General features: G+C 38.9%; 2 protein-coding genes and 1 long non-coding RNA gene across 5 annotated transcripts in view; 2 read left to right on the forward strand and 1 right to left on the reverse strand.

Annotated features, from left to right (window-relative positions):
* The first annotated feature begins 26,395 nt into the window (after positions 1-26,395).
* LOC114267415 (uncharacterized) lies at positions 26,396-32,183 on the forward strand. Of its 2 annotated transcripts, none has more exons than XM_028208447.2 (7): positions 26,396-26,786; positions 29,368-29,494; positions 29,603-29,665; positions 29,785-29,832; positions 29,945-29,998; positions 31,641-31,698; positions 31,791-32,183. In XM_028208447.2, the coding sequence occupies exons 2-7, from the start codon at positions 29,399-29,401 to the stop codon at positions 31,829-31,831; spliced, it is 360 nt and encodes a 119-aa protein (XP_028064248.1). In that variant the 5' UTR covers positions 26,396-26,786; positions 29,368-29,398; the 3' UTR covers positions 31,832-32,183. The 2 variants fall into 2 exon arrangements, with proteins under 2 accessions (XP_028064248.1, XP_082723515.1); XM_082867389.1 differs by having other exon boundaries at positions 26,652-26,821.
* A 26,159-nt stretch (positions 32,184-58,342) lies between these two features.
* On the forward strand, positions 58,343-59,914 carry LOC114267477 (uncharacterized). The gene is made up of 2 exons (XR_014365828.1): positions 58,343-58,702; positions 59,537-59,914. It is a non-coding gene; the product is annotated as an uncharacterized LOC114267477 (long non-coding RNA).
* Positions 59,915-67,330: 7,416 nt separating this feature from the next.
* LOC114267416 (uncharacterized) overlaps positions 67,331-72,089 on the reverse strand; it is a 5,620-nt gene continuing 861 nt past the window's right edge. Inside the window, exons 2-8 of one of the 2 annotated variants that reach the window (XM_028208449.2) lie at positions 71,567-71,692; positions 70,808-71,008; positions 69,708-69,804; positions 68,442-68,545; positions 68,145-68,196; positions 67,631-67,882; positions 67,331-67,506 (exon numbers count right to left, since the gene is read on the reverse strand). In XM_028208449.2, the coding sequence (XP_028064250.2) occupies positions 67,652-67,882; positions 68,145-68,196; positions 68,442-68,545; positions 69,708-69,804; positions 70,808-71,008; positions 71,567-71,692 (811 nt within the window). In that variant the 3' untranslated portion in view covers positions 67,331-67,506; positions 67,631-67,651. Of the gene's footprint in view, positions 67,883-68,144; positions 68,197-68,441; positions 68,546-69,707; positions 69,805-70,807; positions 71,009-71,566; positions 71,693-72,089 lie in introns of both variants that reach the window. The other variant, XM_028208448.2, reaches the window with a different exon arrangement.

Raw genomic sequence — 72,089 nt, forward strand, 5'->3', positions numbered from 1 at the left:
CAAAAGAAGATTTTCATTAAAGACAAACAGGTACAAAGGAGGGACCGCAGCCCGGTTACAAGAGTAAAAAAGTAACAAAAAAGAAAAAGTACAAAATCAAGAGAAAAGATCGTCAATCTCGGCATTAATGTCTACTAGAACTCCGGTTGCAGATGGAGCTTCCGTCTCAGTAGCAACGGGCAGGACGATATCAGTCGATGGCTCAACAGTCGGTTCTTCCACCGTTGTCTCCAACCGAGCTGATTGATTGTCAACTGGCGCGTTGACTACCGGAATAACAGTTTGTTCGTTCTCATCGTCCGAATCATCTGAATCTTGCAAAAAATGTTCTTGGACCAAAGCAGCATATTCCGCAAGTGAGGTCGGAATGCAGTACTGTGGAGCATTGTAGACCTCAGTTTCAGGCCCACAGCCAAGCTGCTCCACAGCACTTCTCCAGCCGCACTTAAAGAACAAATCCTTTGCCCCCTCGCACTGTGGAATGTATAGGCCCTCCGCCTCTTTGAAACCTTGGGCATTGGCATCACTAACTTTCTGCTTGAGTTCAGCTATTTCGGCATCTTTTTTGCCCTCGAGTTTGACCAACTCGCGCAAGTACTTGTCCTTCACCGTTGCCGCGATTTTTTGTTTTTCGGCTTCAGTCGAGCTAACAAGTCCGGTCAAGCGACCGTTCTCGGATTGTAGCTCGGCTATCTGCTTTTTGGCACACTCTAGCTTGGCCATCTTTGCCTCGGCTTCAGCCATGACCTGCCTCGTCGTTTTCCTGAGCTCCAGCACTTTCTTGTGTGCAAGATTGTTCTTCTGAATGGCCTGCAAAAGAGTAGTAACTTTCTTTAGCCGGACTGACAGTTGAGAAAAGTTAGACAAAGGAAAGGGAGAGCCACTCACCAGGATCATTGACTTTGTTGATAACCGGATGGCCTTCAGTTCGGTGTTGAGTTGCTTGTTGTGGTGCTCCATATCTTTTGGAAGGCACACACTCTTGGCTAGGTTGAAAGCCATTAAGTGGTCCTTCTCAGTAACAACCGAGTCACTTTCCTCGATATTTCGGTTTTGGAAGGAGAGAACTGGAGCCCATTTTGAGGAGTCAACTCGGTCAGATTGCTCCGGTTGAAGGATGGGTTGAGGACTTGGTGGAGGGATGGTTTCATCCTCATCCACAAGTTGTTGTTCGGTCGGGGTAGATCGGGCACGCTTGGAGGGGCGGGATGAAGAAGGCTGTTGAGAAGGGAGGGCCACAACAGCAGGCTGCGTTTGGCCTGGTGGCGGTACTTCGGGCCTATTTGTCTCGGTTAGAAGCGCCCTTACCCTGTTCTTTTTAGCCATTTCTTCTTCGACAGTTAGTGGAATTAATCTGATTTGTGGTAAGGTTGGGTCTGGCTCTGGGGCGTCCTCAAGAAGAAAGTCAGTCACTCTGGCTTTTCGGCGACCACTATATCTGTAGGTCGGCTCGAACTTCAGCAATTTGGCCCAACTACGTTCTGGATATCGTAGTGCGGCGCGCAAAGTGGCTAGGTTTGGGTAGCTGTATAAAGAATGAAGGTGGGCCGAATCTGCGTAAGAAGACAACTGTTAGTCCGGCTGAGAGGTTAACAAACCGAGATATAATAAAGCAAGCAAGAAAACCGAAGTAACTATACCGGGTTCTCCTTTTTTCCAGTTTATAGGTCGGCTAGGAATCTGGGCTTGATGATCCTCAAAGTTCCCAGACATCCAGAAAAAGTCGTCGTCGTTTAAGTCTTTATCCGGTGTATGTTTTATTATCTTCTCTCGATGACGACGTATTCTCAAATAGTAGACCCACCCATCTTCTTTTGAACCAATAGAGTATTGGTGGAAGATTTCGGCCAGGCCAAGGTTTAGTCCGGCTTGGCGGTTCAGTTCGGCTATCCCTATAATGATGCGGTATGAATTGGTGGATAGTTGGGTAGGGCATAATCTAGTTTGCCTAAGAAACTCGCAGATTAAAGGTTGGACTGGAAATCGAAGTCCGGTCTCAATAATTGACAAGAGGGTGAAGGGGACAAAGCCTTCATTATCCCATGGAATGACATCTTTTTCGGCTAAAGACAGGTGGACGTCATCGGGTATATTATAGTCCTTTCTGAATTCGGCTAGGCCGCATGGAGTGTCTACTAGATACCTATACTTCCTCATTTATGGTATAAATTATGAATAATTTATATCGGTGCAAAGGTTGTGCTCAGTAGCTCGGGTGAGCGCACGGAGGAGTGCCTGGGCAACCTAAGTCTGCAAAGTAGAAAACAAAGGGGTTAAGCACAGATCATTGGACCGTGCTGCAAATTAAAAGCAAGGTAAAAGAGTCCTACTTCGGTTTTGTAGACAGGTTCTATCTCGGTTCAGCAAAATGCCTGGTAGCTCGATTTGAGCAGGGTTTTTATTAGCCAGACCTTGGCAAGCATCTCGGCATACTGGCTTTGGAAACAATTTTGTTAGACCGGTTCATCGTCTAGGGGCATCTTTCTGAGTTCGGTCTAAAAAACTAAGAAAGTTGGCTTAGCCCCGAAGGCCTAAATCGGTTGAACTATGAGTTTTGTTACTTCGGTTAAGCCTCTAGGGGCAGCTTTCTGAGTTTGGTTTAGAAACTAAGAAAGCTGGCTTAGCCCCAAGGCCTAGCTCGGTTGAATACCGAGGTTCCTAGTTTACTGAGTACAGAACTTCGTTCGGTAAGCGTATCTCGGCTAAAGTGTATCTAGTTCGGTTATTGTCTGAATTGATCTACCTAAATAGCACAAACAGTTTCCTAGTTCGGTTGGGACATGGTTCGGGATCAAAAGCGAGTTTGCTATAGGATATATAACATATACTCATAGGTTCTACTGATTTTTCCATGAAAGTACAGAAGCAAAAACAAAAATGTACAAGCATGTTTCGCAAAAACATAGAAAGCAGACATAAGAAAAACAAAACGGATTTTGTGAAGCTTACCAGAAGAAGATGAAGTTGGTGATGGGAGCAACAGCACCAATGAAGAACACAAACTCAGGTTGGAGAAGCAGAGGCACGAAGAGAGAAGAAGGTGAAAAGTGTGGGTGAATGATTCAAGGATAGAGGGGTTGTTTTGTGAAAAGGACGAGGGAGAAAAAGCGGGAACTGTTCAAATTTTTCGTAGTACGAGGGCGGCGTGACAGCTGCCCACAGCCTATCAGAGCCTGCCATGTGTCATTGGAAAGTGAAGTGTTACAGTCACTGTGATTGAAGAGACGTTTTGACCGAATGAGTAGAGCCCGGAGTGAAATAAGCTCGGCTGGAGGGCTAAAGAGTTTTTTTTTTTTTTAGCTCGGCTGGAGAGGCTAAACGGTTTTTTAGCTCGGCTGGAAAGGCTTAAAAACTTCAACTCGGCTGGTAGACAGGTAATCCCAATCATGCTGTGCAGATGGAATTAAGGGGCAATTAAGAGGGTAATTTTTGGTAAAAATTGGGCCGAGCTATGAGATGGACTTTATGGCCCAAAGTATGAAGGACTGGGTAAAAAGGCCGAAAAGTTACTCCGGCCCAAGAGAGATAAAGTTACTCCGGCCCAAGAATTGTAAAGTTACTCCGGCCCAAGAGAGACAAAGTTACTCCGGTCCGAAAGCAATTTGGAGTCAGGCCGGTCTCGGTGGTAGTCCGGTCATGATGTTTTGTGGTTAGAACGGTCAAAACCTTGCTACTCGGTAGCTCAGTCTAAACACACCATGGGTTGAACAGAAGAGAACCGAGATAGGAAAGAGTAAAAGGAAGAACCAAACTAAGGATAGTTTGGCCTACTCTGTGGCTCAGCATAGCCAGTTTTATCTCAGTCGTACGGTAGTTCGGCCATGGTAAAAACCATCCCACTTGGTTTAAGCAATGGGGGGGTGTTAAAGGATAAGCATTATCCTACAGGAGTATGAATCCTAGAAGGACTCTGCATGGAGAAATAAAAGTCCTACTAGGATTGTGCCATTCGAAACTTATAAAAGCTCACAAACATCACCTTTGGGGAGGTAACACACAACTTTGCTTTCTAAATACAAAGAGCTTTGTCTATTTGTCAAGTTTGCTGACTTAGGCATCGGAGAGGTATCCGGCACATACCCGCCGGCTAGCTCACGTTTGTGTTTTCAGGTGACAGAGCGACGTCGTACGGAGGAGCACAAACTTAGTCAACAGGATTATACGAGAAGAATTATTTCTTTCCCGTACATCAATAATTAACTCAATTAAGTTGTTTTTATCTCATAAGTCACAAGGAGAAGTTGCTTTAAACAGACTTTGACACATATTTTTAAACAAAAAATTATAAATTATAAACAATTCCATATGCTGAACTAGTCGTTTTAATTTAATTTATCAATGCTTGATTATGGCATAAAACTGTCAAAATTTACTCCCACTCAAATTTTGCTTGGCTTAAGGTATATGCAAACATGCTCCAAACAATCACGGGCAACGTAATGCTGATTAATTATGCTATACACAAGATAGAATGAATGCAAGTATTGTCAATGTAATTATGTTGGTAAAATTCACTTTGTCATATTTATGTTTAGTCACTTTTTAACTTTTGGCCCTTAAAATTTATTTTTTGTCTTTCTTACCCTTCATATTTTAAGTTTTTCTCAATTTATTCCTAAAATTAATTTTTATTAAAAATTAGATAGAAAATAACACATTGATAGTCACGTGGCATAAAAATATTTTATTAGATATAACTCACATATCTGGTATAAACTTAAATCCCGATATAATAATAGATTTTTTATGTTACGTGACAGTTATTTTGACATTTTTTCTCTAATTTTGAATAGAAGTTAGTTTTAGGACTAAGCTAGAACAAATTTGATACATAAAGGGCTAAAGTGAGAAAGTGGTCAAACATAAGAAGAACACAGTGTAATTTACCCTAATTATGTTTTATACTCTTGAACAAATTGTACTTACACTAATTACAAACAATATTTGCATTGAACAGGTTTCACAATAGTGCCAAAAGTGGTAGAAAAAGAGTGGTGGTGGCCATGGTTGGAAAGAGTTGGAGAGGGGCTAAGAGTAGCAAAAAAAATTAAGAAAGCAAAGGAATTGGAATAGTGGATGAGAGAGACTTAGAGATGGCAATTTGAAACTGGCCCGACGAGGACTGGACCCCCCGACCCGATTAGAGCGGTTTTTTCCTTTAAAATATCCTCAATGGGTCGGGGATGGTACTCAAAAATAAATCCTTGATGATTTTCGGGCTGGGGAAGGTGATATGTTTTCACCCCCGGCCCTGGCCCCGTCCCCAGCCTCGACCCCGACCCTGACCCCGTCCCCGTTAGCCCCCCGAAGTAAACTTACTATATATACCTGTTACCCAAAAGACAACCAAAGAAGGGGGGGTGAATTAGATTTTTATAATTAAAATTAATAATACCCTAATGAAAATTATGACCAGTACAATAGATAAATATAATTAATGAAATAAAAATAATTAAAACAAGTGTCTTAACAACTATGTCAGTTAATGATTTTAGTACAGTAAAAATGCGAAATATAATAAAGAGATAAGGGAGAGAGAGACAAACAAATTTATAGTAGTTCGGCTTCAACTCGGCCTATGTCCACTCCTCAAGCTTCACTTGAGATTTTCTACTATACTCTAGCTTCACGGAGTGCTAGCAACCTTTTCACAGATTGAGCAATCCTCTACAAATTTTACACTGACTTTCTAAGTCAAGAACACTGAGTGTACTACACTCTTACAAGGCTGAAAAGAGGGTGTTTTTACTTTCACAGAAAGTTACAAGAATTATCTCTCAAAGATAGATATATAAAATGAAGCTCTAGATTTTTTGTAAACCTCACACAGGAAAGATGGGCTTAAAGCTATACAACTTAATGTATAATTTCTGAGAGAGGATGTAAACAAAAATTGAAGAACACTTCTTAGAGAATTTTTCAGAGAATAGATATGAATGATTATAGATCAAAGAATATTTTTTATTGTTTTTTTATTACTTGTTTACATTAGAAGTTTTGGTATATATAATGAAACTTATAGTCGTTTATAGCCGTTGTACTTTCATCATTACTAATTTGAATATCTTCCACTCCATCATTACAAATGTGAATATCTTATACGTGAACCTTTTGAACCTTTTGGCCTATTGCTGTGCTGGGCTATTTGAACCTTTATTTTAGGCTGTTTGAACTCCTGATTTAATTAAATTTTAAATACATTCTAACAACATTTAGGATAAAGGTTTAGATGAGAAATAATGGGACAAAATAAATTTTGATTCTATTTTTCTCTTTCAAATAAATCATAAGAATAAATTTTGATTCTATTTTTCTCTTTCAAATAAATTATCAAAATAAATTTTGGTTCTATTTTTCGCTTCCAAATAAATTAAAATATAATTAAATAAATCATCAAAATAAAATTTTGGATTCTATTTTTCTTTTTTAAATAATTTAAAACATAATTAAATAAATCATAAAAATAAATAAGTCTAGCAATACCCCTCTATTGAGTTATAACCCCTATGTTTTGTCTCTCTCTCTCTCTCTCTCTCTCTCTCTCTCTCTCTCTCTCTCACATACACACACTCTCTTTCTTCCCTCTACTCTCTCTCACTCTCTTTCTTCCTTCTACTTTCTCTCACTCTCGTACCTCTTCTCTTTGCCTCCTCAGCGCAGCCGCCACTGTCCGCGATGTCGAAGTTATTAGGGAAAATATATGATTCCCCACAAGTAAATCAATCAATGGGAATAAAAACTAATGCGAAAAAATTAAATCAAAAACAACACAACAATTTTTACGTAGTTCCCTCAATGTGAGGTTCGTTCACGGGATCGAAATACGATTCCACTATCAACCAAATAATTTCCAAACGATTACAAACGAGACACGAATGGTCTCACAAAACCACCCTTAGGTGAAATCCAAATAATCACAAATAAACAAGAGGAAAGACCTCACCAAATCGATAAACAAAAGTCTTCGAAACAAAATAAACTTCACCAAACCAGCCGAATATTCACATGAACAGCAGCCGAAAATCAAGAACTGATTCCACCAAATTTGATTTTCACCTAAGCACTATCTCACCAATCAATTGATCAAAAAGTGCTGTTACTCCATAAGCAAAAACGGCTGCCCCTTTTTTTTCTTCCAAAAAAAACAAAACAATATCAATATATATTGTGAACTCTAGGGTTTTTCATCAAAACCCTAGTTGTTATCAAATTGGATTGGGTCTCCAAAAATTAGATATAATATATAAAATTATATTATAACTAATACAAAATCAAATTAAACTCTTTTAATAAACCAATCGGGTCCCACACTCCAATAAGGAGATATACCCCAACAATTCTCCCCCTATCGACTTATGTGGAGACATCAACCATACCCGCCAAAGTTCGACACTTCAAATGTTTGTCCATTAACAAAGTCTTGGTCAACATATCTGAAATATTATCATCTGTGTGAACCTTTTCGAGTTGTAACAATTTCGAATCTAACACATTACGAATCCAATGGTACCTTACATCAATGTGTTTCGATCTCGAATGAAAAGTAAAATTTTTACTCAAATGAATAGCACTTTGACTATCACAATAAAGCAAATACCTTTCTTGCTTCAAACCCAATTCTTGTAAAAATTTCTTCAACCATAACTCTTCTTTGCAAGCTTCCGTAATAGCAATAAATTCAGCTTCGGTAGTTGAGAAAACAACACATTTTTGTAATTTAGATTGCCATGCCACGGCTCCCTCTGCAAAAGTCATCAAATACCCTGAAGTAGATTTCCTAAAATCAACATCACCAGCCATGTCAGAATCTGTAAACCCATCAAGTATCGACTTACCATCCCTAAAACACAAACACACCTTCGAAGTCCCTCGAAGATACCTTAGAATCCATTTTACCGTTGCTCAATGTTCTTTACCCAGATTAGAGAGAAAACGACTCACCACACCAACGGCGTGAGCAATATCCGGCCTTGTACAAACCATGACGTATATCAAAGAACCAACTGCTGAAGCATAAGGAACTTTCAACATCTCTTCCTTGTCTTTCTCACTTGTAGGACATTGATTCGAACTAAGTTTGAAGTGACCCGCAAGTGGACAACCAACCGGCTTTGCTTTATTCGTGTTGAACCTCTCAAAAACTTTCTCAATGTAGCTTTCTTGAGACAACCAAATCAGCCATTCTTTACGATCACGAACAATTTTCATACCAAGTATTTGCTTTGCTGGTCCCAAATCTTTCATAGCAAAAGACTTGCTCAACTCCAATTTCAACCTATTAATCATGGTAGAATTTTGACCCACAATTAACTTGTCATCAACATAAAGCAAAAGAATAATAAATTTGCTATCTGGAAAATTTTTCACAAACACATAATGGTCCGAAGTGGTTTTAGAAAAATCATTATTTATCATGAAAGAGTCAAATTTTTTGTACCATTGCCACGAAGCTTGCTTGAGACCATACAAACTTTTCTTCAATTTGCAAACAAATTTTTCTTTCTCTTTCTCCACAAAACCTTCTGGTTTCTCTATGTAAATTTCTTCTTCAAGATCACCATGAAGAAATATGGTCTTCACATCAAGTTGTTCAACTTCAAGGTTCATACTTGCAGCCATGCCAAGTACAACCCGAATAGAAGACATCTTCACAACTGGCGAGAAAATTTCATCAAAGTCAATACCTTTCTTTTGCCCAAAGCCTTTCACAACAAGACGTGCCTTGTACCTCAGATTCTTGCCATCATTCTTCAATTTGAAAACCCATTTATTTTTCAAAATTTTCCTCCTTTTAGGCAACTTCACTAAATCATAAGTGTGATTTTCAAGTAAGGAATTCATCTCCTCTTCCATTGCCTTTTTCCAATCATCTTTCTTTGCATGCTCAATTGCTTCTTGGTAACTCTCGGGCTCCCCTTAATCGGATATCAACACAAATTCATTGGGAGGATATTTTTTCAAAGGTTACCGGTCCCTTGGAGATTTTCTCAACTCAAGTTGTGATGGCGGTTCTTGAGTTAGATGCTCTTTCTCAATTTTTGGCTCAACTTCATTAGGATTAGCATTATCCTCCACTTCTTCAATAGGTGGCTGTACATCTCCTCCATTTTCATCATCAACTGAAGATGAAGGAGATGGATCCATGTCAATGAGATCACTAGTTTTTGGCTCCGGTTGATCACTTTTGCCAAAGTCTTCAATTGTTTGGTCTTCAAGAAACACAACATCACGGCTTCGAATGACTTTCTTGTTGACCGAATCCCATAATCTATACCCGAAATCATCACGCCCATAACCAAGAAAAATAAATTGTCTGACTTACTATCAAGCTTGGGCCTCTCATCTTTTAGAATGTGAACAAAAACTCGACAACCAAACACTATCAAGTGCTCATAAGACACATCTTTGCCGGTCCAAACTCTTTCAGGAACATCACCATTCAAAAGATAGGTAGGAGACAAATTGATCACATTAACTGCTGTCTTCATTGCCTCACCCCAAAAGGATCTTGGCAATTTAGCTTGTGAAAGCAAACACCTTGTTTTTTCCACAATGGTGCGGTTTATCCTCTCGGCACCGTCATTTTGTTGAGGAATTTTCTTAACTGTCTTTTGGTGCTGAATGCCTTGGCTGTGACAATATTCATCAAATGGCCCAATGTGTTCCCCACCATTATCTGATCGGATGCACTTCAATTTCTGCCATGCTTCTCTTTCAACTATGGCCTAAAAATGCTTAAATACTTCTAGAACTTGATCTTTAGTTTTTAGTAGAAAAGCCCAAACTTTCCGTGAATAATCATCAATGAAAGTAACAAAATAAAGTGCACCATTATGTGTTCTAACTTTCAAAGGACCATAAATATCCGAATGAATCAACTCCAAAACATTTTCTTTTCTAGAAGCAAAAATTTTATGAAAAGAAACTTTATGTTGTGTACCCGCCAAACAATGAACACAAGTTTTAAGATGTGTACCTTTCAAACCGGGCAGAAGCTCTTTCTTGAACAAAACTTGTAGCCCCTTTTCACTCATATAGCCAAGCCGCTTGTGCCACAATTCGGTAGAAGTATCATCTTCAAGTGCATTGACAACACTTTTAGAAATTTTTCCTTGCATCGAATAAAGTGTATGAGTCTTCTTGCACTTAACCACCACCAAAGAACCCTTTGTGAGCTTCCATATTCCATTACCAAATTTGTTGTTGTAGCCTTCATCATCTAGCTTCCCAGTAGAGATCAAATTAAGGCGAATGTCGGGAACATGCCTCACATCTTTAAGCAACAACTTGCAGCCCAAATTTGTTTCCAAGCAAACATCACCCATGCCAATAATCTTGGACAAACCTTCATTACCCATTCGAACAGAACCATAATCTCCTTTAGTGCAGGTAGTGAAGAAATCAACTCGAGAAGTCACACGAAAAGAAGCAACGGAATCAATCACCCAATTACTCTTTTGGCCCACAAAATTGATACAATCATCTTCACAAACGATCACGAGATCATCGGTAGTAACTGCCGTTGTGTCTTCTTGCTTCTTATCTATACTTTTGCACGCCTTTTCTCCTTATTCTTGAGCTTTCGGCATTCTCGCTTCATGTGCCCTTTCTCATGGCAATAATAGCACTCAATGTCTTTCTTTGAAAAAAAATCATATTTTGATTTGTCACGGCTTTGATCACGACCATGAGGAGTCTTACTCCTTTCCCTTGTTTTCCTTCGACCTCTCATAACAAATGCTTCTGAATGAGAGGAACCTGCTAATTTTCTTCTAGTTTCTTCATTCAACAAGCTACTAGTGACTTGGCCCATTATGACAACTCCATCAAGGGCCGAATTACTAACTGTCACAACCAAAGTCTCCCAACTTTCGGGCAAAGAACTAAGTAGCATCAAAGCCTGCAACTCATCATCAAAAACAATTTTCATAGAAGCAAGTTGGTTAACAATACTCTTTATTTCATTCAGATATTCTAGAATAGGGCTACCCTCTTTATATTTTAAATTAACCAACTTACAAAACAAAAAAGCTTTATTTGTGGCTGATTTCCTATCATAAAGGCCTTCTAATTTTTTCCATAACTCATGTGCTGAAATTTTAGTAGCAACATGATGAAACACACTATCATCAATCCATTGACGGATAACACCAACGGCTTTTCGATTAAGCATATTCCATTTATCATCTTTCATACCCTTGGGTATGCTACTGTCACCCTCAATAGGCCCATACAAATCTTTACAAAATAATAGGTCCTCCATTTTAGTTTTCCAAGTTACCCAACTGCTTCCATTGAAGCTAGATATACGACCCACATTCCCCTCCATTGATTTACACAAATAAATATACACAAATAAACCGTAAGCTTTGATACCAGTTGTTAGGGAAAATATATGATTCCTTACAAGTAAATCAATCAATAAGAATAAAAACTAATGCGGAAAAATTAAATAAAAAACAACACAATAATTTTTACGTAGTTCCCTCAATATGAGGTACGTCCACGGGATCGAAATCTGATTTCACTATCAACCAAATAATTTCCAAATGATTACAAACGAGACACGAATGGTCTCACAAAACCACCCTTAGGTGAATTTCAAATAATTACAAATAAACAAGAGGAAAGATCTCACCAAATAGATAAATAAAAGTCTTCGAAACAGAATTGTAGAAGATCCAAATAAACTTCACCAAACCAGCCGAATATTCACATGAACAGTAGCTGAAAATCAAGAACTGATTCCACCAAATTTGATTTTCACCTAAGCACTATCTCACCAATCAATTGATCAAAAAGTGCTGCTACTCCACAAGCAAAAACGGCTACCCTTTTTTTCTTCCAAAAAAAACAAAACAATATCAATATATATTGTGAACTCTTGGATTTTTCATCAAAACCCTAGCTGTTATCAAATTGGATTGGGTCTCCACAAATTAGATATAATATAAAAAAATATATTATAACCAATACAAAATCAAATTAAACTCTTTTAATAAACCAATTGGATCCCACACTCCAATAAGGAGATATACCCCAACAAAGTTGCTGTCCACCTCGCGCCGCCGCTTTACCTCCGTCGACTCTACCGTCCTCTCCACCTCCGTCGCGACCCTCTCTCTCTTTTTATCTGTTGATTCACCGTCATCGTAATCACACAGAGATCTCAGATCTGTGTTAATCTCCTCCATCGTCCTCTCTCTTTGTGTGTGTGTATACATGTATGTATGTGTGTCTCTGTGCGTATGTATAATGTATGTATGTGTCTCTCTGTGTCAATGTATATGTTAGGTTTTTATTATTGGCAATCCCGTTTGACAAAACTCCTTTGTGTTGTAATTTTATTCGCATTTTTATTTCAATGAGGAGATGAGTTGTTAGATGAAAATCCAACCCGAATTGTGCCTTGCAGAGAAGTTTGTGATGTTAATACTTTCAAGATTGTCACTTCGCTGATTATGACGGGAATCGAGCTGCCCGGTCAGCTCGCGGGGTCCAGGGGACAGTGCCACGACGGGGTCGAGGGGCAACGCCCCCGAAGTAAAATACAAAATTGCATTCAAAGTTGCATGTCCGCCCTTGCTCGCTCGAACGAAGGAGTGCTCGTTCGAACGAAGTCTGCGTCTGTGTCAGTGTAAAAACCTGAAAGAGATGAATGTTCGCTCAAGCGAAGGATGCGTGGCTCAAGCGAAGCCACTTATGGAAAACACGCGTTTTTGGTTCCTCGCTCGAGCGAGAGAGTCTTTGCTCGAGCGAGCCTCGCAGTTCCAGATTTCTATAAGTACGGGTTTCTATCAGATTTTAGGATTACTTCTCCAGATCTTTTTCTTGGGTTCTAGGGTTTATATCTGGGGATATTTTGCTAGTTTTCTTTGATGTTTAATTGAGTATTCAACTCATGGGTTAAGAAGAATACATTAAAGGTTTGTTTGTTCATTCTATACAAAAAGAGAGAGTTGTTCTTCGGTGGAGAATTTGAGCCTGAAGCTTTGGTGGATTCTGGAGTGGCTCATTGTCAAGACAATTTCGAGGTGAAGACGGGGTTGGAAGAGGCACATAGAGGTTGGTTCAATTGGGGCGTGGATTCGCTAGGTAATTGAAAGTATACCTGTGTTTATCCTTTATATCTTCTTAGTGGATTGTTTTGTGGCTGTTGCCCGTGGTTTTTTTTTATCATAATTAGAGGTGTCCAATTGTGGTTTTTCCACGTAAAATCGTTGTGTCGATTTGTCTTGATTGTTTGATTGTGATTGCTATATACTGCTTAAAATTGATACATAATCACAAATCAACATCTAGGGGATTTTTAGATTTTTCAGTATACATGTAAGTATGTATGTATGTGTGTGTCTCTTTGTGTATGATTTTTTGATGATGTTGAAAGTTGTTGATGGTGGTGAATGTTGAAACAGATTTGGATCGGAGAATTTTCGGGGTCGGGAAAACCTAATCCCCGTTGGGGACGGGGATGGAAACGGTGATAAGTTCCTCGTCGGGAATTGGGACCGGGGACGGGAAAATTTTCGCCATCGAGGATCGGAGACGGGGAGTGTGATCCTCAGCCCCGACCCGACCCGTTGCCATTCGTAAGAGAGACTGGGCAAAAACTCTTGCCATGGGTATTTTTGTCTTTTTAATTTAAGATTCTAACATATGGCACCCACTAAAATGGTGTTATTTACCATAGCATTCCAGTTTATTGACATGAATCTAGTGAATCAAACTATGATGAGTTTGTTTAGGATGGAAAAGATGAAAATTGCAGGAAAGGGGAAAATAAAATTTGAAATTTTGTCCACCTTTGTTTACGTATACCCTGGAAGTAGTAAAAACGTGAAATAAAATTTTTAATATACTTTTTTGTACAATTAATATTAGCATGGGGATTTATTTATTTTTATTTTATTCATATATATATATGATATTATAATAAAATTTAATAAGTTACTGAGAGGGTAATTTTTGGAGAAAATTTGGACCGAGCTGTAAGATGGACTTTATGGCCCTAAGTGTGAAGGACTCAGTAAAAGGCCGTAATAATATTCCGGCCCAGAAGAAGCATAGTTACTCCGGTTAGGAGAGGTGTAATTGCTTCGGCCCAAGATGGTGTAAAGCTACTCCGGTCTGGAGGTAACTTGGAGTTAGTCCGGCCTTACGGTTCGTTCATAATCAAAGTTAGTCCGGTCGCGGAGTATTATGGTTAGATCGGTCGGAGCTTGCTACTCAGAAGCTTGGTCTTAGCATACCATGGTTAAACGGGAGAAAACCGAACTATAGATAGTTCGGCCTACTCTGTGGCTCAGCATAGCCAGTATTATTTCGGTCATATAGTAGTTCGGCCGTGGTAAAAACCATCCCACTTGGTTTAAGCAGTGGGGGAGGGTGTAAAGGGATAAGCATTATCCTTAGGAATATGGATCCTAGGAGGACTCTGCATGGAGAAATACAAGTCCTACTAGGATTATGCCACTCGAAACCTATAAAAGCTCACAAGCACCACCTTGGAGGAGGTAATTGAACACAATTCTTTCTGAGAACATAAACTTTATCTATTTGTCAAGCTTACTGACTTAGGCATCGGAGAGGTTTCCGGCACACACCCGCCGGCTAGCTCACGTTTGTGTTTTCAGGTGATAAAGCGACGTCGTACGGAGGATCGTGGACTTGGTCAACAGGATTATACGAGGAGAATTATTTCCTCCCCGTACAATTGGCGCCGTCTGTGGGAAGATACAGACAAGAACAAAAACCTCTTGACTAAGCTTCTCATTTTTTCAATCAATGGCACACATTGAAGAACTACCGCAGTCCGCCGTTGATGGGCTAACTCCAGACGGGGGCGCAAGGCGAGAAGGATTACCCTCTGTCCCTCCTATGGCAGATCTGGAGCCCCAACATCATAACTCCAGGAGGAGTGGCAGGGGAAGGCGGAATAACAGCCCTCGTCACTCTCAAAGTCCTGACAGGCAAAGGAGGAGGATTGATCCTCAAGCCCTGGAAGATCGCGTGAAGGAGCAAGATGAACTAATTCGGAAGATGGCGGCGGACATGGAGGCTTTGAAACGCCAGATGAAGACTAAAGATGTGGCGACAGGAGAGGGGCGCAAGCACAAGACGCCCCCCCGCCACTCAGAGAATCATAGTAGGAATACTACACCCTCCCAAGTAGAGAGCAGAAGCCTCAGGACAGGCGACACTCATTCCTTATCTTCCAGGACTCGTCACTCCAGGTCTGAGAGGACGAGATCCGAAAGATCATACACTGAAGGAAGCATGTATTGGCCTTCACATTCACACCAAACCAGATCTAGACAAACAGAGCTGCCCAGGTCATCCGACTTACGAACCGTGCTCGAAGAAAAAGCACGATGTAAGGAGGATGCCAGGGCAAGGGATCCACACCGAGTCTCGGCCTTGCAACGGTTGGCTCCTCGGACGCATGGAAGCGTCGAGGTTTGAATGTCAATACCGCGACCGGCCTACGAACCGACGGACAAAGCACTGGCAAGACTACAGACTTCACCGTTTGTTCCAGCAATCGAAAACGCGCCCCTACCATCAGGCTTCCTTCAGCCGAAATTCACTGCATATGAAGGGAAGACGGACCCGTATTCACACTTGAGCCACTTTTGCCAAGTCATGGCTGTGTACAGGCGAAACGAGGCCTTAATGTGTATACTCTTCCCATCAAGCCTTGGCGACTTGGGCTTGAGTTGGTTCGAGAAACTCCCAGAAGGCAGCATAGCCTCCTGGGCTCAACTGGCGGAAGCATTTGTAACAAGATTTCGAACAAACACTAAAACGCCGGTGGAAATAGACCAGTTACTTTCCATCGACATGGGTGAAAAAGAGACCCTCAGATCTTATAACAGTCGCTACTGGGAGACATTCAATCAGATTGGGGACTGCCCCACCAATCTCGCCATTGCACAATATAAAAGAGGCCTTCCAGTCGGGAACAGACTAAGGGACTCAATCACCATGGCGCCACCCCTCACTATGGAAGCCCTGATGGAAAGAGTGCACCAGCACATCAGGGTAGAGGAGGACGGCGCACGTGCCAAAGCAAAATCTAGCGTGACTACAGTGTCAGAAAAGAAGACCTCGGCAAAGGTCAATACGGTAGACCGAAGTAACAGAAACGGACGTGGCAAACGAGATAACGGAGAAGACCCTGATAAAAAATGGTTGAGAATCCGCACCGCCATAACAACTGTGTTCAAAAAACCGATATATCGAATTCTGAGCGAAATAAAAGATGAACCTTTCGTCAAGTGGCCTGCCAAGCTAGGAGAAGCTCAGAAAGACTACGACGACAGATCGCGGTGCACCTTCCACAAAGAAAAGGGGCACCGAACTGAGAATTGCACACCATTGAGACAACACTTGGAAGAATTGGTAGCAGCAGGACACTTGGACAAATATATTGAAGGAGGGACGCAACCAGCCCTCCAAGATCATAATAACCATCCCAATGGGATGCCGATCGATGCCCCACCACAAGGCATCATCAATGTAATACATGGAGTCTTTGAACCTGAGCGTGTATGCGAGCTCAGAGGATCAATCAAGAAGGCTGAGCACTTTAGGGAAGTATTAAGTGCCCAACCTGCCATCAAGAAGGGGAAAACAGAGGCAACAAATGTCATGTCTTTTTCGGATAAGGACCTGGATCGAATATACTGTCCTCACAATGATGCTCTGGTTGTCACTCTCCGAGTCAAAGATTTTGACGTCAAGCAGATTCTGATTGACCAGGGTAGTTCATGTGAGATCATGTACTACGACACATTCAAACAACTGAAGCTGCAAGACAAAGATTTGGCACCTGCAGTATCTCCTCTAATTGGATTCAACTCCATGCCAGAGTGGCCCGTCGGCAAAATAATTCTTCCAGTCAGAGCAGGAAGTGTAACAAAATAAGTGGAGTTCTGGGTATTGAAGGTTCCCTCCACCTACAACATCATCTTGGACAGAACATGGCTACACGCCATGCGTTCGGTGGCATCATCATACCATCAAGTGATGCGGTTTCCCAACGACTCCGGTATAATTGAAGAGGTGTATGGAGACCAAATCATGTCAAAACAATGTTTCGCCATGGTGAATGGCAGCCGCGTCGCCAAAGGGTACGTTCATTCGGTGGAAGAACCAGAAAGTAATGAACTATTCGCAGACATCGGCAAACAGGCTGATCAAAAAGCGGTGGAAGACTTGGTGGAGGTAAAGATAGATGAGAAGAACCCGGATAAGTTCTTCTTGCTTGCCTCGTCGTTGTCCAGCACTGAGAGATTAGAGGTCTTGGAGTTCTTGACCTCTAACATCGAAGTGTTTGCCTGGACACCTTACGACATGCCAGGCATTGATCCAAACTTCATCAGTCACCAACTCAATGTCCACCCATCCGCCAGACCTGTCATTCAACGCACACGCAGATCGGCACTCCACCACGCCGAAATAGTGGCAGAAGAGGTAGGCAACCTGCTGGAGGCAGGAGCAATAAGGGAAGTGCACTACCCAAGATGGATCTCCAACACAGTCGTAGTGCCAAAAAAGAATGGTAAATGGCGAGTCTGCGTTGACTACAAAACTGTCAACAAGGCCTGCCCGAAAGATAGCTTTCCTCTACCAAGGATTGATCAACTGGTGGATCTAACGGCAGGGCATAACCGACTTAGCTTTCTGGATGCATACAGAGGCTATCACCAAATCGCCATGCATGAACCAGACCAGGAGGTCACATCCTTCACAACACCAAGGGGATTATATTGCTACAAGGTCATGCCTTTTGGCCTAAAGAACGCAGGGGCGACATTCCAACGGATGGTCACCAAGATGTTTGAACCATTGTTAGGCAAAACAATAGAGGCTTACATCGACGACATGGTGGTCAAAAGCAAGAATGAGAATGACCATCTTAAAGATCTAGGCGAGATGTTCCAGATCCTGAAGAAACACAAGTTGCGCCTCAATGCGTCCAAATGCGCATTCGGAGTTGGATCTGGCAAATTCTTAGGCTTCCTGGTGACCAACCGAGGTATAGAAACAGACCCCTCTCAGATCAAAGCAATCCAGGAGTTGGAGAGACCAAACTCAGTCAAAGAAGTACAGCATCTCACTGGTATGGCAGCTGCGCTCAACCGGTTCATAAGCAGGTCATCAGACAGACTACGACCGTTCTTCCAAGCTTTAAAAGCCAAATTTGAGTGGGATGAAGAATGCGACCGAGCTCTGGAAAGCTTGAAGGAGTACATGTCTTCCCCACCACTACTTGTTACTCCAGTACCTGGTGAAGAACTCTTTTTGTACCTGGCAGTCTCTCAGCACGCAGTCAGCGCAGTGCTGGTTCGTGCAGAAGGAATACAACACTTGCCCATCTTTTATGTCAGCAAGACATTGTTGGGAGCCGAAACAAGGTACTTGCCCTTGGAGAAACTAGCATTAACATTAATGATGGCCTCCAGGAAATTGGCACACTACTTTCATGCCCACACCATAGTCGTCCTCACAGCCTTTCCACTAAAAGCTCTGTTTGAAAGATCAAACTTTAGTGGGCGAATTTTGAAGTGGGCAGTAGAGTTGGGACAATTCGACATCAAGTTCCAACCCAAGACTGCAATAAAAGCTCAATCTTTGGCAGACTTCGTCGCAGAGTTTACTCCTGGAAGTCATCATATCTGCCCAGTCGACCTAACTGACACAACTGAACTAGGGACGGAAGTTGACGCCGGAATAGCGCAACCCCTAGTAGAAGGTAGTCAATCAAGCACCAAGACAGACTATACTAAGGACAACAAGAAGGAGACAAACAAAGGCTCACCAGCAGTTCAAGCAAAAGACGAAGGGCAGACAGCCAACATGGACCTTGAAGAAAACACCATTCTTGACCTCACGACATCATCTGATCCTTCCACTTGCTGGAAACTATTCGTTGGAGAGATGTGGAAGCTCTTTGTGGATGGAGCATCCAACCGACATGGTGCAGGGCTTGGCATAGTCCTCATCTCTCCAGACGGCCTGGTTATAGAGCAAGCAATCAACCTTGGCTTCCCAGCATCCAACAATGAAGCGGAGTATGAGGCGCTTCTCGCAGGACTCAAGTCAGCACACTTCATGAAGGCAACCGAACTAATGGTATACAGTGACTCTCTGCTGGTGGTAAACCAAATTTCTGGCGAATACGAAGCAAAGGATGACAGAATGGCCAAATACCAAGAGTTAGTCAGAACAGAGATCAAGAAATTTGATGTAGTAAGAATAGAACAAATTGGTAGGGAGGAAAACAGCCGAGCGGACGAGCTAGCAGGCCTTGCCTCAATGGCAGATACATCAATCCCTCATCCATTACTCATCGACTTCTTACCAAGACCAAGCATAGAAGACCCCGAAGCAGAAGAAGTATGTTGCACAGAATTAGGCCCTTCTTGGATGGATCCCATCATCCTGTTCCTAAAAGACGGCATCCTACCAGAAGAGAAAAAAGAAGCCAACAGAATAAGGGCAAAGTCGCAGCGATTTTGGCTATCTCCATCTTTGGCATTATACAAGAAGTCGTTCTCTGGGCCTTACCTCAAGTGCGTTCATCCCAGCAAAGTAGAAGCATTCCTGTTCGAAATACACGAAGGGGTGTGTGGAAGTCATCAAGGGGGAAGGTCGCTCGCTTACAGGGCTATTTCGCAAGGATATTGGTGGCCATATATGCAAGCAAATTCAGAGAAATATGTGAAGAAGTGTGAAAAATGCCAAAAATTCGCGCACCAAATACATCAACCAGCAAGAGAACTCCTACCATTAACTAGCCCATGGCCTTTCGCAATGTGGGGCTTGGACATAGTAGGACCACTTCCAACAGCGCCCGGGGGCAGAAAATTCTTTCTCGCAGCAACAGACTACTTCACAAAGTGGGTAGAAGCAGAAGCATTGGCGTCAATCAAAGAAAAAGATGTGAAGAAGTTTGTTTGGCAGAATATCATCACTCGGTTTGGCATACCAAAAGCACTGATCTCAGACAATGGAACTCAGTTCGACGGCAAAATCTTTAGAAGCTTTTGTGAAGAGTACAAGATAGAGTTCTACAATTCTACACCGGCATATCCTCAAGCAAATGGGCAAGCTGAAGCATCAAATAAAGTCGTCTTGGATGGACTAAAGAAAAGGCTAGAGAAAGCAAAAGGCAAGTGGGCAGATGAACTTCCTCACGTCTTATGGGCTTACCGCACCACGCCTCGGCGATCAACCGGAGAAACACCATTCTCCTTAGCCTATGGAATGGAAGCAGTGATCCCACTAGAAGTTGGCCTCCCCACAATTCGAAGTGAAAATTTTGATCCAGACTTAAATGGAGAAGCCATAGCCTTAGAACTCGACCTTGCAGAAGAAAGAAGAGAAAGAGCACTAGTCCACATCGCCTCATACCAACGAGAGTTAATCAGAAAATACAGCAAAAAGGTGCATCCAAGACAATTCAAGATTGGGGATTGGGTACTACGCAAAGTAATGGGAAACACCTTGATCCCAGGAGATGGCAAGTTAGGCCCAAATTGGGAAGGTCCTTATAAGGTGGTTGGGTTAGCAGGCAAAGGGGCATACCACCTAGAAGACAAGGATGGCAAGGCAATCCCTAGGCCATGGAATACGGCCAATCTCAAGTTATTTTACTTTTAGCTTTTCTTTTTCAAACATATGTAATTTTTTCTTCCTTCAATAAAATGAGAAATTCTTTTTAGCAGAAGTTGTTCCTTGTAAAAGTTAGCTTTAGTAAAGATTAGGCGCATTGCAAGCATTTTATTCTAAGTTAGCCGGAAAAACTAACTTAGGGGTTGGCTGGAATAAACCAACACCCTTCCTAAACCCAGGATAAGGATCCAGGCTGCAGGACATTTGGTCGGAATAACCAAATACTATAAGTTAGCTGGAAAAACTAACTTCGATGGTTGGCTGGAATAAACCAACATTTGTTACTCTTCAGCCAACGTAAGTGCAAGGCTGAAGAGTGATTGACTGGAATAAACCAACACTTGTTACTCTTCAGCCGAAGTAAGTGCAAGGCTGAAGAGAGGTTGGCTGGAATAAACCAACACCTGTTACTCTTCAGCCGAAGCAAGTGCAAGACTAAAGAGTGGTTGGCTGGAATAAACCAACTCTTGTTACTCTTCAGCCAAAGTAAGTGCGAGGCTGAAGAGTGGTTGCCTGGAATAAACCAACTCTCGTTACTCTTCAGCCGAAGTAAGTGCATGGCTAAAGAGTGGTTGGCTGGAATAAACCAACACTTGTTACTCTTCAGCCGAAGTCAGTGTAAGGCTGAAGAGTGGTTGGCTGGAATAAACCAACTCTTGTTACTCTTCAGCCGAAGTCAGTGCAAGGCTGAAGAGTGGTTGGCTGGAATAAACCAACTCTAGTTACTCTTCAGCCGAAGTAAGTGCATGGCTGAAGAGTGGTTGGCTGGAATAAACCAACACTTGTTACTCTTCAGCCGAAGTCAGTGGAGGGCTGAAGAGTGGTTGGCTGGAATAAACCAACACCTGTTACCCTTCAGCCATAGTAAGGGTATGGCTGAAATTGGATTGACTGGATTAAGCACTCTGTACTCCTCAGCCGAAGTGATTATATCGGCTAAGGAGTGGTTGGCTGGTAAGCATAGTTTAAAAAGCCAAAACCGAAATAGAAGTTGGAGTAATAAAAGGCATTACAAAGTACAGACATACATATCAAAACCGAAGTTAGAGTTCAAGCAAATTTCCATTTCATTAAAGATCAAAATAAGTACGAAGCAAGGACCAAAGCCCGGTTACAAAGACGAAATAAGAAAAAGAAAAAGTACAAAGTCAAGAAAAGAGTTCTTGTATTTTGGCGTCAAAGGCCGCATCACCATCAACTTGAAAACCGGTTTCAAGGGGAAGATCACGCTCGGTCGCCGGGTTGGTTTCGGTTGGAACCACGGTGTCACTTGGTTGTTCAATAGGTGGGTCCTCTACCATGGGCTCCAACCGAAGTGATGGGTCTGCACTAACAACCGGAATATCTTCGGAAGCAGAGGAGTCATCAGAATCTGAGTCTTCCAGAAACTCTTGTTGCAGGGTATCGGCATACTCCGCAAGGGACTTCGGTATAAAGTAGTCTGGAGGGTTGAAGACCTCGGTCTGTTGATCATGACCGAGCTTCTCAACAGCCGCCCTCCAGCCACACTTGAAGAACAGCTCCTTGGCAGCGTCGCACTGTTTGACATAGGCGTCTTCTGCCTTCTTGTAACCCTGCTTGTAACCCTGCTTTTCGGCTCCCTTCACGCTCTTTTTTAGTTGGCTTATTTCGGTATCCTTTCTCTTTTCAAGCTTTACCAGCTCGCGCAAATATTTGTCTTTCATAGCGATGGCCACTTTCTGCCTCTCCGCTTCAGCCGAGCTAACCAGATCGGCAAGTCGACCGTTCTCTGCTTGTAGCTCGGTCATTTTCTTTTCGGCCTCCTCTAGTTCGGCCGCCTTTGCCTCGGCTTCCGCCATTGCTTGCCTTGTGGTTTTTCTTAGTTCTTGGACTTTCTTGTAAGTAATATTGTTCTTTTGTAAGGCCTGGCAAAACAAAGATTTCCTTTGAGCCGAAGTACAAGTTGGAAAATTTAGGCAGAAGAAGCGGACAGAGTTACTTACCAAAATCAAGGACTTGGATGTAGACCGAATTGACTTCATTTCGGTGTTCAATTGCTTTAAGTGGTGCTCCATATCTTTTGGGAGGCACACACTCTTGGCCAGATTAAAAGCCAATAGATGATCTTTTTCAGCAACAACCGAATCAGATGCCTTGATGTCTCGGTCGTTGAAGGTTAGCTTCGGAGCCCAATGGGAAGATTCAGCTCGATCGGTTTGCTCCGGTTGGAGGATAGGTTGAGGACTTTGGGGAATGGATTCAACCTCATCGACAAGTTGCTGTTCGGTCGATATAGATCGGGCGCGTTTGGAAGGGCGAGATGAAGAAGGCCGTTGAGAAGGGAGGGCCACAACGGCAGGCTGCGCCTCAATAGTTGGTGGTCTTCGGCCCTGGTTGTTGCAGTCAGAAGGGCCCTAACTCTGCTTTTCTTTGCCATCTCTTCTTCAGCAGTTAATGGGACAAGTCGTATTTCGGGTAAGGTTGGGTCCGGTTCTGGTGCTTCCTCAAGAAGGAAATCGGTTACTCTTGCTTTTCGGGGACCGCTATACCGATAGGTCGGCTCAAAGTTTAGAAGCTTAGCCCAACTCCTTTCTTGACACCGTAGTGCGGCTCGCAAAATCGCAAGGTTGGGATAGCTATATAGGGAACGGAGGTGGGCGAAATCTGCAAAAGGAGAACTGTTAGTTCGGTTAATTGACTAAAAAAACCGAAATAAAATACAAGAAAGAAGACCGAAGTCATATTACCGGGCTCCCCCTTTTTCCAATTTATAGGCCGACCAGGAATTTGGGCTTGAAAATCCTCAAAGTTCCCAGAGACCCAGAAAAAATCATCGTCATTAAGGTCTTTGTCCGGTGTGTGTTTAACTATCTTCTCTCGGCGGCGGCGAATCCTAAGGTAATAGACCCACCCAGCATCTTTTGAGCCGATGGAGTATTGGTGGAAAATTTCGGCCAGACCAAGGTTTAGTCCGGTTTGGTGGTTTAGTGCGGCTATTCCCATAATAATGCGGTATGTATTGGTGGACAGTTGGGTGGGGCATAACCTAGTCTGCCTAAGAAATTCACAGATCAATGGTTGGACAGGAAACCGTAGTCCGGTTTCTATTATGGATTGAAGGGTAAAAGGGACGAAGCCTTCTTTTTCCCACGGAATAACATCTTTTTCAGCCAAACTCAGATGAACGTCTTCAGGAATATGGTAATCTTTCCTAAATTCGGCCATACCACCAGGGGTCTCAACTAGATACCTATACTTACCCATCTGATGTATAATTTACTTATAATTTATATCGGTGCAAAAATCGTGCTCAGTAGCTCGGTTGAGCGCACGCAGGAGTGCCTGGGTAACCTAAGTCTGCAAAGTAGAAAACAGAGGGGGTTAAAGCACTGATCGTTGGACCGTGCTACAATTTAAAAGCAAGGTATAAGAGCCCTATTTCGGCCTCAAAAAACTGGTTCTATCTCGGTTCATCAAAAGGTTTGGTAGCTCGGTTTGGGCAGGTTGCTCGGTAGACCGGTTTAACGTCTAGGGGCAGCTTTCTGAGTTCGGTCTAAAAAACTAAGAAAGCTGGTTTAGCCCCAAGGCCTAAATCGGTTACAGTATGAATAAAATTGCTTCGGTTGAGCCTCTAGGGGCAGCTTTCTGAGTTCGGTTTAGAAACTAAGAAAGCTGGCTTGGCCCCAAAAGATTTAGTTCGGTTGAAATCCAAGGTTCCTAGTTTGATATGTTCGAAACCCGGTGATCTAATTTCGGCTAGAATGAATCAGGCGTTGGTGACTCTTTGAGTCTCTACAAGTTGTAGTTCGGCTATTAACTGAAGTGATCTACCAATATTGGACAAACAGTATCCTAGTTCGGCTGTTATGAGATTTTGGATCTAAGACTGGTTTTTCTACATAATAGTTCATACACACATGAAGTTCTACTGGTTTTTTCATAAAAATACAGAAGCAAAAGCAACAAATGGAAGAAAGTGTTTGCAAAAAACATACAAAACAAAGATATACAGCTGCATAAAACGAATATAAAAGCAAAAACATGAAGGGAAAGTGGATTTGCTTACCAGATTAAAGAAGAAGGGACTGAAGATGAAAACTGTTGCAGTATAGAACGAACACGAACAGCAAGAACACAGAGAGAGGAGATAAAGAAATGGCAAAAGTGAAGGGACCTGGCCTCAGGGATTGTTTTTAGAAAGCCCAAAATTTGGGCGGGACTGTTCAAAATTCATGAAGTACGAAAGACGGCGTGACAGCCGTCCTCAACCTATCAGAATCTGCCACGTGTCATTGGAAAGGGAAGCGTTACAGTCGCTGTGATTGAAGAGACGTTTTGACCGAACAAAGTGAAGCCCGATATAAAATTAGCTCGGCTGGAAAGGCTAAAGGGTTTTTAGCTCGGCTGGAAACGCTTAATAAACTTCAGCTCGGTTGGTAGACTGGTAATCCCAATCACGCTGTGCAGATGGAATTAAGGGGCAATTGAGAGGGTAATTTTTGGAGAAAATTTGGACCGAGCTGTAAGATGGACTTTATGGCCCTAAGTGTGAAGGACTCAGTAAAAGGCCGTAATAATATTCCGGCCCAGAAGAAGCATAGTTACTCCGGTTAGGAGAGGTGTAATTGCTTCGGCCCAAGATGGTGTAAAGCTACTCCGGTCTGGAGGTAACTTGGAGTTAGTCCGGCCTTACGGTTCGTTCATAATCAAAGTTAGTCCGGTCGCGGAGTATTATGGTTAGATCGGTCGGAGCTTGCTACTCAGAAGCTTGGTCTTAGCATACCATGGTTAAACGGGAGAAAACCAAACTATAGATAGTTCGGCCTACTCTGTGGCTCAGCATAGCCAGTATTATTTCGGTCATATAGTAGTTCGGCCGTGGTAAAAACCATCCCACTTGGTTTAAGCAGTGGGGGAGGGTGTAAAGGGATAAGCATCATCCTTAGGAATATGGATCCTAGGAGGACTCTGCATGGAGAAATACAAGTCCTACTAGGATTATGCCACTCGAAACCTATAAAAGCTCACAAGTACCACCTTGGAGGAGGTAATTGAACACAATTCTTTCTGAGAACATAAACTTTATCTATTTGTCAAGCTTACTGACTTAGGCATCGGAGAGGTTTCCGGCACACACCCGCCGGCTAGCTCACGTTTGTGTTTTCAGGTGATAAAGCGACGTCGTACGGAGGAGCGTGGACTTGGTCAACGGGATTATACGAGGAGAATTATTTCCTCCCCGTACAGTTACTATTGTAATAATGAAAACAAAATACATAACATATAATTAATAAAAGAAACTTAAAAAATGAGAGACAAAAATATTCCCATAAATAGATGAGGAATAAGACCTTTATATAAGTAAAAGGATTCAAATCACTGACCCACTTCAATTTTTCATCAAAAATTCAAAAAATATTTTGCAAGGGTAGTAGCTGTCACTCAATTTCTAATTTCTTAAAACCTTCTTTTCAGATCCCAAAAATTCTTTCACAATTACATTCATTTAGTAGGATGAGTGTCAACTTTAATTTGTTACATACTAAAATAAGATTCAATCTCTTTACTACCTTATAAGTAAATTTATTAGTCTAAAACTATAATCTAACATCACTCTTATTATATTTTGAAGAGTTTCCTATCAATGTTTAGCGCGGATCTTATTATTTTATGATAAATTATATATATGAATATTTATCTTTGTTGTTTGGTACACATTGTGAAATACATATAATTTTATTTTAAAAAGTAAATTAAACATTTTTGAAAAACAAAATATTGGTTAAAAAATTCACTTAAATGGGTATTGATTACCTCACCAACATCGGAACCAGATCACTTGCTTGCCACAAACTCGTGCTCTCCGCCATTGATTCCTCTACCCCGCCCAACACATTGTACTAATCATGATTGTCCGTGGACTCGTACATCCATTTTCAAAATGTACAATCATTACAAGCAACAAATCCTCAGGGTTGCATAATAACTCGTTGCGCGTAATTGCACAAGATAGCAACCCACAATTCAGCTTGTCGTCTCTCCGGCCATAACTGCTCTCTCTCTCTCTCTCTCTCTCTCTCTCTCTCTCTCAAATTCATTTCGATCGAAGCTAGAAGAATCGCGAACTCGAGAGCTTGTTTTTACCGGTAAATCAATCAATCAATCTTCAATTTGTCTGCCTGTATGTGTTTTTTATTCAATTTTCATGATCTGATCTTGCTATTGTTTTTCGTTTTCGCTATAATCATCTCTCTCTCGTTTCATGATTTGAGCAAGGATTTTGAACGAGATTCAGGTTCAGTTGATTTTGAATGATTCCATTGATGAATTTTAACGTCCTCTTGCGTGTCAGATTCAAATCGTCTATGTTTTGCTATACTCTTTCCGCTTATGCATGTAGTTTGTTTATCGGAGATGTATACTAGCTTAATTATGATAATTTTATGAACCTTGAGGACCTCACCAATCGTGTAGAAGATAGGGAGTGTTGTTCTGATGGTGGATAAGTGCATATGGTTGTACTAGGTCAATGAATTTTGATTACAGACTGGAATTTTGATTTATATGATCCAGGCATTTCCTTAGATTTATTTGTCAATGAATATACAACAGATTTGGGGAAACATGACACCTGAAAAGCATGTGGAAAACCGAGAGAAGATTTAGGATGCATATGCGTGCAATTTCCATTGAGTCTTCAGTTAGATGCGTTCTTCTTCTACAAGGATTATGAACACACTGGACAATTATATGCTTGAAACCAATGAAACACACGAAGGAAAACCTATTAGGTCATGATTAGCAGAGAGGTTACATGAATAATAAGTATTTGAGTGTCATGGTTAGACATGTGACACAAATATCATGCCGCAAACCTTACAAAATATTGTAGGCCAATAATCAGCATTGTAGAGATTTTAAAGTATTCTTGACACTTCTATATTTTATGTTGCTCAAAAAGCCATGCATGAAACCAGATTTTACCATGTAAGTTTCTTACGTGGGAACTAAAAACTTGAGTTGCCATCCTGTATTTTCATAATTGTTGCATGTAATAATATATAACTAAGGATGATGATTATATGTACACTTTTAAATCATTCAGTTTGTTGAGAATCTATAGATCCTGTTTCCCAAGAGCCAAGATGATATTTTATTGGCATTCAAATTCTGTAATTACTACTGGGCATGCGCTATTTCTGGACCACATTTGTGTGTTCTTTTCCTTCTTCTGTTTGGCATAAAAGGAGGAAGATCTGGTGTTCGATTCGTTTATGTATTACATGAATTATTTGTGGGGAGTGGAATTGTAGTTCTTTTAATGTGCAGAAATTTTTGCTTTGGTATGGGCTTAAAAGTACATCTATTAGTTTAATGTATAGTTGGCAGTCAAAGTGTTATTAACCCTTCTTGTGATTAATTTTTAGATTATTGTAGAGATTTTTTATACACGTGGAGGTGTACAGGGTTTTTTTGGGGGGGCTTTTTGAGTCTCTTTTGCATATAGCTGGCATTCCCTTAATGCCATCTCTAATGAAATTTTTATAATTTATCAAGAAAATGCTGTCAGTTTCCTTCTGAATTATTGTTATTTGCATTGGAAATGTGCAAATAGAATTGATTTTGCCATGCAAAAGCTATGTAAAACTAACCATGCCTGCTTTGCCTTTTCTTCATCTAAATTTGAAGCGAGGAGAATTGGCTTGCAAGGCTAACAAACTGACACTGTGCTTGGAACATTCCACAATGAATGGCTGTAGATAGATTCCAAAACTGAAGCAGATTTGTTTCACTTACCCAACAGATTGGAAATATGTTTTTTTTTTCTCTGGGAAACCTCTTTCCTTAGGTTGCCTGATTATTTGTTTGATCAATATCTTTTGATTTCCCCTCAATATTTAAGAGTCTGTTCATTCATCCTCTAAAGTTGGAAGTGTCAATGAATTTATCTCTGGCAGTCACCTCTAGTTGTTCATAGTAAATATGATTAAATGGTTTTGTCATGAGTATTGTAAAGGGGTTCAAAGTTTGGTACTCCTGCAAAGTAGGCTAGTATCCCCTTATTAGGAGTTAGGCCTCGTTTGGCAAGTTAACATTTTAGCCAAAAAGTCAAAAAGTTATTAAAAAAGCTAAAAAGCCTATAACCTATACCAAAAAGTCAAAGATTTTATTTTCTCTCTACTTTTTGAACATCTTTTCGTAAAAAGCCAAAAAGCCACCTCAAACATACTAGTTTTTTTTATCTCATATTTTAGCCAAAAAGTTACTAAAATAGCATGTTCCCAAACGAGGCCTTATTGTCCTGTCTACTCGGAATACCACGTTGGTTGTGTGCCCACCCAATAATAAGGGGCTATGTGCTTACATTGCCCAAAAGGATAATGATGGGCAAATCATGAGACACCATTGTTCTCAAACACAGCTACGTGGTGTTCTTCTGGTTCTGGAACGATGTGATAATTTCTGCCTTATTAGAGTTTGTTGCCAAAGTTAATTAAAGATTCTAATTCTTTCTAAACATAGCCAGTCACAGTCATCAGTAATGATGATTTAGGGTAGAGGCCTTTATTTCAATCCACTTTCCGAGGTAAGTAAGGTCTTATTTTATTTTATTTTTATTTTTTAATTCAAGTGGCAATTAGTTAGTGATCATTGAACCCTTTTTTTCTATTCATGTCATCTATTTGAGGATATGTTTCTTGAAATTAATAGTATATGCTATTGCAGCTGCTGTACATTGGATTGCTGCAAGAACACTATGTCAGGCAAGGAGGAAGATGTCAAAGAGCATGAAGGTGTGGATGAAGATGTCCCAGAGGACTCTGAAAAGGCCATGCCATCACCCCAACAGGAGGTTGTGTTCATATCCTAGTTTTCTGTACGTGCTAGAAAAACTTATTCTGCATTTGCTTCTTATTGTTGCAGCAGTTTCTCAGGACTTGTACAATGTTGCTTTCTACAGGAGGAAGCTGTTAAGAGCAAGTATGGGGGAATAATGCCCAAGAAACCACCACTTATTTCTAAGGTAATGTCTTAATTCAATTTTATTGATGGCTCTCTTCTCACAAAAATGTTCGAAAAATCGTTTGCAAGAGATGCTAGTTTGTGCTCGTCTCCACTCAGACACTATACTTTTGATTTCAGGACCATGAACGTGCTTACTTTGACTCTGCTGATTGGGCTCTGGGGAAGGTACCTCCTTCTGTGGCCCATCCTTTTACTTGGGGCTAGAGGCTGGTAATAGTAGAAGTACCTGTGTCATCTTAATTACCTAATACTGTTCAATGTGTGTGGATGATAACAGCAAGGTGGAGAGAAGCCCAAAGGACCACTCAAGGCACTTCAACCTAAACTGCAGGTATTTAAATAATATTTTATTTCCTTCTAAAACATCTTGGCTGTGCTACTTATTTTTATTTTTTACCAGAATTGATATGCTTTGCACAAATAAACAATGTATCTAGTGTTGTTACTGTTAGCTAGATTATTCAACCAGCCCCGTGTGGAGAAGTGACACTATTTCTGCATAAATTTTCAGTCAATGCAAATTCTAATACGTTTGTTACTTTTCCGAGAAACTGGCATTGATCAAGCGGTTTATGCTTTATAGAGTCTGAATGCTGCAACATGGAACTTCAATTGCACGCAATGGTTTAGAACATGAAGACATAACCTTTTTGAGTTCCGGACTTCATATTTGAAGAATATATATGGAGAATGAGTGCAAAGTTAATGACATAAATTTAAGTTATAGAACAGCACATAAATTTACCAGGAAAAAAAAAAACATTTAGAGGCATTTTAGGCCTACTAAAATATTTGAAACATGCCGGGCCTAAAAGAGAAAACCCTGTTATACATTAACAGAAAATACTCAGAAGGGGAGCTTCTGCTATAACGGCTGTTTGTGGCCTATCAAATTGAAGCAACACGTCCGGAGTGCATGTCAAACTAATGGTTTTTAATTTTCAATATTTCTCAGTATTCATAAAATATCGTAAATTATATGATTCATAACTTTATTTCCATGGCTAGCTGAATAATAGAATTTGATATATTTTTGATCCATCGTGTTTGTTTTCTTTCTTTTGGATACCTTTCGGGTGTCCTTCGGCAACCCTGTTTTGATGTAAATAGGTGAACTTCATGGGCCCAATTTTTTGACCTAATTTGTTTTAATTGGCTGTTCATCATCAGACAGGCTCAAGCATGAAGCCATTTTTTATATTTTTAAAAATTTAAATTTATTAGGAAGGGCTGATGTATGAAGAAAAAATTAATAATAATCCAGATTGATTCAGATTGGATCCATTTTCATGACCCGTAAGCTTGGGTGAAAATTTGGCTGTTTTCACATCCTCTCACAAAGCCTTAGCACTCAAATGACATTGGTTAGCTACAATTTCATTGGTAAGCCTGGGTTTGGATTAGGATTGAACCCTAATTGATGGATACTTTTAAAATGTTCTTGACATCTGTACTGGAGTGACTTAAATTAGAATTACCTTAGTGTTATTTTTCAGTATATATGATCAAATATATAACAAATAAATGCATTTTTTAAACTATTGTCATGGTGCTCTGTCTGTCTGTTCGTATCCACATCATGTGTGTATGCCCGTATTGATGCTTGCTAGGCAAGAAGTTGATAATGCAGACTGAGAATTAGCATTCACTTTTATGTTTCAGTTTTGAAATTCAAAACTCAAGTGAGCTCATCTCAAATCTGGTCAAAATTTGATGGTTGCCATTTAGTTTTGTAGTGGTAATATAGATGGTGGTTCAAAACTGAAAATAATGTTTGTTTTGATGAAAATCAAATGTAACATATGACTCGAGATCTTATTTGAGATTATTGCTGATTGATTTCACAATTATCAATGTGCTGTGGAATTTGAGTTTTGTTATTGCAATCCCATCCTAACTGATTATTCACACATTTGTCACATGCCTGACTACTGACATATTTTTCCCCTTTGGTTTCGGTTCTCTATCTTTAGCCAACACAACAGCAAACCCGATACCGGAAATCGCCTTGTGGTCCGTCAGATGGTGAAGGTATGCAAAATGATAATTTATTGGGTCGCCACAACTACTGCTAATGATAGATGCACTTTCGTCCTAAAGTCATTTTATCCTTTTTGGTGTAGGAGAGAACACTCCATCAGAGGATGCAGCTGCAAATGAATGAGAGGCCACTGTTGGTCTTTTGATGTTGTGAGAACTATTGGTTCGTATTCTAATATCTGAATAGGCGACCACTAAATTTCTGTTATTTCAATAAAAGTGGCAAATATGTTTCAATGTTTGCTAAGAGAAAAGGAAAACACTTGCTGTCTGTAGCTCTGTGACTGTACTTTGGAGAGTTGAAGCTTTTTGTCCCTTTCCTTATTGAAGCGGAACATATTTCTTTCGGATTATGAGTGAAGAACTTACGGATGAGATTCAACATTTTTTTTGGTCTCAACTGGTTGGTTGTCTTCTAGGAATCGAATATAAATTTTTTTTTTTGGTGAATTTAGAAAAATGATATTTGAACTCTACGTTTGTCCTCTCATTCTTTGTCTTTTCACTCAGTATCAAGAGCTTGTTTATAGCATTGTAGATATTTACCTATGTTTTTTATTTTATTTTATTTTCTGGTTGGTCTACACTTATGTTCACTCCCTCCTAAGTGATTATCTTGTTTATTGGGCCATTTTTCTTTCTTTCTTTTTTTTTTTTTTGAGATAAATTTAAGATTCAAACATAGTATAAAAAAGTCGAGCTTTTAAACCTCACCAATGAAGCGTAAGAGAAGCAAATGGTGAATGTTGACGTCACATGTACGGCTATTGTTGTAGACAAGCATAAAAATGTTTCATTGGAGAAAGAATAGACAGATGGTAAATCCAATTGTACAGATTGATTTTTATTTTGTTGTGGCCCCATTTGACCGTTGTATTTGAGAAGTTGATCTTATTATCCCTACTGTTCCTTTCTCTTTTTAATTCAGTTGGTTAATCGTGTCTCTTCAACTTTGAAATTTTCAAGGATTATCAACAAAATCCTTCGTTTAAACAAAAATAGAAAAAGCAAATGCTAAAGTGTCCATGGGTATTGTTTTATGTTAGAAAGTGCGTAAAAAATATCTTGAAAATACATTAAAATATTAAAAAGTATATTACTTTCAATAAAAATGTATTGAATTTAGTGAAAAATATATTATATTTTTAATTTTTTTGTCTTTTACTCGGCGAGTCCGGATTCTCGGCCACCCTACCCGGCAGCCGTTTCTAGCAGCCTCCAAAACGACGTCGTTTTGGGGGCAAATTTTCAAAAAAAAAAACGCAGAGGAAGAGAGGGAGGAAGGAGAGGAAGAGGGAGGAAGGAGGAGGGGGGAGGAGGAGGAGGAGGAAGGGAAGGGCCGGACTGGAGGGGGCCATAACTAGTGGGGGAGGAGGAGGAGGAGGCGGAGGCGGGGCCGGAGGCGGAGGCAACGGCGGTGCAGCTGCTGCGACGAGCTCGATCGGGCGACGATCGGACAACTGCGACGGCCTGCGGCGAGGCGACGAGCTGCGATGGCGAGCTGGCAGCCTCCTCCCTCCTCCTTCCTCCCTCTTCTCCCTCTCCCCTCCCCTCTGGTTTCTATTCGAAGAGAGAGAAAGCAAGAACGAAGAAGAAGAAAAGAAAAAAAAAAAACAAAAAACCCCCAAAACGACGTCGTTTTGGGGGGCTGCCGGGGTAGGGCGGCCGAGGATCCGGATTCTTTACTCGGCTTGGTTTGGCATGACCTAAAATAGTCAATCTTTTTATCTTTTTTGGGTCACATCAATCATTATCTCCTCTCTATTTTTCTACACCTTTTTATAAAAAATTAAAAAATACACTCATTTAGAACATCTCAAACCACAACTTGTTAGCAACAGCCAAATTTTATTATTATTATTATTATTATTATTATTATTAATTTGTTTTGTTGCACAACAGATTGTTTAATTTACTAGCCTTTCCTCGAAGCAATTTTCTATAAACACGGCATATTTCAAATTAATGAAGTTATGTAAAAAGAGATAAATGAGATTGATTTTATCTTTTACAGTTATCCGATTAAAGTGACTCAGATAAGCTTTATACATTTCATAACTACTGCTATTACTAATTCGAAAGCACCAGGGTAACATAATCGAATTTTCTGGCCTCAAATAAATTGTTAGTAACCCAAAAAGTCTATTTCATAGCCTTGAAGAAAGACCGACATGTATTGTCTGTCTGTCTCTATCTTTCCCTCAAGTTCCAAGTGGTGTATAATATATTAGGCCTCTTTGATGCAGTTTAAAATTTGCTTATTTCAGTTTTTAGTTTAATTTACGCTATAATTTGTGTATTTGGTAAAGCTTAAAATTACTTTTTGTAACTTAAATTAAGTCAAAAAAGTGATTTTTGGCTGAGTGACTTTCGGGGTGCTTATTCATTCAGCTTAAGCGGGAAGCTAAAATTTGAGGGACAAAATTACTTAAATGCCCTTTATTAATTTGAAGTATTACCAAATTGTCATTATATAAACTACAAAAAAATCACTGTTCATTCTCAAAGAGAGAGAAAGAGAGAGGGAGAGAGCACTGGTTCGTTTTGAGGGTCAGAACTCGCTTCTCTCTCTCTCTCTCTCTCTCTCACACCAGTGCTCTCCCTCTCTCTCACACTTACGAACCAGAGCTCTCTTCTCTCTCTCTCTCTCTCTCTCTCCTTACCACCACCATCGCGTTGTAAACCCTAACTTCACAATCGAAACCCTAACCATCAACTGTGTGACGATCGCGATCTAAAACCCTAGAGTCACAATCAATTGTGTGACGATCAACGGTCCATCGTCGTCCCCATCCCCTATCACCGCTGTGCCTTTGACGGTGACTATCAACAACCAACTCTCTCTCTCTCTCTCTCTCTCTTCGGCGTTGATTCGTTGCTGTTCTCTCGCCGGCGATGGATTTTAATTTTTTTTTTTTGAGGTTTTTAGTTTTTTTTTTTAAATAATAATAATAATAATTAAGCATTTTATAATTTAGCCATTAATTAAGCATTGATACGAATTAATAATTTTATTATTAATTGATGTTATTTAAGCAATTAATTGACACTAATTAATTTATAATGAAAAATGAAATAATTTTACTGAATATGAAATATCACTAAAAAAATGATATAAATTGAAAAAAATGAAAGGATTTGTCAAATGAAAAAATGAAATACTAAAAATGAAAAAATGAAATATCACTAAAAATAATAATAATAATAATAATAATAATAATAATAATAATAATAATAATTGATGGACAAATCGATACTAATTTTAATAATTGATGAACAAATTATTATTAATAATAATAATAATAATAATTAATAATTGACACTAACTTTAATAATTGATGAGCAAATTGATAATTTTTATACTAAAATCACAATTAATAATAATAATAAAGAAAAGAAATACAGATATAAATAATTAAAATGAATATATAAAAAATAATGTGTAATGAAATCACAACATTAATATAAATTAGAACATGAATATTAATTTTAATGAATTAATAAATTAAATAAAATTAACAAAGAAAGAAGAGAAGAAAAAAAAAATTTAAAAAAAGAAAAAAAAAATGAGGTGAAAAAGAAAGGAAAATAAATAAAATTAAAAATAAATAAATAAATGTATTATAAATGAAATCACAAAATTTATATCTTATAAGGGCAAAAATGACAATTATACAACAAAAATTATTTTACAACTTATTTACCAAACACTACTATATTGTTTAAATCTATAATCCCACAGCCGCACCAAACAGATTATCAACTTATGTTCACAACTGTAAGTTATAATCTGTTAAAGTATAATCTATAATCAATTTTCTACAGTTTTACTAAACGGGGCCATTATGCTCTATTTGGTGATAGAATGGAATATAATGGTAATTTCTTAAGTTTTTGGGATGATAATTATCTTAAAATGATAAAATATGATTTTATGTATAATATATTTATCATTATTTTTTTAGTCTAATCAAACATAAGAATAAATATTTTAACAGAATAATCATTTTATTCTAATTCATTTCAATGAACTAAATACTTCTTAATTTTAGTGAAATTTCATTAACTTATTTAAGATTGATGATGGCATTGGAACATCGAGAGGTGACAATGGTAATTAAAAAACAATCAAATACAGGCCCGTACATTTTAAAATCCACCCGGGTTTTTTTATTATTATTATATGGTTTAAATTAGGTTAACTTTCCTGTCATTTTTAAAAAAAATCATTGAAGTGGCTATGGTAATTAAAAAACATTCAAACGCAAGCCCATTCATTATAAATCCAAGCTTGGCCTTTTTTTATATTCTTTAAACCATGTTAAAATGTTTCTCATGTGTGTTTGGCAGATTAAAATACGCGATTTGGGTTTAGTTCCTTTCTTTTTTCTTTTTTTTTATATATATAATTTTGTGTGTCACCTGATAGAGAAATCTTACTAAGATAGGTAAAACGTTAATATACCCAACAATAACCCATTAATGGGTTATGTAGTTGGGATGTGCTTTTGTCATACTTTCATCTTTCCATTCCTCTCTTGTGAGTCCCAATAAATGATTTAAGTTTACAATTACACTTGTTGTTTATTTTATAAAATAAAATGTGTTTTTTTTTTTAAGTTTATAATTTTTCGATAAAACTCATTTTTTGCATAGATGACCTTTATTACGGAACTTATGAGATTAATAATTTGGATCATTGGTGCGGGTCCAGATATGAAGGGGAGCTCATTCTGATGTAGCCATGAGGGGGGGGCAACAACCCATCCCATTACAAGCACATCTAGCTAAAGCATGCACCCGCCTATTCTGTCTCTCACTTCCAAAATCTATCTGTTATGTCTCTCACTTCCAAAATCTATCTGTTACTCTCTCAAAAAAACGACTCAAGATTATCATATCACTCAGAACAACTATGACATCTTGATGTATATCGACTATCCCATGAACGCCGTGTTTGGTTGGAGATTTGGGAAGTGAAAGAAAAAAAAGAAAACTATGGAATTTGGCAATTATTTATTTATTTATTTTGCAATTAATAGAAAAATGAGAAATTAACATAAAAATGTAAAATTTCAGTTTGTGAAACTATGAAATATCACAGTTTCTGCATAGTAACTACAAAATTTCTCAATTAGTCCAACCAAAAAAATACATATGAACTTTTTCAATTTTTTATATGTAATTTTATTTTCAATATTGATTCTGTTTCATGAATCTCGATGAATAGATTCCAAAAATACAAATTTCTTAAAAACAAATGTGTATGTTAAAAATTATGACATTTCAAAATTTGAAAATAAAGGAAAGGAAAAGAAAACAGTAACTTGACTTGCTAAATAGACAAAACAGTCTGAAAAAAATTTTAAATTTTTTTTACAACAAGACGTGGTAAACGAGATTTATTAAGTTAAATAAAAATTTCTGAGACTTATAACATAACAGCCATGCATGCAACTCTTCACCAAAAAAATTCTAAAAATAATTCTCTGATTCTTATCCTATATATATATATATATATATATTTATTTATCACAATCTAAATAACACATAATATGTATAAACCCATTGCATTACAAAATCATGTTGATTCAACGATATAGTTTTCACGAATATCGGAAACAGAATCCTTGGCTACCTGAAACAAATTGTGTGCTTCAAATAGAGATTGAGCTTGGTTCATCCTGTTTATTATAAGTTAAAAATTAAGAATAAAAAAATAGAAGTATAAAATATTTCTCTTCTAACTTCTAAATAATTAACTTATTTTTCAGTTTATTTAAATTATTTCCATTTAATAATCAAGCAAAAATTACACTAAACAGCTTAGCACAAATTTTAGAATTAAAAAAGTTATGAGATAATAATTTGCATTGCTAGGAGTGGATGACCTAGAAATAAATAAATAAAATAAAGAGTTAACTACCTAAAAGTCTTATTTACAAATGTTATGGTAGTTTAGGCCCTATCTAAGATTTTTTTGAACTAATAAGTCATATTTAGTAAAATTGAGAATATTATCAATTTTTTCTAATTTTTAAAATTAGGAACATTATCAATTTTGTATAGTAATGTTCTAGATAATTGTTTCACTAATTGATGAAAAAAATATTTTTGTCCTTCTATTCATTGGTTTGATTCAATTATCCAATAAAACCGAGAAGATTATCAGTTTTTTCTAATTTTAAAACCGAGAAGATTATCAGTTTTTTCATTTTTAATTTTTTTTTTCAATTTTACACATCAATGTTCCATCATCATATACTCCTTTATGGATACAAAATTTTTAGTTTTGCACAAAAAAATAATTCAATTTTTTCAATTTTTTCAAAAAAAAGCTTTTTTTTTTTGCGCGCGCGCGAGCGCACACACACATATATATATATATATATATATATTTGTTTTTTTAAATTGAAAGTTGATATTTTAAAGTTTTGAAAATTAAAATAAATGTCAAATCATTCCTTTATATATAATCATAAATAATAAATAATCATTATTTAAAGGACAATTTTGACTATTAAAAATTTAATGAAATTTGAAGGTTCAAAAAATCTTAATTATAACTTAATGGAATATTAATTCATAATTAGAACTTATATATAAATACTCAAAATAAATAAACTATTAGGTGTTTGAAGGACATCACATATCCTTCCACTAGTCAATTGCCAATTGCTATACCTTTTTATTGTTCTCCAAGCTCAATACAAAATTATGCCACTGATCATAATTTTTATCAAGTTATTTGCAGAACTTGAAATATTATCACGGGATATCCTAGGAGAATTATAATTGTTAGAGGGAGTAAGACTCACAATTTTATATTTAATCATGGAAAAATTATAAAACACATGATATTTGGTGATTGGTGAATGACATTGTCCGGTGATGCCGCCACCAAATAATTTTTGACCTCCTGCCACTTGGTTATGCCCCATGGCCATTGAATAACCTCTTGTACGGGGAGGAAATAATTCTCCTCGTATAATCCTGTTGACCAAGTCCACGCTCCTCCGTACGACGTCGCTTTGTCACCTGAAAACACAAACGTGAGCTAGCCGGCGGGTGTGTGCCGGAAACCTCTCCGATGCCTAAGTCAGAAAACTTGACAAATAGACAAGGCTCTAAGTTTTCAGAAAGATTGTGTTCAATTACCTCCTCCTAGGTGATGCTTGTGAGCTTTTATAAGTTTCCCGTGGCACAATCCTAGTAGGACTTGTATTTCTCCATGCAGAGTCCTCCTAGGATTCATACTCCTAAGGACAATGCTTATCCTTTTACACCCTCCCCCACTGCTTAAACCAAGTGGGATGGTTTTCTCCATGGCCGAACTACCACATAACCGAAATAACACTGGCTATGCTGAGCCACATAGAAGGCCGAACTATCCTTAGCTCGGTCTTCTCTTCTAACTCATTACTTCGGCTGCCCTTGTTCAACCTTGGTGCGTTTAGATCAAACTTCCAAGTAGCAAGTTCTGACTGACCTAACCAGAGTATGTCACGACCGGACTAATTTCGAAGCCGGTCTTCCCAGAACATATTGCGACCGGACTAACTCTGAGACCGGCCTAACTCCGAGTTGCCTCTGGACCGGAGTAGCTTTACTCCTCCTTGGGCCGAAGCAACTATCTTTTCTTGAGCCGGAATAAACTCACCTCCTTGGGCCGAAGTAACTTTGTCTCCCCAAGGCCGGAGTAACCTTGCCTTCTAGGCCGGAGTATTCAGTACGGCCTTTTTACCTAGTCCTCTGCGTTTTGGGCCTCAAAACCCAACTCGAAGCTCGGCCCAATTTTTCTCAAAAATTACCCTCTCAATTGCCCCTTAATTCTATCTGTGCAACATGATTGGGATTACCAGCTTTCTGGCCGAGCTAGAGTTTGTTACGCTTTTTCAGCCGAGCTAAAAATCCTTTAGCCTTTCCAGCCGAGCTAAGTTTACCTCGGGTATCACTATATCCGGTCAAAACGTCTCTTCAATCACAGCGACTGTAACGCTTCCCATTCCAGTGACACGTGGCAAACTCTGATAAGCTGTGGCCAACTGTCACGCCGCCCTACAAAAATTTCGTACAGTTCCCGCCCCTTTTTGCCGCTTCTTTCTCTCTCCTTTTTCACAAAAGAACCATTCTACTTTTGAATCATTCACTTACATTCTTCAAATCCTTCGTCTTCTCTCTGTGTGCTCTAACTGTTCTTCTATTGTTCTTGAAAAGGTTGTGGTTTTGCTGCCATTCTTCCTTCCTCGCCTTTGCTTCCCCCTGGTAAGTTTGAAAAAACTTGTTTTTGCTTTCTTCTTTTCTGTTTTCCCTGTCTTGGTGAAGCATGCTTGTGCATTTTTTTTTGTTTTTGCCTCTGTATTCTTATGAAAAAATGAATAGAACTTGTACGTGTATGAACTGTTATGTAGAAAAACAAGACTTAGATCCAAAATCACATTGCAACCGAACTAGGATCCTGTTTGCCCCAAATATGTAGATTTCTGTAGTCAATAACCGAACTAGAACTTGTAGGAATGTCAGTAGTTTCTTCTGAACCACTCTAGCCAAGATAAGATCACCGAACAAGCTTGCACATACCGAACTAGGTACTTCGGTCTATAACCGCGCTAAGATTTTGGGGCCAAACCGGCTTTCTTAGTTCTGAAACCGAACTCAGAAAGCCGCCCCTAGGGGCTCAACCGGAGTAACTTTCCTCACACCGCAACCAATTTAGGCCTTGGGACTAAACCAGCTTTCTTAGTTTTTTAGACCGAACTCAGAAAGCTGCCCCTAGACGTTAAACCGGTCTAGACTGCTCAAAACCGAGCTAACAAACCTTCTGATAGGCCGAGGTAGAACCAGCCCACTAAGCCGAAGTAGGATTTGTATATCTTGCTTATAATTTGTAGCGCGGTCCAACGATCTGTGCTTAACCCCTTTGTTTTCTACCTTGCAGACTTAGGTTGCCCAGGCACTCCTGCGTGTGCTCAACCGAGCTACTGAGCCAAATTTTTGTACCGACATAAATTATAAGTAATTTATTCACCAGATGGGTAAGTATAGATATCTAGTTGAGACCCCTGGTGGCATGGCCGAATTTAGGGAAGATTACCAAATTCCTGACGATGTCCATCTGACGTTGGCCGAAAAAGATGCTACTCCCTAGGACAATGAAGGCTTCGTCCCTTTTACCCTTCAATCCATAATAGAAACCGGACTACGGTTTCCTGTCCAATCGCTAATCTGCGAATTTCTTAGACAGACTAGGTTGTGCCCCACCCAACTGTCCACCAATACATATCGTATTATAATGGGAATAGCCGCATTAAACCACCAAACCGGACTAAATCTTGGCCTAGCCGAAATATTCCATCAGTATTCCATCGGCTCAAAGAATGCTGGGTGGGTCTATTACCTTAGAATTCGCCGCCGCCGAGAGAAGATAATTAAACACACTCTGGACAAAGATCTTAACGATGATGATTTCTTTTGGGTCTCTGGGAACTTTGAGGATTTTCAAGCTCAAATTCCTGGCCGACCTATAAATTGGAAAATGGGAGAGCCTGGTAATTTAACTTCGGTCTTCTTCTCTGCATTTTATTTCGGTTCTTCAGTCCATTGACTGAACTAACACTTCTCTTTTTTGCAGATTTTGCCCACCTCCGTTCTCTATATAGTTATCCCAACCTTGCAATTTTGCGAGCCGCACTACGGTGCCAAGAGAGGGGTTGGGCTAAGCTTCTGAATTTCGAACCGACCTACCGGTACAGCGGTCGACGGAAAGCAAAGGTAACCGATTTTCTTCTCGAGGAAGACCCAGAACCGGACCCAACTTTGCCCGAGATAAGACTTGTCCCACTAACAGCTGAAGAAGAAATAGAAAAGAAAAGCAGAGTTAAGGCCCTCCTGACCGCAACAACCAGGGCCGAAGTAACACCAACTACTGAGGTGCAGCCCGCCGTCGTGGCCCTTCCTTCACAACGGCCTTCTTCATCTCGCCCTTCAAAACGCGCCCGATCTACGTCAGCCGAACAGCAACTTGTTGATGAAGTCGAATCCGTCCCCCAAAGTCCTCATCCTGCCCCCCAACTAGAGCAAACTGACCGAGCCCGATCTCCGAAGTGGGCTCCGCCGCTGATCTTCAACGACCGAAACATCAAAGCCAGTGACTCGGTCGTGGCTGAGAAAGACCACCAACTGGCCTTTAACCTGGCCAAAAGTGTGTGCCTCCCCAAGGACATGGAGCACCACTTGAAGCAACTGAACACCGAAATGAAATCAATTCGGTCTGCTTCCAAGTCCATGATCTTGGTAAGTAGCTCTGTCTGTTTTTTCTGTCTAAATTTTTCCAACTTTTACTTCGGCTGAGATGAGATTTTTGTTTTGCCAGGCCTTGCAAAAGAACAATGTCACTTATAGGAAAGTCCAAGAACTCCGCAAAACCACAAGGCAGGCGATGGCGGAAGCCGAAGCAAAGGCGGCCGAACTACTACAAGCCGAAAAGAGAATGGCCGAGCTAGAAGCGGAGAACGGCCGTCTTGCCGATCTAGTTAATTCGGCGGAAGCGGAGAAGCAGAAAGCTGCCATCGTTATGAAGGACAAGTATTTGCGGGAGTTGTTGAAGCTTGAGAAGAGAAAGGACGCCGAAATAAGCGAACTGAAAAAGAACATGGAGGCGGTCGAAAATGAGGGGTACAAGCGGGGTTACAAGGAGGCGGAAGATGCCTACGTCAAACAATGCGACGCCGCCAAGGAGCTCTTCTTCAAGTGCGGCTGGAGGGGGGCTGTGGAGAAGCTCGGTCATGATGAGCAGACCGAGGTCTTCGACCCTCCAGCCTACTTTATACCGAAGTCCCTGGCGGCGTATGCAGACGCCTTGCAGCAGGAGTTTCTGGAGGACTCAGACACTGATGACTCCTCTGCTCCTGAGGACCTTCCGGTTGACAATGTGGACCAGCCAGTTCGGTCGGAGCCCGCTGTGGAAGACTTGACAGTTGATCTTCCCAGGGAAACCGTGATTCCAGCCGAAGTGGCTTTCCCGATTGTGAATGAGCTCCCTTCGGAAACCGGTCTGCGAGTTGATGGTGACGCTGAGTTTGACGCCGAGATAAATGAACTTTTCTCTTAATTTTTTCTTCTCTTTGTAACCGAAGTATGCCCATGTAATGACTTCTTGTTGAATGAAAAATTTTACGCAACTCTTATTCCGGTTTTGATGTGTATGCCTGTATTTTGTAATGTCTTCTAATACTCCAAGTGTTATTTCGGTTTTTGGTTGGTTAAACTATACTTACCAGCCAACCATTCCTTAGCTGACATAATTACTTCGGCTGAGGAGTACTAAGTGTTGGTTTAATCCAGCCAACCACTCTTCAGCCTTACACTTACTTCGGCTGAAGAGTAACAAGAGTTGGTTTATTCCAGCCAACCACTCTTCAGCCATACACTTACTTTGGCTGAAGAGTAACAAGAGTTTGTTTATTCCAGCCAACCACTCCTTAGTCATGCACTTACTTCGGCTAAGGAGTACAAAGTGTTGGTTTATTCCAGCCAACCACTCTTCAGCCATACACTTACTTCGGCTGAAGAGTAACAAGAGTTGGTTTATTCCAGCCAACCACTCTTCAGCCATACACTTACTTCGGCTGAAGAGTAACAAGAGTTTGTTTATTCCAGCCAACCACTCCTTAGTCATGCACTTACTTCGGCTAAGGAGTACAAAGTGTTGGTTTATTCCAGCCAACCACTCTTCAGCCATACACTTACTTCGGCTGAAGAGTAACAAGAGTTGGTTTATTCCAGCCAACCACTCTTCAGCCATACACTTACTTCGGCTGAAGAGTAACGAGGGTTGGTTTATTCCAGCCAACCACTCTTCAGCCTTGCACTTACTTCGGCTGAAAAGCAACAAGTGTTGGTTTATTCCAGCCAACCACTCTTCAGCCATACACTTACTTCGGCTGAAGAGTAACAAGAGTTGGTTTATTCCAGCCAACCACTCTTCAGCCTTGCACTTACTTCGGCTGAAGAGCAACAAGTGTTGGTTTATTCCAGCCAACTATTGAAGTTAGTTTTTCCAGCTAACTTCTAGTATTTGGTTATTCCGACCAAATGTCCTGCAGCCTGGATCCTTATCCTGGGCTTAGGAAGGGTGTTGGTTTAATCCAGCCAACCTCTAAGTTAGTTTTTCCGGCTAACTTAGAATGGAATGCTTGCAATATACTTAAGTCTTGAAAGCTAACTTTTACAAAGAGTAATCTGTGCTAAAAAGAATCTCATTTTATTGAAGGAAGAGAAAATTACATAATGTTTGAAAAAGAAAAGCTAAAAGTAAAATATCTTGAGATTGGCCGTATTCCATGGCCTAGGGATTGCCTTGCCATTCTTGTCTTCTAGGTGGTATGCCCCTTTGCCGGCTAACCCAACCACCTTATAAGGACCTTCCCAATTTGGGCCTAACTTGCCGTCTCCTGGGACCAAGGTGTTTCCCATTACTTTGCGCAGTACCCAATCGCCAATTTTGAATTGTCTTGGATGAACCTTTTTGCTGTATTTTCTGATTAACTCTCGTTGGTATGAGGCGATGTGGACCAACGCTCTTTCTCTTCTTTCTTCTGCAAGGTTGAGTTCTAAGGCTATGGCTTCTCCATTTAAGTCTGGATCAAAATTTTCGCTTCGAATTGTGGGGAGGCCAACTTCTAGTGGGATCACTGCTTCCATGCCATAGGCTAAGGAAAATGGTGTTTCTCCAATTGATCGCCGAGGTGTGGTGCGGTAAGCCCATAAGACGTGAGGAAGTTCATCCGCCCACTTGCCTTTTGCTTTCTCTAGCCTTTTCTTTAGTCCATCCAAGACGACTTTATTTGATGCTTCAGCCTGCCCATTTGCTTGAGGATAAGCCGGTGTGGAATTGTAGAACTCTATCTTGTATTCTTCACAAAAGCTTCTGAAGATTCTGCCATCGAACTGAGTTCCATTGTCTGAGATCAGTGCTTTTGGTATGCCAAACCGAGTGATAATATTTTGCCAAACAAACTTCTTCACATCTTTTTCTTTGATTGACGCCAATGCTTCTGCTTCCACCCACTTTGTGAAGTAGTCTGTTGCTGCGAGAAAGAATTTTCTGCCGCCGGGCGCTGTTGGAAGAGGTCCTACTATGTCCAAGCCCCACATTCCGAAAGGCCATGGGCTAGTTAAGGGTAGGAGTTCTCTTGCTGGTTGATGTATTTGGTGCGCGAATTTCTGGCATTTTTCACACTTCTTCACATATTTCTCTGAGTCTGCTTGCATATATGGCCACCAATATCCTTGTGAAATAGCCCTGTAAGCGAGCGACCTTCCCCCTTGATGACTTCCACATACCCCTTCATGTATTTCGAACAGGAATGCTTCTACTTTGCTGGGATGAACGCACTTGAGGTAAGGCCCAGAGAACGACTTCTTATATAATGCCAAAGATGGAGATAGCCAAAACCGCTGCGACTTTGCCCTTATTCTGTTGGCTTCTTTTTTCTCTTCTGGTAGGATGCCGTCTTTTAGGAACATGATGATGGGATCCATCCAAGAAGGGCCTAATTCTGCGCAATACACTTCTTCTGCTTCGGGGTCTTCTATGCTTGGTTTTGGTAAGAAGTCGACGAGTAATGGATGAGGGATTGATGTATCTGCCATTGAGGCAAGGCCTGCTAGCTCGTCCGCTCGGCTGTTTTCCTCCCTGCCAATTTGTTCTATCCTTACCACATCAAACTTTTTGATCTCCGTTCTGACTAGCTCTTGGTACTTGGTCATTCTGTCGTCCTTTGCTTCGTATTCGCCAGAAATTTGGTTTACCACCAGCAGAGAGTCACTGTATACCATTAGTTCGGTTGCTTTCATGAAGTGTGCCGATTTGAGTCCTGCGAGAAGCGCCTCATACTCCGCTTCATTGTTGGATGCTGGGAAGCCAAGGTTGATTGCTTGCTCTATAACCAGGCCGTCTGGAGAGATGAGGACTATGCCAAGCCCTGCACCATGTCGGTTGGATGCTCCATCCACAAAGAGCTTCCACATCTCTCCAACGAATAGTTTCCAGCAAGTGGAAGGATCAGACGATGCCGTGGGGTCAAGGATGGTGTTTTCTTCAAAGTCCATGTTGGCTGTCTGCCCTTCGTCCTTTGTTTGAACTACTGGTGAGCCTTTGTTTGTCTCTTCCTTGTTGTCCTTAGTATGGTCTGCCTTAGTGCTTGATTGACTACCTTCTACTAGGGGTTGCGCTATTCCGGCGTCAACTTCCGTCCCTAGTTCGGTTGTGTCAGTTAGGTCGACTGGGCAGATATGATGACTTCCAGGAGTAAATTCTGCGACAAAGTCTGCCAGAGATTGGGCTTTTATTGCGGTCTTGGGTTGGAACTTAATGTCGAATTGTCCCAACTCCACTGCCCACTTCAAAATTCGCCCACTAAAGTTCGCCCTTTCAAACAGAGCTTTCAGTGGAAAGGCCGTGAGGACGACTATAGTGTGGGCATGAAAGTAGTGCGCCAATTTTCTGGACGCCATCATTAATGCTAATGCTAGTTTTTCCAAGGGCAAGTACCTTGTTTCGGCTCCCAACAATGTCTTGCTGACATAAAAGATGGGCAAGTGTTGTATTCCTTCTGCACGAACCAACACTGCGCTGACTGCGTGCTGAGAGACTGCCAGGTACAAAAAGAGTTCTTCACCAGGTACTGGAGTAACAAGTAGTGGTGGGGAAGACATGTACTCCTTCAAGCTTTCTAGAGCTCGGTCGCATTCTTCATCCCACTCAAACTTGGTTTTTAAAGCTTGGAAGAACGGTCGTAGTCTGTCCGATGATCTGCTTATGAACCGGTTGAGTGCAGCCGCCATGCCAGTAAGATGCTGTACTTCTTTGACTGAGTTTGGTCTCTCCAATTCCTGGATTGCTTTGATCTGAGAGGGGTCGGCTTCGATACCTCGGTTGGTCACCAGGAAGCCCAAGAATTTGCCAGATCCAACTCCGAATGCGCATTTGGACGCGTTGAGGCGCAGCTTGTGTTTCTTCAGGATCTGGAACATCTCGCCTAGATCTTTAAGATGGTCATTCTCATCCTTGATTTTGACCACCATGTCGTCGATGTAAGCCTCCATTGTTCTGCCTAACAATGGTTCAAACATCTTGGTGACCATTCTTTGGAATGTCGCCCCTGCGTTCTTTAGGCCAAAGGGCATGACCTTGTAGCAATATAACCCCCTTGGTGTTGTGAAGGAGGTGACCTCTTGGTCTGGTTCATGCATGGCGATCTGGTGGTAGCCTCTGTATGCATCCAGGAAGCTAAGACGGTTATGCCCTGCCGTTAGGTCCACCAGTTGATCTATCCTTGGTAGAGGAAAGCTATCTTTTGGGCACGCCTTGTTGACTGTTTTGTAGTCGACGCAGACACGCCATTTACCATTCTTTTTCGGCACTACGACTGTATTGGAGATCCATCTTGGGTAGTGCACTTCTCTTATTGCTCCTGCTTCCAGCAGGTTGCCTACCTCTTCTGCCACTATTTCGGCGTGGTGGAGTGCCGATCTGCGTGTGCGTTGAATGACTGGTCTGGCGGATGGGTGGACATTGAGTTGGTGACTGATGAAGTTTGGATCAATGCCTGGCATGTCGTAAGGTGTCCAGGCAAACACTTCGATATTGGAGGTCAAGAATTCCAAGACCTCTAATCTCTCAGCGCTGGACAATGATGAGCCAAGCAAGAAGAACTTATCCGGGTTCTTCTCATCTATTTTTACCTCCACCAAGTCTTCCACTGCTTTTTGATCATCCTCTTTGCCGACGTCAGCGAATAGTTCATTACTTTCTGGCTCTTCCACCGAATGAACGTATCCTTTGGCAGCTCGACTTCCATTCGCTGTGGCGAAGCACTGTTTTGACATGATCTGATCGCCATAGACTTCTTCAATTATACCGGCGTCATTGGGGAACCGCATTACCTGATGGTATGATGACGCTACCGAACGCATGGCATGCAGCCATGTTCTGCCCAGGATGATGTTGTAGGTGGAAGGGACCTTCAATACCCAGAACTCCACTTGTTTTGTTATACTTCCTGCTCTGACTGGAAGGATTATTTTGCCGACAGGCCACTCTGGCATGGAGTTGAATCCAATCAGAGGAGAAACTGCAGGTGCCAAGTCTTTGTCTTGCAGTTTCAGTTGCTTGAATGTGTCGTAATACATGATCTCACATGAACTACCCTGGTCAATCAGAATCCGCTTGACGTCAAAATCCTTGACTCGGAGAGTGACAACCAGGGCATCATTATGGGGGCAGTAAATTCGTTCCAAGTCCTTATCCGAAAAGGACATGACGTTTGTTGCCTCTGTCCTCCCCTTCTTGATGGTAGGTTGGGCACTTAATACTTCCCTAAAGTGCTCAGCCTTCTTGATTGAACCTCTGAGCTCGCATACGCGCTCAGGTTCAAAAACTCCATGAATTACATTGATAATGCCTTGGGGTGGTGCATCGATTGGCATTCTATTGGGATGGTCATTATGATCTTGGGGGGCCGGTTGCGCTCCTCCTTCAATGTATTCGTCCAAGTGGCCTGCTGCCACCAATTCTTCCAAGTGCTGTCTCAGTGGCATGCAATTCTCAGTTCGGTGCCCCTTTTCTTTGTGGAAGGTGCACCGTGATCTGTCATCGTAATTTTTCTGACCTTCCCCTAGCTTGGCTGGCCACTTGACAAAAGGCTTATCTTTGATTTCGCTCAAAATTCGATATATTGGTTTTTTGAACACCGTGGTTATGGCAGTGCGGATTCTCAACCATCTTTTGTCTGGGTCTTCTCCGTTATCTCGTCTGCCACGCCCGTTTTTGTTACTTCGGTCGACCGTGTTGACCTTGGCAGGGGTTTTCTTTTCTGGTGCTGCGGTCGTACTTGATTTTGCTTTAGCACGCGCGCCATCCTCTTCTACCTTGATGTGCTGATGCACTCTTTCCATCAGGGCCTCCATGGTGAGGGGTGGCGTCATGGTGATCGAGTCCCTTAGTCGGTTCCCTACTGGTAGGCCTCTTTTATATTGCGCAATGGCTAGATTGGTGGGGCAGTCTCCAATCTGGTTGAATGTCTCCCAGTAGCGATTGTTGTAAGATCTGAGGGTCTCTTTTTCACCCATGTCGATGGAGAGTAACTGGTCTATCTCCACCGGTGTCTTAGTATTTGTCCGAAACCTTGTTACGAACGCTTCTGCCAATTGGGCCCAGGAGGCTATGCTGCCCTCTGGGAGCTTTTCGAACCAAGTCAAGCCTAGGTCGCCCAGACTTGATGGGAAAAGTATGCACATTAAGGCCTCGTTTCGCCTGTACACAGCCATGACTTGGCGAAAGTGGCTCAAGTGTGAATACGGGTCCGTCTTCCCTTCATATGTATTGAATTTCGGCTGAAGGAAGCCTGATGGTAGGGGTGCGTTTTCGATCGCTGGGACAAACGGCGAAGTCTGTAATCTCGCCAATGCCTTGTCCGTTGGTTCGTAGGCCGGTCGCGGTATTGGCATTCCAACCTCGACGCTTCCATGCGTCCGAGGAGCCAACCGCTGTAAGGCCGAAACTCGGTGTGGATCCCTCGCCCTGGCATCCTCCTTGCATCGTGCTTTTTCTTTGAGCACGGTTCGTAAGTCGGATGACCTGGGCAGTTCTGTCTGTCTAGATCTGGTTTGGTGTGAATGGGAAGGCCAATACGTGCTCCCTTCAGTGTATGATCTTTCGGATCTCGTCCTCTCAGACCTGGAGTGACGAGTCCTTGAGGATAAGGAGTGAGTGTCGCCTGTCCTGAGGCTTCTGCTCTCTCCTTGGGAGGGTGTAGTATTCCTAGTACGATTCTCCGAGTGGCGAGGGGGCGTCTTGTGCTTGCGCCCCTCTCCTATCGCCACCTCTTTAGTCTTCATCTGGCGTTTCAAAGCCTCCATGTCCGCCGCCATCTTTCGAATTAGTTCATCTTTTTCCTTCACGCGATCTTCCAGGGCTTGAGGATCAATCCTCCTCCTTTGCCTGTCAGGACTCTGAGAGTGACGAGGGCTGCTATTCCGCCTTCCCCTGCCACTCCTCCTGGAGTTATGTTGTTGGGGCTCCAGATCCGCCATGGGAGGGACAGAGGGTAGTCCTTCACGCCTTGCGCCCCCCTCTGGAGTTAGTCCGTCAACGGCGGACTGCGGCAAGTCTTCAATGTGTGCCATTGAATGAGAAAAGGAGAAGCTTTGTCAAGAGATTTTTGTTCTTGTCTGTTACTTCCCACAGACGGCGCCAATTGTACGGGGAGGAAATAATTCTCCTCGTATAATCCTGTTGACCAAGTCCACGCTCCTCCGTACGACGTCGCTTTGTCACCTGAAAACACAAACGTGAGCTAGCCGGCGGGTGTGTGCCGGAAACCTCTCCGATGCCTAAGTCAGAAAACTTGACAAATAGACAAGGCTCTAAGTTTTCAGAAAGATTGTGTTCAATTACCTCCTCCTAGGTGATGCTTGTGAGCTTTTATAAGTTTCCCGTGGCACAATCCTAGTAGGACTTGTATTTCTCCATGCAGAGTCCTCCTAGGATTCATACTCCTAAGGACAATGCTTATCCTTTTACACCCTCCCCCACTGCTTAAACCAAGTGGGATGGTTTTCTCCATGGCCGAACTACCACATAACCGAAATAACACTGGCTATGCTGAGCCACATAGAAGGCCGAACTATCCTTAGCTCGGTCTTCTCTTCTAACTCATTACTTCGGCTGCCCTTGTTCAACCTTGGTGCGTTTAGATCAAACTTCCAAGTAGCAAGTTCTGACTGACCTAACCAGAGTATGTCACGACCGGACTAATTTCGAAGCCGGTCTTCCCAGAACATATTGCGACCGGACTAACTCTGAGACCGGCCTAACTCCGAGTTGCCTCTGGACCAGAGTAACTTTACTCCTCCTTGGGCCGAAGCAACTATCTTTTCTTGAGCCGGAATAAACTCACCTCCTTGGGCCGAAGTAACTTTGTCTCCCCAAGGCCGGAGTAACCTTGCCTTCTAGGCCGGAGTATTCAGTACGGCCTTTTTACCTAGTCCTCTGCGTTTTGGGCCTCAAAACCCAACTCGAAGCTCGGCCCAATTTTTCCCAAAAATTACCCTCTCACCTCTCATTCTAGAAGACGTAACATTGACGCCGGGTTAGTTGCTCTGCAAATTGACTGATCGATGGAAAATTTTATAATACATACTTTAAAAAATAAGTCACTATGTGTTCAATTATTAATTTTTTAAAATTTTGATTATGATCAGTCATAGTATTTATTATAATTTAATTATAACTTATTATAGTATTGATTATAATTTATTATGGTTGTTCTTTTAATTATAATCAAAGTGGTCTTTGATTATGTCTCAAAATTTGATTATTACCCATTATGATATTAGTTATGAATCATTATAGTGTTACTTATGACATATTATTATGAAGATTATTTTGGTTATAACCGAATAGGTATTTGGCTAGCGCTCAAGTGGTGTTTGGTTTTATGATTTTTTGTATTTATTATGTTATGACATGTGTAATATTAATATTATAATTTGTATATATATACATAGGGTCCAGCTTCTGTCCAGTCCGGGATCAGACTGGACCGTGCTGTTGGACCCGTGGGGGTCCACTACGGATCCCGTTTTGAAAATCTGAACCGTTCAATGTGTAGAACTCGTCGAGTAATATATGCTTGTAAAAAATCACATTGATTGGATATCGATAGCTATGTGATCAAATCAGTTTTGTATAAAAAAAATGGACGGTGAAAAAATTAACGGTTGATAAAAAACTGTTTTGTTCACATAGCTATCGATATCCGATCAACGTGATTTTTTACAGGCATATAATACTCGACGAGTTCTACACATTGAACGGTTCAGATTATCAAAACGAGACCCGTGGTGGACCCTCACTAGTCCAACAGCTCGATCCAGTCCGATCCCATAGCCATATATATATATATATATATATACATTCCAAAAAGAGGTGTATTATAAAGCGATCTTCATTGGGAAACAGTCTAAATTATTAAATAAATAAATTAAAGAAAAAAACACTCGATTGATACAGACATTTTTGTCCTCAAATTGCTCATTTTGTACGTCAACGCGTATTAGTAATTTATTAATTATTTATTAGTAAACAACTGTGAATTACATGGTCCAAATAAAATTTCTAAGGTAACCAACCAACCGTGTGGAAAACAGCATTGACTACTGGGAAATTATACTAATATAGTGCATAATTGCCAGACATATAAACCAAATGGAAGCTCCATAGTTTTTGTTTAGTCTTTTAAGATGGTCGATCTTTGTCATATCCATATGTAGGACTACTTGTTTGATTTTTGTCTATGCCTTTGAATATCAAATCACCATTTGTTTAATGGAGGACGCCTATTTTGTCTTAATGGAGGGTAAACTACTCTTGTAATTTATTTTTTTGTGTTAATTTAATTTCTGTAAAATTAAGAATAAAATAATTCATTTAAAAATTAATAAATGGTTTTGATTGGACGTCAACCCTTCATTATTGAGAATAGTAAATAAACTATTTCACTAGTTGAAATCTATCTAATTTTTATAAGGACATTAACAATTGAGCTAAATTCCCACCAAGTTGGGTTTTTGAACTTGAAAGATAGTTTATTCACTATTTGATTTCCATCTAATTTTTATAAGGACATTAACAATTGAGCTAAATTTCCACCAGGTTGGGCTTTTGAACTTGAAAGAACTTGACAGGCGGCAGGGTTATATCGGTCCTATTTCAATGATCTAAACGGTCATTTTGTAAAATTTTTGTAAAATCTTTAGTGTATATATTATATAAAAAAAATTAAGTCAATCCGATAATTTTAACTTTTTTATTTTATCGGCACAAATATTTTTTTTGAAATATACTATCTATTTTTTTTAGACCCAATAAAATGAAAAAATTATAATTATCGGATTTTTTTTTGAGTTAATTACCTAAAAGTCTTATTTACAAATGTTATGGTAATTCAGGTCATATTTAAGATTTTTTAAACCAATAAATAGTAAAACTGAAAATATTATCAATTTTTCTCAATTTTTAAAACTAAGAATATTATCAATTTTGTATAGTAGTGTTCCAGATAATTATTTCACTAACAGATGAAAAAAACAGATCATGAGATTAAACATTTTTACCTTCCTACTTATTAGTTTGATTCAACCATCTAATAAAATCGAGAATATTATCAATTTTTTTCATTCTTAAAGTTTTTTTTTTTCAATTTTGCACATCAATGTTTTATCACCATACTCCTTTATAGACAAAAAATTTTCAACTTTGCACAAAAAATAATTCTACTTTTTTCAAAAAGTTGATATTTTAAAGTTTTGAAAATCAAAATAAAAGTTGATATTTTAAAGTTGATGTTTTAAAAGTTGATATTTTAAAGTTTTGAAAATCAAAATAAATGTCAAATTATCATGCTCCTTTGTAGATAATCATAAATGATGAACAATCATTGTTTGAAGGGTAATTCCGACTATTAAAAATTTAATGGGACTTGAAGGTCCAAAGAAAAATTAGTCATGACTCAATGGAGTATGACATGGGTAAGCCCATAAAGATTATAGCCCACCATTTAGGGTAGTCTACGTTTTTAATGAATTGTGCCTCGAGGAGTTTATCTACTTCCGCAGCAATGAGAGTATTGCGCTCCGGGTGAAAGATGCGCTGCTTCTGGCGGAAAGGTCGGAAATGGGGTTCAATGCTGAGACGATGGGTGATGAAGGAGGGGTCAATACCTGGCATATCAGAGTGGGTCCAGGTAAATACATCTTTGTGCTCAATCAGGAGGGCGGTAAGGTCGGCTTTGGCTTGAGCGGATAGTTGGCTGCCGATCTTGGCAGTTTTGGCTAGGTTGGTGGGATCGATGAGGACCTCGAGAAACTCTTCCACTGGTTCCCCCCTAACCAGCTCGTCCTCGTCTCTGACGTTGAGTCCTTTAATGATTGTGGCCTTCTTGAGCTTGACCTCTTTAAGTGAGGCAACATAACATTCCTTGGCCATAGTCTGCTTTCCCTTGACCGTGCCGACCCCAAGATCGGTGGGGAACTTGATGACAAGATGGAAAGTGGATGTGAAGGCATTTAGGGCGGTGCGGCCGAGGATGATGTTGTAGGCGGAGGGACAGTCGACGACCAGGAAGGTAAGCAACTTGGTGGTCTGCCGTGGGTATTCTCCGATGGTAATAGGAAGATTAATGGAGCCGATGGAGGTCACCCGGTCTCTAGTAAAACCGACCAATGGGGTTTGGAGAGGAGACAGACTTTCATCCCCGATCTTAAGCTAGCGGAAGGCATTTAGGAAGATGATGTCTGAAGAGCTGCCGTTGTCGACGAGAACCCGTCTGACTTTGTAATTGGAGAGGAGGGCAGAAATGACGAGGGGGTCGTCATGGGGGTAACGGATGCCTGTGCGAGTCGGCTTCCGTAAAGGTGACGAGTTCCATCAATTGCTTGGGCTGTTTGGAAGGGCGGTCCAGTGTGGCAACTTCTTTGTCTAAGCCCTGTCTTATTTTTCTGAGTTCTGCCCGCTAAGCCGAGCGGGATGGTCCTCCACAAGCAAGTCCGCCTGCAATGACTCTGATTTCTCCGACAGAGAGGGGCGGGGTTACCTTGTGCTCGGGATTGTTGTGGAGGGCGATCATGGCATTGGTTAGGTTGTGCTGGTTGCCGGGGAGGGGTGCGCCGGCGATTGTTTCTGATGGGTTCAGTCCTTTGCCTCTGCTGAGGGCGGGTTTCTATGAATCGACTGAGACGTCCCGAACGTATCAAGCCCTCGACCTAATCTTTGAGGTTAACAACAGTATTTGGGTTGGTCCCGCCGATTGAAAGGAGACCGTGATGGTTGGGGCCATTTTAGGGGGTAGTCTCGTTGGATCTGATTGAGGACTTGTTCCATGGGAAAATTGAGGGGTGTGTACCGTTCGAACCGGCCGGGCGGTCTGGTTGGTGCCGACCGGTCTGCTCGGGGGGGTTGGTCGGTATACTGAGGTGTTTGGTTGTTGTATTGGGTGTTTCTGGTTTCTGAGTCCTTTCTCCTCTTCCTAGGGATCGGGTTTTTGGCTGTAGGGTCTTGGCGAGCGGCTAGAAAGTCTTCGGCGTTCATGTATTTTTGGGCTTTTGAAAGTAGGGTTGCCATGGAGGTCGGGGGGTTTTTGGAGAGGGAGAAAAGGAAATCAGATGATCGTAGGCCGGCCATGAACGTCGTGGGGATGACCTTGTCATCGTTTTCCGCCACCTGCAGGGCTTCGGTGTTGAAGCGGGTGACAAAGCTACGCAGCGACTCCCTCTTAGTTTGACGGATGTTGAGGAGCTGGGTTGCCGGAAGCCTCTCGCGTTGGGCTCCAATGAAATGGCTGAGAAATGAGTCACTGAGGTGCTGGAAAGTGGAAACAGAGTCTGCTGGCAGTTGACTAAACCAGAGTCGAGCCGATCCCTTGAGTGTTACGGGGAAAGCCCGACACATGATTTCATCGAGGAATGCATGGACGATCATGAGAGTTCTGTAGGTCTCCAGGTGATCGACTAGGTCCGATGTACCGTCGAAAGAGTCGATTGTGGGCATCTTGAACTTGGAGGGTAGAGGTTTATTCCTAATGGAGGCAGCGAACGGGGAGTTGGCTGTGGTAGAAGGTTTATGCTGTATGTTCTGCATGACTCCTTGGAGTTGGAGCTTCATGGCTCGGAGTTCTGCATCCCAAAAAGGAATGTTGTCACCACCGGAAGGCTACGGGGGCTGGACGCTGCTGGCCTCTCCTTCAGGGGTTGGTGCCGGGGCCAATGGATGCGGGGCCCGGGGTGGTGGATTTATATCTGGGGGAGGGAGTCGCAGGCCCTCCAAGTTGGGTGGATAGGGCTGCTTGATAGTATGGCTCGGTGCTCGTTCTTGGTTAGGTGGAATATCTGGAGGTGGTGGAGGGGGCATGGGAAGGTTTCTTTGGAGTAGAGCATTAATCAAAGCTTGGTTCTGCTCGGTCAGGCGATTAATGCTGTTGGTGAGTTCAGTAAAGTACTGTGGTGGGTTGTTTGGATTGGGAGGGTCGGCTTGGTGATCGGGAACATTGGGGTGGGAACCCATGGGTCTAGTTGTGACCATCCACCTTCGCAGGTGGTAGGAATGGGTTATTGAGAAAGGGCCTCCGGCGACAATGAGCACAACTGGCGCGCGGAGTAAGAGAGTTCCCACAGACGGCGCCAACTGATGCTTCCGTTTGAACCAGGTGGAACGGGTCGGACTGATCCACGCTCCTCAAGCCTGTGTCCGAATGACCAAGCCCACCAGAAGACCTGCACAAGAGTTCAACGGGGAACGAGGAGTCCCCCAGCGAACCCTCCGACGAGCAAGTTAGAGAGAGAAGTAGAATGTAGAGCTGGATTAGAGAGAGAAAGCTTAACCTTATTCCCGTCTTCGGCTTCTGCTTATATCCTCTGGTAATCATTTCGTACTGACATGGGTAAGCCCATAAAGATTATAGCCCACCATTTAGGGCCCAATACATAACTCAAATACTAAAGCCCAGCATGGCTGAAGCCCTACGTAGCAACGAGAACCAATGACATCAAGACACATGGCAAGAGAAGGGCAAGCCACATAAGCAGATAAAGATCTGCAAAGTTATTGCCACTGCACATCGCCATTAATGAAGCCCCTTACAACATTTATTGCGATAACCCCTCTCCGTTGAGACAGAACGGCTTCACCATGAACAAGGTAAGCTAGAGCATAGACTTTCGGCCAAGGTGGCAGGTCGGAAGGGGCAACGAAATGATTACCAGATGATATAAGCAGACGTCGAAGACGGGAAGAAGGTTAAGCTTTCTATCTCTAATCCAGCTCTACATTCTACTTCTCTCTCTAACTTGCTCGTCGGAGGATTCGCTGGGGGACTCTCCGTTTCCCGTTGAACTCTTGTGCAGGTCTTCTAGTGGGCTTGGTCATTCGGACACAGGCTTGAGGAGCGTGGATCAGTCCGACCCGTTCCACCTGGTTTAAACGGAAGCATCAGTCGGCCCTCCACTCGGCCACCCTTCACGGTCGGCCCTCCTTATGGTCGGTCACTCCTCTCGGTCGGCCTTCACCTTGCCGATCTCTCACAACCCTCGTTTTCTTCATAATTCCCTTCATTGAACTAAAGTTGCACTTGAGAATAGAGGACTACTGACATTGGTAAGCCCATAAAGATTATAGCCCACCATTTAGGGCCCAATACATAACTCAAATACTAAAACCCAGCATGGCTGAAGCCTCACGTAGCAACGAGAACCAATGACATCAAGACACATGGCAAGAGAAGGGCAAGCCACATAAGCAGACAAAGATCTGCAAAGTTATTGCCATTGCACATCGCCATTAATGAAGCCCCTTACATCATTTATTGCGATAACCCCTCTCCGTCGAAACAGAACGACTTCACCATGAACAAGGTAAGCTAGAGCATAGACTTTCGGCCAAGGTGGCAGGTCGGAAGGGACAACGAAATGATTACCAGAGGATATAAGCAGACGTCGAAGACGGGAAGAAGGTTAAGCTTTCTATCTCTAATCCAGCTCTACATTCTACTTCTCTCTCTAACTTGCTCGTCAGAGGGTTCGCTGGGAGACTCCCCGTTCCCCGTTGAACTCTTGTGTAGGTCTTCTGGTGGGCTTGGTCATTCGGACACAGGCTTGAAGAGCGTGGATCAGTTCGACCCGTTCCACCTAGTTCAAACGGAAGCATCAGAGTATAAGTTCATTAATTAGGATTTGTGTGTAAATATTCCTTTTTTTAATGGGTGATATACATGAAGGAACTTACAAAATGAACACTTCAGGTCATTAAAACAAGAGCCGTGATGGGTCAACTACCCGTCAAGTTCTCTCAAATTTAACAGAATATGAAAAAAAAAATAAAGGTAATATTAATATAATTAGAAATACAATAAAATTAAGAGAAAATTAAAAAAAAAAAAAAAGTTAGAGTTTGACTCTTGTAACAAAACAAATCCTGAATTTTTAATTTTATCACTTTAAATTCTAATCTTTTTATATGTTTTCAATATAAACCAATAGCTTATTTCCATTAGGTAAAACCGACGAAAAAACTCATATTTTAGTCATTAAATTTAATGTAAGTATACATAAAATGTTCAAAATATCCCTTTCCATTTAGTTTAATGATTAAATTTTTTTTTTCAATCGCTTTGTATGCAAATGGGTTAAATTGAATTGAAGTTTAAATTGATAAAATTAAAAATTAAAAAATTATTTTCAAATTTTAAATTGTCAAATTAATTTTTTTTTTGGTGGTAATTTCTCTTAAAATTAATATAAGAAACAAACTATAAGAACTATTAGTATAATTTACCTATTGGGTAATGATACATCCCACTAAAAGTGGTGCTCTAAAGCACCACTAATGAGTTGGCAAGCACTTTAACCAAAAAAAAAAAAAAACACAAGACACAAGCAATGGGTCCCGTCCACTGCCACATCACTAGTGATACTTTTAGAGCACCACTTTTAGTGGTCTCAAGCATTATTGTTTACCTATTATACAACAATTGTTGACACTTGAATAAAACACATGTTTTGTCACTATATAAAGAGAACCAAGAAACAATGGTAATGCAGTACAGTCCCAACAAAGGCTCAAAGGATGTACTCTTTCTCCAAATTCTGTCCTTTTGACATTCCTTTATCTCGAGATTCTTACCTATCGAGTTCCAAAAATTTTGTTTTCTAACAACATTATTTTTGTTTTGTTTTGTTTTCTTTCACCTTGATCTTTTTTTTTGGGTAAGTAACCTTGATCTTCCTTAGCAGTTTGATTTGTGTTAGTAAGATTTTGATTATAAATTAGTGCAATATATGGCTTCTCTGCAAACTTCTTTCTGCTCTGTAATTAAGCCGACATCTCTGACGCGTGCTCGGATATCCCTGGAAGTCAGAGCTCAGAGCTGTAGAGATGAAGGTAAAAACTACTGCGACTGTGTCTCCAATTTAATCTGAATTATGCTTGTTACAAGTTGGCAACCTGTAACCCGATATTTATATTTGGGTTTATTTTGACCCGAGTTGTTATTTATTCGAATTGTTGTATACATTGGGTTATTTTGAAATTTGAGATTTTATGAGGTTGAGAGCCACTCTGCCTGTTCTGTTTATCAAGAAGAAAGTTGTTTAATTTCAACCAGCACCACCTTCACCATTTCCTTCCTCAGTGATAAAAAATAATAACCAAAGCCATGGGAAATTATTAGAAAGAATTAAGTTCTATATAAAGTAAAGTACACCTAGTTTAGTTCCTATTAGATGAGTGATAAATAAGGCAAATTGTTAATATTGTTCAAGTAAGATTTGAAAATTTTAATGAGTTTCAAAATTTGTTAAAGTTTAGTTTGTTGAACTTTCAAACAGATCTTAAATGAGTTTTTGTCAAACTGAATTTGGTAATTTAGTATTTTTATATAGTTTTAAGATTTTTGAACTAAACCGAACGAGTTCAAAAATATATTCAATGTTAACTTGTTTACTTAACAAACTAAGCTCGAATAAACTTTTAACGAGTTGAATACGAGTCAAACTCAAACTATTCGATACGTTTATCACCTTTAAGTCTAAGAAATGGTAGATTGGGATATTGTCTTAACATTTAGCATTATTTACACAAAATGATTGCTATGTTTGAATCTACAACCTCAAAATTAACAAGTAAAGTTTTAACCATTGAACCGGTGACCATGCTCTATATATATATAATAGTTTGCTTCTATTTTAGTTCATTTTTGTTTGTTTGGTTTGGCAGGGAGATCAAGTAATATTGTTGATGCAAATTTGAGAGTTCTAAGGGAAAGGATAGAGGAGGTGAGGATGAAAGAGAGATTGGAAAGGTGTTGCACAAGTGAAAATGGATGGAATTATGCACCTTGCTATGAGTCCAAGACCAAAAGTTCCTCAGAGTCATCTCATTTTTTTGAACTTTTTGGCTTGTTCACTGTGAATTTTGGCCTCACCATTGTCACTGCTACTCTTTGCCTTTGTCTTGTTTCCCTCTTAGTTCATACAATTCAATAAACAAAACCATAGATGGTCATTTCTCTCTCAAATAATCTTAAGCTATATTTGCAACATGTAAGCGAAAAAAATATGAATGAAATATAAATTAAATTTCATTTTTATTTTTCTCGCTTTTTCTTTTCCTTTTCAAATTTCTACTTAAATTCATGATTCAAACACAATCTAAAGTAGATGATAGTTTGGCTAAAAATTTTGGACTTCTCTAAGAAGTTAGTGGTTCAAATATTTTCACTTGCATGTGAGTGTTATTCGCCGAATATTTGTTGGGCTTTCTCTAAGAATTTGTTTATATTAATTATGTGTTAGATTGTAATTCATTAAACTACATTGTAATATAATCTACTACAATTATAAAAGTGTGAAGAGCTTGCATGTTTTTTTACTTTTTTTAAATTTCAATTTTACCCTTTTAAATCTATTATATTTTTTAAAAGTCATGAATAGTCCTATATAAACTAACTATTACTTCTTTTCTTTCTTTTTTTCCCCCAAGAGTCCTATATAAATATAAACAAACCTTCTCTTTTATTATCAAAAATAAAAATAAAAATTACATTGCTGATAATTGAAGAACAAAAAATAATTACTATTTCTCATTTCTTGTGTCTGCTTCTTTACTAATATATATAATATTTACAATTGTCTACCATGGATCAAATCACTGTGAATAATTTTGGTTGAATCTTAAAATTGTATACATTCGTTCAAATTTAGACAGAGGAAAGCGCATGCGTTATCTTCACACTTTATTTTTGTTTAAATTATATTCTATGAATTGTAATATTTTATATAGTACTTTAATAATCAAGGTATAATGTCAAAATTCTAAATAAGAACCACTTTCGTTAGTTTTATTTTTAAAATTTTTGATTTTTCATATTTTCTCAATTTTGATAATTAAAGATACTAGAATTTCTTCATATTTTATATTTAAATTATACTTTTACATGAAAATTTAAAATCTAATAATCTAAATAGAATTTAAAAGTAAAATATTGATAAAAAAGTTTATAAATTCAAACATGTCACTACAACAAAAACTGCATTTAGTGGCACAATGTTGTGTCATTTTTTATAAAAATGACACAAAAATTCATTCTAATGACATTTCATAAAAAAAATGTCACTCAACCAAGTAAACCAAAATTCTTTAATGTTATATTTTAAAGGGATGCCAAATATAAGCAGTGGTGTCACTGAATTAAGAAAATATTGTGGTGTGTACTAATTTTTTTATTATATATTTTTTTGTTATTATAAATTCAAACATGAAAAATCATGTATCACACGGAACGCACGTGCCAAACCACTAGTATATATAAGAAAAATGGCATTGGCAAAATCACTTCCATCGTAGAATTCGTTGATTGAGTACTTTCTATAAAAAAAATTTACTTTTGTAATTTATGGCTAATTTTAAATATTTCTCTGCAACTTGAAATTAGTGCTATAAAATGAACTAATTCAACTTATATTCAGCTTATTAAAAATTGATTTGAGATTGACTTGTTATATAAACAAGTCAAATTTGAAAACATTTTAAACTTTATTAAATTCTTAAGTCAAGTTTAAATAATCTACTATTTGGCATGACTAGGTTATATGCATTATTAAAAAAATTAATTTTATTTGAGCCCAACTCGCTATCAATTTGATTAAAACTCGTTTGAGATTGATTCAAAATTAAAGAAATTAAATTTAAACACATTTTAAAGTTCATTAAATCTTCAAATCAATTTTAAATAATTTACTACGCTCAATTATTTTCATTTAGAGTCAGTCTTGAAACTTCGCAATCCCAAAATCAACTCAGGCAAAATGGTAAATGTATTTTTCAAAATTTAATAAGCTAATAATGGAAGGAGAGTTGCTACAATTCTAAATTACTAAATAAAGGATGTTAGAATGTTTGTCACACTCCATAAAATCTTTTGAAGTAATCTATCAAATATTTACCAACCCAATACTTTAATCCTCTTTAATTTTATTTGAACACATTTTTTTTATAGATTTTTAAGTCAAATTTAAATTCAGCTCATGTATAATCCTATTTTGAAACTTCGCTATCCCAAATTCAACTTGGGCAAAATGGTAAATGTGTTTTTAAAAATTTTATAAGCTAAAAATGAGAGGGGAGTCGTTAGTCGAATATAATTCTAAATTAGTGAATAAAGATTTTTTGTCGCTCTATGATCTTTTGATTGTCACTTTATGATCTTTTGAATTGGTCACCAACCCAATTCTTTAATTAATTAAAAAAAAACAATTCTTTAATCCTCTTTAATTTTGTTTGCACCTAAATAGTAGAGGCTACAAGTGCTATAATCCTCAAACAAAAAAAATTCAAGTGAGTATGGATGTCTCCTTTCTTGAAACTTCATCTTTTTTTACCAAAAATTCTCTTCAGGGGAGAAAGAGAGAAAGGAAGTATTCACAGAGGCATCTCCTTCTGATGTTATTTAACTAATTATTATTAATAAATAAATTACATCACTAACATAGTCCCAAATAAAACAAAATAATCATTGTATAATTAATTACTTTATCCAATTTATTTTAACTAATTAATTTATCCAATTCAAATTCACTGCTGCTTGGTTTAGGTTGGAAGTCACTCTTTTTGAATATTTTAAAAAAATATTTTTTTTTTTGGAATCCAATTCTGTCCGTTAGGCAATATTTGCTTGTTTAGCTGACAAAGCCTGTGTTTGGCAAGGGTTTTTTCAGATTTTTTTGGCTATTTTAGCCACAAAAAACAAAATAGGCTATTTTAGCCATAACAAACAAAACATCACATCCAACCTATAATCATTACATTCTTCTCTCACAAAAAAAGTCAAAAAAGCCAAAAAACCAAAAAACCCTTCCCAAACCAAGCTTTTTAGCCCAGGCTAAAATAGCCAAAAAAGCCAAAAAGCCAAAAAGCCAACCCACTTTCCAAACGGAGGCAAAAGCACTTAACTTTTCCATTAAAAAAAAATTGTGTTTGGTTTGTGTTTGTAGAGTAGTTTTTTAGATAAAAAAAAAGTATAAACACTTGTTTGATTTGCTTTTTTTGCAAACATGTTTCAAAAGTAATCCTAGAAATTGGATAACCAAACACATTTCTGAGAGTTTTTTTGAAAAAATCTATTTGATTTGATTACTCTTAAAAAAGTGTTTGTAGATTATATTTCTAAAAAATCTCTTCCAAAATCAAGCCAAACAAGACCTAAATATATATACTGTGTTAGCATTTGCCAACGTATTAATTTTTGGGGCTGGCCTTCTTTCCAGGATGCTGTCTGGGCCTGGGCTGTGAAGCCCACTTTGGATATCGTTTCGATTATTTAAAATGTTCATTTTGTTGGGTCTTGTGAATATATCATTTATAAAAAAATTAAATTGATTTGATATTTGTAACTTACTCATTTTATTATATTTTTATAAAAAAAAAATGAATACTCTATTTTTAAAAACATATTGACCATTACTTTTTTTGAAGATAAACTCGATAAAATGAAGGAGTTATAAATATTGGATCGAACTAATTTTTTTTAATAGATGATATACACGTACAGCCCGATAAAATAAATAATTTATATCATTGAAACCAACAAATAATGCACTCTACGAGCCTAAATAACACCTTCCAATTTAGATTTAGATGAAAGGAAAACCCAACCCTAATTTTTTTAACCTACTCATAAAAACAAGTCAAAAACCAAATGACTTTCTCACCCGGCTTTTTCACTAGCAAGATTATTATTATTATTATTATTATTATTTTTTTCAAACAACTCCATTTTTCTATTAAAAAAAAGAAAGGTAAATTATAAATACACCTCCTAAGGTTTACTTAAAATACGAATTGCCTTCTGTGGTTTGAAAAATTACAAATACCTCCATGTCAAAAATTTTTATTTAACAAAATTAATTGAAAAAGTAAAATTTCTAACTGTTCACCTAAACAATAATAAAATTTTCTGAATTATTAATTGAAATAAAAATTTAACATTATTAAAAAATGTTAATTAACTTAATAATTTATTAATAAAATGACCTATTTGTTATGAAATTAGAAACCTTAGGGGGGCATAATATAATTTCTAGAACCATAGAGGGTAATTTGTAATTGAAGTAAACCTCAAGAGGTGTGTTTGTAATTTATCTAAAAAAGAAATATGGAATTGGATGTGGATTTCATAATAATCATCATCATCAAGGTATACATTCCTCAAAAAATATAAAAAATCATCAAGAGTCTACCACTCATTTGATAAAGTTAAAAATGATACAAATAAATTGTATCAACAAGAGTTTTTAAATTTTATTACACGAAGAGGAATGCCCCCACATGTATTGCATTTGAAAGTTAATGTCCCAATTATGTTTTTGAGGAATCTTAACCCTTTCTGCTATTTTGTGCAATGGCCCAAGGTTACTGTATTGAGGTTTGAATGATAATTTCATTGATTAAGAGATTTTAACAGGGCATTTCAAAAGCACAAGAGTTTTTCTGCATCACATTCCATTAAAGACTCTGGAAAACATCAAACTTCCATTTGAAATAACTTGCACGCAATTTCTAATTCGCCTTAGTTTTGCTTTAACAACAAACAAATTACAAAGCCCGACAATTCCACTTGTGGGCATTTATCTTTTGGATCATGTATTCAACCATGGACGGTTATATGTTGCTTTATCTAGAGGGGTGTCAAATCAGACAACAAAAGTCTTGGTTAAAAAAGGTTCAATTAATAATGAAGAAGTGTATACTTGCAATGTAGTGTACAAAGATGTTTTATTACCAAATAATTGATGCATGGGGTACGTACCAAACATGCTTTTATTTGAATTAATTTGATAGTCATTTTTTTATTTATATTGCATCTTCATATGTAATTGTTGATTATAGGAATACTTGAAAAAATAAAACTATTTCAGCTTTGGGAGAGTTTTCAAAAGGAGACAGATATGGTTGCGAATAAGAAACTTAAAAACAAGGTATTTTTTCAACTTATTCGAATAATTACTATAATATATTTTGTTGATATTTGTCCATGTATATTTACATTTAACCTAACAATATTTACATACATTTTGGGTTGATTATATCTTTGAATATCATAATGTAGGTTAAACAGTTCTCCGTATACAGTATTTGATGGAAGATCTCTATTAAAGTTGACAAAACACAATTAAGAAAGTTAATTGTGCAAGAGCTTTTAGCGCTAGTATGGTAACATATTTACAACATATTATAAGTACAACTTTAACATGTTTATATACTAGTAGTTAATTTAATTTTTTTAACAGAAGTCCTGTCATAATTGAAAATGCAAGCATAGAAAGTAGAGATAATATGGACATATATGTGGTATATATGTGGTAAATTGATAATTCTTATGAACTTTATTACTATGAGTGTGTATATATGCAAATTTATCAATTATTATGTCAAATAATCGACTTAAGTGAAATGTTTTATTTCAGTTTTATAGGCAACGATTGATACAAAAATTGAAAACTTACAATGACATGTGCAACACTGATACAAGATAATCAACTTACATATTTGTATCCAAACCAAAATTTTGTTACTTCAATTTTTATCAACTCAATCTTATTGTGAAAACAATTTGAATGGATTGTTGGAAGGACATTTGATTGGGATTATGTCAATCCATGTCCAAATGTAAGTTTATAACTTTTTAGTTTCGTTTATAAAAACTTCAAAAATATTTACACTTTGTATCTTCATACATAATGCACTTAGCCAATTACAAAAAAAAAGAAGAAGTTATGCTTGCAATCTATTAATTAAAGTACATTTATTTTTGAATTTAACGTGAAATTTTATTTTAATCTTTATATAACAAACGAAAACAATACTAATTTTTTTAATGTATCTTATATATTGTTTACAGGATTTGTAATTTTCAGTCTCATGTCATCTCCAAATTGAGATGTTTTGTGAATTCATAATGTATATATATATATATATATATTGGGTGAAAATTAGGAAATATTGTATTTTTTTAAACTTTTTTTGTATATATTATGTTGTACATATTTTATTTATCAAATATATTAAAAGTAAATGTTATATTACACATGGTTAGAAATATTTAACTTGCATTATATTACACTCATAATACATATGTATATTATTATAAAAATATTAAAAGTAAATTTTATATTGCACATAGTTAGAAATATTTAACTTGCATTACATTACACTCATAATACCTATGTATATTATTATAAAATATTATAAGTAAATATTATATTGCACATAATTAGAAATATTTAACTTGCATTACATTACCCTCATAAACATACGTATATTATTATAAAAAAATATAAATTACACAATATAATTTATTTATTTTTTAAAATTTGCACACGCATCGCGTGTGCCTCGGTCACTAGTATATTTTATGGGAAAGCCTATACCATATACACCCTATCACAAATTGATATAATTTTATTATAAAATTTCATAACATAAATTACAAAATGCATAATCTCACCACAAATTAACGTAACAATTTCTAAAATTTTACAATTCATGTAACAAAAATTTGTGATTTGATAACATTTTTTTATTATGTCAATTTGTAATAATGTTATGACGTTACACATTTTGTAATTAATGTCATAAAATTTGTCATAAGATGCATACGGTATGCACCCCAAAAGGGACGCACACCAGAGAGTTTTCCATGTATTATATATACATCATCACTATTTCAAAGTGCTTTCAGGATTAGCTTCAATATGTCTATTTTGGGAATATGATTAAAAATCAACTTTTAACCTATTTTAAATCACATCATCTCTCATATTTTTTATAAGTTTTTAAAAAAAATAAAAAAACTAACTTTTAACCATCTTCTCATAGTGTTGCCAAAAATATATGCAAGTAAGAATCCAAAGATCAATCTAACTTTATCTATAGTTTACAAGCAACCAGGAGCCCAAGCATCTGCACTTCCCTCCCTCTGAATAATAGTCCAAATGAGTCCAAGCTCAATCTAACTTTCAGTTATAGTTTGAGAAGTCCGGACACAGACACGGAACATTTTTTTGAAAAATGCACGACAAAAATTTTCAAATATATATATATATATATAAAAGACATGACGCATGAGAAACTCATGCAAATATATTTATATATCATATATTTAAATTATATATATTTATTATATATTAATATTTATTCTCATCAAATTCATTAATCTTACTCAAAAAATATATATATATATCAACCTTGGGTGTCCGTTAGCATGTCTCCGAAGTGTCCCCAACTTGTTCCCGAGTGACCAACAAAAACAAAATGGGACACTTTCTCCAGCGTGTCCGACAAGTGTCTGGAATATCCTTGCTTCATAGGCTATAAACATGGCTACAAATCATTTGCCCCAATTATTAAGTAATAACCAAATCGGTACAACTGAAAAAACCTAATATAAGCCACAGAATACAGCAATTAAAAATCAACATGTTCAAAGGAAGCATAAACACAAATGGAAATGTGTTGGTTGGAAAACCCAACTGCTTTGCAATGAAGAACCATATGAAACTCAAGGTGCAATAGATCATTTTTAGCACTACATTTGAGACCTTTACTTCAAATCCCAAACAAAGGTCAGATTTACACACATAGTATAGTCAGATCAATTCCCAGCAAAGTACAACCCAAAAAAGCATCTTCTGCAAATCAAATTCAGAACCATGAATCCGTAACTTTTAAAGGTTAGTAACTTTCACTTCCTTGACCACAAATGGGCACACGTAGCTCAAATAACAACAAAACCAATTGACAGAAACGACATACCATGATGGAAAGTGGCTGATTTCAGTTCCTCAGGAATGCTACAGTAGTCACACGTGATCCTTCAGATCCTCCGAACATGAATGTTGGATATGAACGAACATGATCAAGGAAGCGGAATAGAGGAGGATCTCTGCCAGCCTCTTGGTCGGCGATGGTCCCAGCAGCTTCTTGGGAGGCACCAACTCTTCTTTGATTAAAATTATCCACTTCTTGCACCAATTCATCTTTCGTACTGTTACACGATGTAATCACCTGCCATAATGTTCAACAAGAGTGAAAGATAAAACTAGCATAGGGTTACTTGTCTACAAATTGCCTAGAATTTGGATTTTAACTAGATAAGTTTCTGAAAGAAAATGACTTCAATTGTAAAACAAGGATTACTTATGTGAAGAATGATTATCATTTTGGCAGTACCTTCAACAGAAAAATAAGAGGATATGCCAGTCCAATTTATAGTACCTAGAACAGGTTTGATTTAAAAAAGGAGATTAAATCGAGTACAGATACTCACCAATATTCCATCAGATGCCACCAACCTTGAGACTGAATCCCAATACATGATTCTGAACAAGAAGAATAAATTCATAGAGTCAAACTGTCCTTGCACATTGTAGGTCAGTGAATGAAGAACGAAGAACATTGAGAACACAGAAACATCCACAGAAATTGCAGAGATATATGAAAAAATAAACTACATTTTCTCATATGTTTGTGTTCCCAGTTATTATAACAAATGTAAGACAGCTTGGGCATTATTGATCACATATTTGAATGAATGTGCAAATATGCAAGCAAGATGGTACTTCACCTTTTGATAGGGCCATCTGGATGTAATCCAATGGCATCTAGAGTCCCCTTATCTATGACAAGTTTGTACTTCCTTTCCAACTTTGTCTCAAGAACATCATCAACCTGGAAACAAATCAGAAGCAAACAAATCAAGGTCTTCTTCAAAAGGGGAATGCAATAACTGACAAGGTATAACAGGAAGATTCAGTTTGCAAAGAAACTAATATTAGCATATGGACATTTTTATCTCATTAAGCATATTAATGTGAATTGCAGTCTGTGCTGAAAAATGATTTGTTAGTTATGACAAGGAAGTAATATTGCTATAACTGGTTAACAAGAGGCTATTCAGATATCCCCATGGAACAGAAACAGAAGTAACTAATACCTTGTGTATAACTCAAATAGGAATTGAAAAGAACAAAGAAAAACAGAATCAATCTGGTTAGCATGAAGAATCAGATCGAATTATTTTGGGAGTAAAAGCCACCCTAAAAATCTTGATTGTATTTAGGAATTAAAAATCTATCATCTTAATTGTTAGGATTTTTCAGCACAAGACTAGGTATATCATAAGACCAATGATGATGTATAATGACAATAAGTTAATTCTAGAATTATAATTAGGGCAACCTACTACTGAAGATAATTTGAATTTTTCGTATACAGGGGCTTTGCAGATGTGATGAACAGCTGAGTTTCATCTAGTAAAAGCTTTGAGGAGGTGAGTGATGTTGTCATTATTAACTTCAAGTGACACAGAAACGCTACAAAATCTTTCAATCTTACCTAATTTCTATAATTCCAATGATCAATGAACAAATTCTCTACGCAGGTATTGCAATCAAATCCCAAACTCTTCATATAAATGGGGAAACGTTATTTTTCAGACTGACCAACATTGTCTACAGATGAAGAATGGCAGTTATATGTGACTGGCTGTGATATTTAAATCTTTTGCTCCACTAGTAGAACTCAGCTGAACAACCAAGAATTCAAGATATGGAAATCGTATACATCACCATTTTTTCAATTGTAACCCAACATTCGAGTGCTCTGTTTCTAGTTATAGAGCTAGTGCTAGTCCAGTACCAGTTGAAAAGGGGGATGAGTAATTTGTAAATACAGAAAGGTTTTTATTTCCTTGGCACTTACTCAAATTCAAGGTTAGTTGATCACTCCATGGCTTACCCATAACATAAATCAAAAGGGCAGAAAAAACTGCATAGGAATGAAAGAGGATACAGGGCCATCATTCCAATGTAATTGCAAAGTTCTCTCATACCAAAAACTTAATGTTGGTGAATCCACCACGGTCAGCAAGGTTTCGAGCAAGGTCAATTGCTCCTTCACTGTAATCAGTTCCGGTGAGATCTAAGAACCTGAAACCAAAAACATCAAAAATTGGTTTTCTTCTTACAATCTTCAGTAGATTTTAAACATGTCAAAACAAATTGGAGAAAAAAAAACAATTGATCACACATCTAATTAAAGTGTGTAATTTGTTTCATCGCAGACATACATAGTCTGCATATTCAACCGCTGAAGTCTTCTAGGTGCCAATGAAAATCACCCAATAATGGTGTTCTAGGGCCAACTCAGGAAAGATATTGATTTATATGCCTGGCTATAGGATTTTTCAGTAAGTTTCATTCACAATCATAGGTTGTGTTTACTCAGTTTTACTCAGCTAGAAGTTATTCTAAATAAAAGGAATATATTTATTATGATGAGCTAAATGGAATTTACAAGAACTACAGCAAGAAGACAAAAGGTAAATGTAAGAAGTTAAGAACAGAAAAGAAATCACATACAAGATTTGACAGCCTCCAAATCACAAACATACTGAACAAGCAATCTCCATTCCGTGAAATGATCTGAAAGAAACTCCTACATTAAGGCAGACAAAAATACCAAGATGCCAATATTCATGGAACTTTCCATTTCCTACATTTACTTCCTTCGTCTTTGACAACTTTTATATTCCATTCTTTCCGTATGGACCAAAATGTGACACAGATAATATTTCATAGAACTAGGAGATATATGTCCGACAATTCTAATAGAACCCAACATCTCCTCAAGAGTCCAACAGGCTCCTCAAGAACCCAAGCAAAATAGTTAACGGTAAAGCCACCATAAATCCAAGACAATTGTTGTCTGCCAAGAACCTGTCATTTACTGTCCATTCAATATTTTTTGTACTGTTCCCAGATGATGGGCCTACATCAACCAACCGGGACACATTCATCAACTTTAAAGAGAGTAGATGACAAAACATTAACCTAACTTTGCAATTTTAAAAACTCAATTATGACAAATTAATTGCTTTCTAACTGAAATTTGCGCAGAAGACTAGAGCAGCAGGAAAATTTTAAAATTTACCCCTGCTTAGCAAGTTCTTGTAGAAGCAGACCATTGCCAGTGCCAATGTCAAGTACACTCCAACTAGACAAATCTTTGTCATTCTGTTCAACAGGCCCAGATTTGTCATCATCAACATGATTCACCAAGTGTCCTTGTGAAAAGTCAGTACACAAGCTTTTGGTCCAAGAAGCAACAGTCTCCATAACATCAGCCCCAAACCTATAGAAACAGTGTATCAAAAGTAAGAGTTAGCTTTCTTCATACTCTCAAAGAAAGACACAATTTCTATTTCCTCCACCACTTTCCCTTTTTTCCTGAGGGAAAGAGTGAGGGCTGGGGATGAGTGTTCGCCCGTGTGTGTTTTGGCTACAAGCCTACAATTTGTTAATATTGAACAAATTTGTTTGGTCCAGATCAGAGATGACAAAAGCTCATAACAACAATCATGCTGTTAGAGTATTCAGTGAGAGCCCTATGACTACCCTTTAGCTCCAAGCCGATAACAACAAGAACTTTATTCTCATATTTACAAATTGATAGCATTCTCAAAGAATTTATTACTACATTATAGTGATAACTGAGTTGAACTTCCTCTCTCAAACAAAAATGAACCAAAAAGAAGAAGAAAAAGAATTCTAATGTGGGAATATATGGTTAATAGCAACTACCAAGGATACTCCTTTTCCACCAGGTACAAGACATTGACCTTAATAATAGGGTAAAGACAGTAAAGTAACACTTACAATCCCTAAAGAAGAAGATCAGAGCAAAACTTACCAAACTTCACCAGCATGGCCATGCTCACGAAAATTCGCCAATTCATCTGCATAAGTGGCATCCCAATAACTTTGGAAACCCAACATGGATGTAACTGTTTCAGCATCAGGCTCCTCTTTATCAGAACTGTTCATAAAAGCAAATTAAAACTCAAAAAGGCTATACTCAGATTATAATAATAGACCTCTTTTCCCAACTTTAGTATTATTAAACAAATCTCCTATTCTCTCCACTCAAAAAAACAGTACAAACCCAGGCTCAGAGTTGGTTAGCAGCAATAATAGTCATACACAATCTACATCTGATCTCTTCCTATTACCATCAAGTTCCATAATAAGTAACAACCAAAACAGCATTTGTCAAAAAAATAAATAAATAATAATAATAATCTCTCCATCCCGAATTGTTTGTCTATTTTCCGCATCCATACCCTTTAATCAGGTCAATAAATAATGTACTTCGTAAAAAGAAGTTCATAACTTTTTTCATAAATTAAAATATCTAGTTCTTGTAGAAAATGTCT

The sequence above is a fragment of the Camellia sinensis genome, chromosome 4 (assembly GCF_055761805.1).
Source record: "Camellia sinensis isolate YWXY chromosome 4, ASM5576180v1, whole genome shotgun sequence".
In the NCBI taxonomy this organism is placed as follows: Eukaryota; Viridiplantae; Streptophyta; class Magnoliopsida; order Ericales; family Theaceae; genus Camellia; species Camellia sinensis.

Coding starts and splice junctions, on each gene's coding strand:
- LOC114267415 (XM_028208447.2), top strand. CDS start 29,399: ATGTCAGGCAAGGAGGAAGATGTCAAAGAGCATGAAGGTGTGGATGAA. Junction 29,833..29,944: donor CTGATTGGGCTCTGGGGAAG/GTACCTCCTTCT, acceptor GGATGATAACAG/CAAGGTGGAGAGAAGCCCAA. Junction 29,999..31,640: donor CACTTCAACCTAAACTGCAG/GTATTTAAATAA, acceptor CTCTATCTTTAG/CCAACACAACAGCAAACCCG.